This window comes from Myxine glutinosa, chromosome 12, assembly GCF_964187855.1.
Source record: "Myxine glutinosa chromosome 12, kmMyxGlut1.1, whole genome shotgun sequence".
Lineage (NCBI taxonomy): Eukaryota > Metazoa > Chordata > Myxini > Myxiniformes > Myxinidae > Myxine > Myxine glutinosa.
In genome coordinates, this window is record NC_136272.1 from 34,515,782 (window position 1) to 34,576,729 (window position 60,948).

Genomic DNA, 60,948 nt, shown 5'->3' on the forward strand with positions numbered 1-60,948 from the left:
TGAAGTGTGCGGCGTCACCATGCCTAGATCAAAAGAGCTCTCTGAGGCCTTCAGAAAGAAGGTCATAGATGCCTACGAGTCTGGGAAGGGATTTAAAAATGATCTCCATACAATTTGAAATCAATCATTCGACTGTCTGGAAGATCATCTACAAGTGGAGAAGATTCCAAACAACTGCCAACTTGTTCAGGCCAGGCCGCCCCAGCAAGTTCAGCCCGAGAGCAGACTGCAAGATGCTGAAAGAAGTCTCTAGGAACCCCAGAATATCACCACGGGACCTGCAGGTAGCTCTTGCCACTGTTGATGTCAAAGTGCACGAGTCTACCATTAGAAAGAGGCTCCACAAATTTGATCTACATGGGAGGTGTGCCAGGAGGAAACCTTTGCTGTCCAGAAAGAACATCAGGGCAAGACTAAAGTTTGCCAATGAACACTGAGGCAAAGACCAGCACTTCTAGAACAATGTGCTCTGGACAGATGAGTCAAAGGTAGAGCTATTTGGCCACAGTACCAGAAGACATGTTTGGCGAAAACCAAAGACAGCATTTGACCACAAGAACCTGAGGGGATAGAACTGTAAAGCATGGTGGTGGAAATATTATGGTTTGTGGCAGCTTTGCTGCATCAGGGCCTGGGCAGCTCACCATCATAGAATCCACTATGAATGTGCTTGAGGATAATGCGAGGCCATCTGTCGGAAATTTGAAGCTCAACCGAAGGTGGACCTTGCAACATGACAATGACCCTAAACATACCAGTAAATCCACCAAGGAATGGCTGAAAAGAAAGAAATGGAGGGTTCTGGAATGGCCAAGTGAAAGCCCGGATCTAAATCCCATCGAGATGTTGTGGGGGGATTTGAAACGAGCTGTGCATGCAAGAAACCCCTCAAACATCGCACAGCTGAAAGAATTCTGCATGGAGGAGTGGGCAAAAATTTCTCCCAGTTGCCGTCAGAGACGGGTAGACAGTTATAAGAAACGCCTACTTGAGGTTGTTTCTGACAAAGGGGGCAATACCACCTATTAGAGCCAAGGGTGTACTTACTTTTTCCACATGCGAAATTTACATTTATGTTTATTTAAATTATACAATGGACTACAAAATGTAACTGTTTCATGATATATGTTATATTATATCACCTTTTTCTATCAATATTGTTGAAATGAAGATCAAATAGCTGTATGTTGAAATATGTTGAAAAAGTCAAAACTTTACATGGGGTGTACTTACTTTTTCACGTGACTGTATAACATGATATCTCAAAAAGTTGTGGATGGATTGACAAAACTTGGTGGATGAATTGGGTCGGTGACAATAACAAGCCAATTAGATTTGTGTTCAGGTCGAGATCCAGATCCAGCCTATCAGTGGATACAAAACGTAAACTGTTCAGCCTGGTGGAGGTATGCTCTCTACCGAGTGTCATTCTAGTTCCTCTTTTTTCCCCGTCCCGTGGAATCAACTTCTACATTCTCTTCAATCGCATTCTCACTCCAGGTCTTCAACAAGACAACCATTCACCACCATCTCAGATCGTCCGCCATCCCAAACCATTATATTTTTCTACCCTCGTTAACCCGCTCCCCACCTCCTTCCAAATTTCTAGATTTTCCTTCCTGAGAGTTTACTTCTGTTTCCATCTTGTCCGCCCCATGTATCCTCCCTTACCCCTCTTCCCTCTGCACAACCCATTATTTGTCCAAGTATCCCTCCATTTTGTCGTTCACCCCTGCTGCTGGTGTTTCCCGCCACGTTCTACTGTCCTTTTGTTCTGTTGTGTCCTGACCCATTCAGTATTTTCTCTTTTCCACAAGCATTGACCTTGCATACCAAAAATAGCCAGCAAGATCTGTGAGGTGCCCATTAACTCAAAAGTAAGCTAAACTCAGTATATGCATTACCATTTTGCGACATATGCTATCTGTTTAAATGCAAGCTGTTGGAAAAACCAATTGCAAATTTTCAACATGAGTATTTCTGAAAGTTGAGAATTCCTGAAAGTGTTGTTGTAGCTGAAAGTGTTGTAGCAACTGAAAGTTGAGAATGTTATTCTGAAAGTTGAAAATTCCAAAATTCCATGAAAATTCCAGAAAATTCCAGGACTCAAACCTTGCAGGACATTTTTCTGCCTTACAATGTGCAAGAGCAATGAGCACTGTCCATGTTCTTAACATATCGCAAAACAAAATGCAAACCCACTAACAATAAGGTTACTATGGCAACTCAACTTATTTATTCTCTCTATTAACATGTGCAACCTTGTTTAAAAGTCAGATTTGTTTATCTCTCCTGATAAATGTAAAGTTTCACAAAAAAATCCAGGTTGGAAAATATTTAACAAAATACTATAAAAGTAACAGCAAAAAAATTATACAACTGGCAAAGATTGTAATAATAATAAATTATTTACATCATCCACTCCACCAGGTACAAAAGGTACCATGGCGGTGAAGACAGAGGGATAAAATCGTGCTGATGTTTACTCGATGGACCGACTCCCGAGAGGAAGCTGAAAATAACTTGGGGCCTGCGGACTCCCAGGAGATAGCTGCGGCGATGTGCTGTTCATGAGCCTCCACTTCAACTCCTCTTTCTCCATCGAAAGCCTTTCATTGGTCTTGGACTCTTGCTCCAAAGAATGCTGCAGAACAGCCTGCTCGGAAGATAACTTCCTGTCGGGATAATCATCACAACACACAATTGCAAGTGTATCCCAGCATTGCTCACAACCTATTATTAATTAATTTTCACATTCTTCCATCTTATTTTTCAAGCTCCTGTTGTTGGTATTAAATATTTTTAACTCATCATTTCTTGTCATATTTCCTTCTTCCCTACTCCTACCATTTTTCTGTTGCAAGTGCTTCCGTCCTTTCTATCCAAAAAAAGATATTCAGAAAAGGTGAAGATTCTAGTTCCACAGGACTATGTTGACCATAGGTCATATAACCATATAACCATAACCCATGACCATATAACCATATAACCATAACCCATAACCATATAACCATATAACCATAACCCTAACCCTTATTCAATTCTCAATTCCCACTGCAAACATTCCTGCACACATCCTATTTAGGCTCCGCCAATATTTCTTAACGCATTCCTCTCGTCTCCTGAAATGCTTCCAACTGATTTGGCCTTACCACACGCACCATTTCAACCACCGGTTGATGTTTGTGGCTTTGACCGTTAAGTTTGTTCCCTTTCCTCTAAATTCATGTAAATTTGATGGAGTGGTGTAAATTGTCTGTTTGTCCGTTTGAACAAAATATCTCAAAAAGTTGTGGACGGATTCGGACGAAATTTGGCAGAGATGTAGCGTATGTGACAAGGACGAAATGATTCGATTTTGGTGAAGATCCGGATTCGTATCCGGCTATTAAAAATTTAAAGTGATTCTTCATTGGGAGATCGGGCCAAACACGATACATAGCAGGATATCTCAAAAGTTATGGACGGATTTGGACGACATTTGGCAGAGATGTAGCGTATGTGACAAGGAAGAAATGATTAGATTTTGGTGAAGATCCGGATTTGGATCCAGCTACTAGAATTTTAAAAATGATTCTTCACCATTGCGAGATCGGGCCAAAAACGATACATAGCAGGATATCTCAAAAGGTTGTGGACGGATTTGGACGAAACTCGGTGGACCGGTTGGGTGTCTCACAAGGACGATTCTATTCGATTTTGGTGAAGATCTGAATATGGATTCGGATATGAGAATTATTTAATTTTGTCAGTGATTCTTCACCATTGGAAGATAGGAAAAAAACAATGCATAGCCGGATATCTCAAAAAGTTAAGGATGGATTTTAACAAATCTTGTTGGACAGTTGTGTGTGTGACAATGAATAATTGATTCAATTTTGGTGAAGATCCAGATCCGGATCCAGCTTGTAGAATTTTTTAAAGTGATTTTTCACCATTGAGTGATTTTGGCGAAACAGGCGGAGCTATGCTCTCTACTGGGTGCCGTTCTTGTTTAATAAAGGTACCAAAGAAGGATTGGGGAACTGTAGACCTATTAGCATGACTTCAGTTGGAGGGAAGTTGTTGAAGACATTAAGATTGAGTTGTTGTTGGAGAGTTTGGTAACACCAAAAAGCTCATTTGAGAATCCTTAATTGCATTACCATGATAGATCATGGCTAATTAATTTAAAATGTTAGTCTGAAATACATTTGAAACAGCTATTTTTACATGTACCTTTGCAACTCCATGCTTTTGTGCATACGAGCCAAGACATTCTCGTAGTTTTGCTGCAAGACCTGCAGCTTCCGATGGAGAATTTGCTTCTCATCGACCTGCAAATAAATTCATTTTGTAACTGGAACGGCACTCTTTGCCACCAAATTTGATTTAATTCCCTTCAGCTGTCCTCAAGTATCACAATTTTACCTGAGATGACCTCTGACCTTTTGACCTTTGATGCCAAAATCTAATCAGTTCATCTTTGCATTATAATATATATTTATACTAATTTTGATCAAAACCTCATCACTGGTTCACTAAGTTAGCTCAGTAACATAATTTTTATCTAACGGGACCTCTGACCTTTGATCTCTTGACCCCATAATCTAATCCGCTAATCTTTACATCCATATACATATTAGTACCAAGTTTTACTTAGTTCCCTTCAACCGTTCTTAAGTTATCGCAGTAACGAAAACTTATTACAAACTCTGACCTTTGACCTCTTCGTACCAACATCTCATCAGTTAATCTTTGAATCATAATATAATCTTATACCAAGTTTGGTCAAAATTACTGGTTCACAAGTTAGCTAAGTAACAGAATTTTTACCGAATGGGGCCTTTGACCTCCTGACACTGTAATCTAATCCGTTCATCTTTGCATCATTATACATACATTATACATACATGTACCAAGTTTGAAGAAGATCTTTTTCAGCCGTTCTCAAAGTTATTGCAGTAACGAAAACTTATCATGGACGACCGCTTGGACAGACGGACGGAAGGAAGCATGGACAGCGGGACGGTCAACCCGAAAACATAATGCCTCCGGCGACATCACCGACAGAGACAAAAAAAAAAAAATAATAATAATAATTATCTATCATTATTATCATATTATTATTATTATCTGTTATCATATTATATTTATTTTTATTATTTATTACTATTATTTATTATCTAATCTATCTAATTTATTTATATTTATTTTTCTATTATTTATTATGAGATGGCACACAAGTATGAAAAAAATTAACCTCTCTCTGCAGATCGTGCACCATTTTGTCCTTATTGTGAAGTTGTTGTGTACGAATGTCAATCACCGCTTGCAAACTGCTCAGCTCATTCTGCAAATGTTGCAGCTCACTTGATGGCGAATTTGACTGAAACATAAGCAGAAGTGTGAGGGTTGGAACAATAAAAGAATGTAATGTAATGGATGAAACAAATCAAGCAGGTTCAATCAAATAATCACATTTAAATTTGTCGAAAAACACAAACGGATGCTAGATCTATCTATAATTCCAGTAATCTCTGTACGTTTGTACGTTTGTACGTTTGTACGTTTGTTTGTCTGTGACCGCTGTTTCTCGACAACCACGGGTCCGATATACTTTAAACTTGCCAGGTATATTGCTGGGGACCCGAGGATGTGCCTTTTCAAGGTTTGAAATTAATCGGACAAGTACTTACCGAGCTATGGCGATTTAGCCGTTCGCCGTTCGCTTTGGCGTTGCGAATGGACCAAACCATTGCATGTAAATAGAGGGGGGGGTTCTGTGGTCGTTGCGAATGGACCAAACCATTCATGTAAATAGAGGGGGGGGGGTTCTGTGGTCGTTACTGCCACGTGGTTTCAAAGTTTTTTTTTGCTGTTGTTGTTTGCACGCATGTTTTTTTGCACCCACGTACGGGCACGCCCTAGGATGTTTACACACACACACCCCTACACAAATTTTTTTTTTTTTTTTTTTTTGGCAAGGAACGGGCACCCACGTACGGGCACGTCCTAGCTTATATATAGTACGGGCATGCCCTAGTATGTACAATTTGTACATTCAAAAGTCAAAACCTCATCTCACCATCACCAATATCATATATATATTGATTCGGTGCACCGAAGTGCACCGGTGCACCGAATACAGTATATATATTGTTGCGAATATGGAATTTGGCCTCCATATCCGCTTGTAAATATTCCCCTATCTTCTCCGATACTCCCCAACTCTCCCCTTACCCCATTCCCTAGTCCCATTGTCTGTAAACAACACCCATTAGAGCCGATCTTCCCCTTCATTCCCCCATTAAATGTCGTGCCCAGGTCCCCCGCACCACACGTAGACAATTATAGGACATCTTGCTAGTTATTCTTAATCTATGTCAGTTAAGGACTTGTTTCCATTAATTATGACTCTTCGTTGCACCAGAATGTGATGATATGGCACCAGTAGGAGTTTAGGACCTTCCCATACCTCCCCGCATCTCTTCCCATCATCTCAAGCTCCAACAACAACCACAACAACAGCGGCTTTGCGTCCTCACTCCGGCTCGGTTGGCCGCCATTGAACATGTGCTCGACGGGGTTACCCAGAAGGGGGCTCCCTGTCGGCCCCTCGTCAAGGGCGGAGCCGGTAACCCCCGCACCCAATGAGAAGCCATGGGCCGATGCCATATGGGGCGGAGCTAACGAGCGAGGGCGTGACTCCCCGCCGGATATACGCGGCCCCGCGCCGGACGTGACGTGAGATGCGCCCCGAGCTTGGAAGGAAAAGACGCCACCCTCCCGAGCGCTGAGCGACCTCCCCAGCTTGAGACCAAAGTCGCGACCCACAAGCGCTGTGATACCTTCACGCATCTCTGGACACCACCGTACGCGATCCTGCCCTGAGCACAGGTGCACCTGGAGCGATCGCTACCCGCTTTCCTGGCCATCAAACCCCGTGTGAGTGAGCCTTGTCCCGCGTTTACCTGTCGTCTGTCCGGGGATAATATAAGTGTGTTTAAGTGCCCACCTTCCTATGTTTCCCTCTTGTCCCTGTAATCTAACCTTTTTCCGTACGAATATACTTGAGAACTGAACCCCTGGTGTCGTATTGTGTCATTATAACCCAGCCGGGTGTCTTCTCTTTCCTATTGAGCCAGCGTAGCGCGATTAGTCAACATTCGGGCACAATCGGGTAACTTGTACGGATACGGCGGCCATCCCGCTCGGCCCACCATACCATCAAAGTCGTATCTATAACAATTGGTGTCGAGGAGTGAGATTCGGACCCGGGACTAAATTAGTTAGGCCCAAATTTTGGGAGGGAAAATCGATCCGGAGCGCGTACTGCGCTCGACAAAATCGATCCGGAGCGCGTACGGCGCTCGACAAAATCGATCCGGAGCGCGGGTACTGCGCTCGACGAAAGTATAACGGCGAAATTTCGAATTTGTTTTACGAAACTCGAATTTTGAAAGTCGCGCTATGGCGGATCAAGACGGCTGGGGTCCGGTAGGGGAGAGTGAAGCAGGGTCGGTCCAGGACCAAATTGAGACACGTGAGGAGAGCGAAACAGCGGGGGTAGCAGACGCGCGAAATGGCGCCTCGCACATAGCTACGGCGGCCGCACCCGCTGCACAAGTGGGAGGGATGGCCCAGATGCAGGTCCTCATGGAGCAATTTATGGCGCAAATGCAGGCGTCCCTCAAACTGCAGAGTAACCAATTGGGGAACCGGATGGATGCTCAGGGTGAGCGATTGGAGGGCCAAATGGGGGTAATGAGGGACGAAGCGAGGGGTACCGGTGAGAAGTTAGACAATAATTTTGAGGAGTTAGACAAGAAAATTGGGAAGTTAGACAATAATTTTGAGGAGTTAGACAAGAAAATTGGGAAGTTAGACAATAATTTTGAGGGGTTAGACAACGGGATAAAAGAAGTGAAAAAGGGGTTAACGGGGGTAGAAAACAGAATGGCCGCTCAAGAGAATCAAATGGAAGGGATGCAAAAAGGGTTAGAGGGGTTAGAAAACAGTATGGAAGGCAAATTGAGGGACATGAGGGACCAAGCGGAAAGGGAAGTTAAACAAATGGAGCAGCAGATAGAGGGGGTCAGAATGGGGGTAGAAACCAAACTGGATGCTCACAGGGAGGAAATGGAGCAGATGAGGGTGGCATCTGGGCAGGAGATGCAAGTGATGGGAGAGGAGATCAGAAGAGGAGTGAGTGAGGAGGTCGGAGGAGTGCGCGAGGAGGTGAGGCACTGTGAGGAGCACATGGAAAAGGAGGTGAGAAAGGGGACTGTAAAGTTACAAGGGGGCATAGAGGACCTGACGCAGGAGGTGGAGCAGCTGACGGTGGGACAGACGGAGTTAGTGGAGCAGGTTCAAAGGAACACTGCAGTATTAGGAGGTTTAAAAGCGACACAAAACGACATAAAAAACGACTTAATAGCGACAAAGAGGGAATGCCAGATAGTACGTGAGGGACTGACAACGAGGTTGGACGAGGTGATAGAGGTAATGGAGACGAAGGACCGGCAGGTGAGGACGCACATGGAAACGGTCAAGGTAGCCTTGGAGGACGAGCTTGAGGAGACGTACCGGGGAATAAAAGAGGTGAGGCACAAATTAGAAGAAGTGGAAGAAGGGGTGAGCGAAATTAAGAAGCGACGGAGAGGGGATAACAAAGAGATAAAAGAGGAGATGAAAGAATTGGTCCAAAGTCTGTGTTTGGATCGTGATGATGTGCTCATTAACCGGATGAGGAATTCGCAGGTGATGGAGGAGAAGCGAAGAGGAAGAGGACCCGGTGTAAGTGGTGACCAATATGGTCGTGCGTATGATGCGCCAGGGGATTTAAGGAGCTTGGGGGTCGAGATAGACCCGGGTGTTCGTGAGAGGCCGTTGGTGAAGTGTGCGACAGGTCTGGTGTGCGAAAATGGAGGTGTGCGAGAAAGTCCGACTCTGGGGTGTGTGAGGAAAAAGTGCGTGCCAAGGAGTGAGGGTGCTGGCGAGAGTGAGTCGGTCGTAGCGTGTGTGCGAGGGAGCACATGGAAGCGCGGGGTGGTGAGTGTTACAGAGGGTGTGACGGGAGAGTGTGCGCAAGAGTGTGCGCGAGAAAGGTGTATGACGGACAGGTGCATGAGGAAAGAGTGCGCTGTCAGAAGTAAGGAAGAGTGTCCACCTGTGGGGAGTGTTACAGAGGGTGTGACGGGAGAGTGTGCGCAAGAGTGTGCGCGAGAAAGGTGTGTGACGGACAGGTGCATGAGGAAAGAGTGCGCTGTCAGAAGTAAGGAAGAGTGTCCACCTGTGGTGAGTGTTACAGAGGGTGTGACGGGAGAGTGTGCGCAAGAAAGGTGTGTGACGGGCAGGTGCATGGGGAAAGAGTGCGCTGTCAAGAGTAAGGGTGAGTGCGCTGTCAGGAATGGAGGTGAAAGTAGTGAGAGTGACATGGAGCGTGAGTTAGTTGTGACAGGTGAGCGAGGATGTACACCTGGGATGGAAGGATGCACACCTGGAATGGTAGAGCGTGAGTGGGAATGCACGCTGGAGTTGGTGGTGAGGCACGTGGTTGGGTGTGCGAATGAGAGCACACCTGTGATTGTCACAGAGGAGGTGACCGAGGAGGGGGCGCGAAGCGGTGTATTGGTGAGGTGTGCGAGCAACGAATGTGTGCCAAAGTGTTCGGTGGTCAGGTGTGTGACCAAGGCTGTGAGTGGAATGGGTGTACCTGGGTGTGTAAGGAAAGGTACGAGGAGCATGGGCACGGCTGGATGTGTGAGCAAGGAACGGGCTTCGGGATGTAAGCATGCAGGTGAAGCATCGACATTAAACGGGGTAGAGTTTAGAACGACTTATAGCCGAATCGGGCCCTCGGTGCGTGCTGGGCCTCGCTTTGAACGGCCGCGTCCGTGCTCCACTAGGCGGAGCGGGCAGCCCGATAGAAAGGGTCGTCATGGCGACCACTTTTTGGTGAGACGTGCCGGCAGGTCGAGAGCGGGACATTGGATGGCTCCGTGCCGAGATGGTGCGTGGGATCTCGGCACGGGTAAGCCCCCGTCCCTGCCCCGAATGCCGGACGCATCCAGCCGCAGGCACAAAACAACCAGCATCCATTGCTTGGCTTTACGAAGCCGGGCTTTGGACAGGAATTGGCGCACCGAGAGGCAGTAGTGAGTAGACTGGGTGATGAGGTTAGTGTTTTGGACCCAAAATTAGAGAAAAACAAAATTTGATGATTGGCAAAGGATTGGCAGTAGTGATTGGCAGATGATGGGCAGTGATTGGCAAATTTTTGATTTGTTGAAATTTGATGTGCAAAATTGGTAGTGAGAGACCCCCGATGTGGTGGGATGGCAAATCCACCATCCCTCACAGGTGTGGGGCAAAGGAGCAATAGTTTATGGGGTGTATGGCAGTGAAAACTAGCCCGGGTGGGTTAGGATATGGTGTGTAGGGATCTAGCGAGGATTGACATTAGGTGACGTTAAGTTTAGTTAGTGACTGATACCTGTAGTGGGGACGCAGGTAGATTAGTATGGATGATAATGACGAGGGAGCGCAATAGTTTAAAGGGACGACTGGGAAGCGCAAGTTTCAGAAGGGAGTAGTTAGCTGAGATGATGCCGTGTTTGTGAGAATTGAACAGGTGTGATTGCACAGGTGTGCAACTGGACAGGTGTGTGGAGCAGTGTGTGAGTAGCGAGTGTGTGGATCAGCGCGAATGCGCTTGGGGAGAGAAGGGTGCAGGTGGCACCAGGTGTGAGAGCACAGGTGTGCAGGTACAGGTGTGTGGAGAGAGTTGGAGTGAGTGGTACGGAGTGGTGTGCATGGTGCGAAGGTGTGGATGGGGGAAGAGTGGACCCCTTTCACGAGTACCCGGGGCGGGTAGTGTAAGTGTTAGGTAGAGGGTGCAGGTAAATTGTGGTTGGATATTGGCATTTGTGGTGCGGTTGCAGAATGGTGTTGTGACTGGGTGCATTAGTGTTGTGGAAATGGCTGGGCGTGTAGCCTGTTAGTGTGTGTAGTTGGTTGGGCACTCCACCACTGTGAGGATGTCGGCCAGGTGAGGCCGCAGGTGGGCTCTGGGAGCCGGTAGTTGTGAGTGGGTGCCTGAGGATCCCGGGTGTGGATCGGGCAGCCCAGTGCCAGAGAGGGCACGGAGTGGGGAGAGAGCCAGAGGGCCTTCCCCAGGTAGTTAGGTTAGGGTAAGGAGCAGGTAAGCTCGGAGGCAACTGCAGTGGTGGAGGTGTGCAGGTGGGTAGACCCACTGGGAGAGGTACACGTCGCAGCCCAGAAATTGTACGAGGGCACCGGGAGATGAATCGGGGGAGTGAGACCCCAAATAGAAGAGCACCACAGTTTGGCCAATGGGAATTGGTTTTTAGAACCCATAGTGTAAGAGGGCCAATGGTTTGGCCGGAGGAAGACCCCGGGTAGTGTAAAGTTGTTAAAGTCATTTAGGAGATAGTTAGGATTGAAGAACCTGTCGCACCATACGCAGCCACTTACCTGAGGTGATGATGATGACTCCACACCTGTGTTTTCTTTGTTTTGTTGCAGGAGATGAATCGCTGTGTGGATTTGTGAGACGCATCACGACGTGGATGAGACATTGGAGTGATTCCATCTCTCCCTCCCTAGGAGGGACTGATGATGAATTGGTGATGGCAAATTTTGATGAGAGTTGAAAATGGCAAATTTGATTGGTTAGGAGGGAGAGAAGACGAATTTGGTTTATGGGAGGAACGGGGAAGACAGTAGGGATGTTTGTTGATTTGTAAAGTAGATGTTTATGGGTAGTGTTGTGTTGTGTGGATACAGTAAGGGGTAAGGGAGGGGCCATGTAGGTTACCTGGTGGGGGGGGGGGCGTACGATAGGAACGTACCTGTCTCACCTGGTTCCCATGTGCCCCCAGTGTGCATCACCTTACATTGCGTGCACTTTTGCGCCCTTACCACCTTACTCACTTGTCTGCTTCTTTTGTCTCCCACCTCCGAGGATCTGGCTTTGGGGTAGAGAGAGAGGAAAGAGAGGTGCTGGCTACGCAGTTGTGGGCCTGCACTTTCGCTGTTGGCTGCCTGGATCGATACACCATATGGACCGCAATGTTTGTGGCCACCCACAATGGACCGCAGTTCGTTTGCGGCCAAGCACCACCCGGGGATGGACCTATGGGTCAACGTGGCACCTATGCCATACAGGTGAACCACTTTTAGTTACCACCAAGTGCACCACAAGAAGAGCAAGAGACACCTGCAGGGTTAGGGGTTGTTGAAGTTATTTTTAGTCCAATGAACAATGGTGACTGCACCGATTGGTGGTGGGGTGGTGCTTTTGATGCTCGGGAAGGGTGCTCTGCACGTTATTAAAGGCCGTCGGCCACAGAGCACTCGTGGGTTGGTGTATCGATGCTGGCAAGCGCGCTCTCTCTATGCATAACATCTGCATGTGTTCCTCCAAAAACAGGTCCTGGATCGTAGTGTAAATAGCAGCATAGTCTTGTAAATAATGCTCCCTACCGGCTGTATGTTTAGTTTGAGAATTCTTTCCGGATTCGGTTATCCTGTGGGTGTGTTTCTGTGAGGAGAAGGGTGCAACGTCGCAGGGGGACATATTTACTCATTTGTGAATATCTGTAAAACTGTCGCACTCAGGGTAGAGTTAATAGTAGAGGGAACTACATTGCGTGCCACACTAAAGTAGGTAAAAATTTATCGGGTCGGGACGCCCCGAGGGTAGAGAAGGGTGCAATGTTGCGAATATGGAATTTGGCCTCCATATCCGCTTGTAAATATTCCCCTATCTTCTCCGATACTCCCCAACTCTCCCCTTACCCCATTCCCTAGTCCCATTGTCTGTAAACAACACCCATTAGAGCCGATCTTCCCCTTCATTCCCCCATTAAATGTCGTGCCCAGGTCCCCCGCACCACACGTAGACAATTATAGGACATCTTGCTAGTTATTCTTAATCTATGTCAGTTAAGGACTTGTTTCCATTAATTATGACTCTTCGTTGCACCAGAATGTGATGATATGGCACCAGTAGGAGTTTAGGACCTTCCCATACCTCCCCGCATCTCTTCCCATCATCTCAAGCTCCAACAACAACCACAACAACAGCGGCTTTGCGTCCTCACTCCGGCTCGGTTGGCCGCCATTGAACATGTGCTCGACGGGGTTACCCAGAAGGGGGCTCCCTGTCGGCCCCTCGTCAAGGGCGGAGCCGGTAACCCCCGCACCCAATGAGAAGCCATGGGCCGATGCCATATGGGGCGGAGCTAACGAGCGAGGGCGTGACTCCCCGCCGGATATACGCGGCCCCGCGCCGGACGTGACGTGAGATGCGCCCCGAGCTTGGAAGGAAAAGACGCCACCCTCCCGAGCGCTGAGCGACCTCCCCAGCTTGAGACCAAAGTCGCGACCCACAAGCGCTGTGATACCTTCACGCATCTCTGGACACCACCGTACGCGATCCTGCCCTGAGCACAGGTGCACCTGGAGCGATCGCTACCCGCTTTCCTGGCCATCAAACCCCGTGTGAGTGAGCCTTGTCCCGCGTTTACCTGTCGTCTGTCCGGGGATAATATAAGTGTGTTTAAGTGCCCACCTTCCTATGTTTCCCTCTTGTCCCTGTAATCTAACCTTTTTCCGTACGAATATACTTGAGAACTGAACCCCTGGTGTCGTATTGTGTCATTATAACCCAGCCGGGTGTCTTCTCTTTCCTATTGAGCCAGCGTAGCGCGATTAGTCAACATTCGGGCACAATCGGGTAACTTGTACGGATACGGCGGCCATCCCGCTCGGCCCACCATACCATCAAAGTCGTATCTGTAACAATATACATATTGTTGTGGATATGAGGATTGTGTTTTTTTTTTTTTTTTATTGCTTTATTCTGGACCCTCCTGCCTCCAGTCTGTTGTGTAAAGGTCAAAGGGCGTTCCCGTAGTTAATTCCATAAAACATACACGAAGGACACCATATATCCCTGTTCAGTAGTTATATCCTTATTATGTGTATTAGTGTAAGGCTGTGTCTTCCATTCATTTAAATACTCCATTGCACCAAGTGAAATAAGAGTAGGTCCCCTTTCATTCACATAGAAGAAGGGGGAGGAGCTGCCGACTCATGGGCGTGCCCGCCCATCGTCATCAAGGGCGGAGCCAGAGGGCCGTGCCGACCAATCAGGGCCGAGGCGAGCTCACCGATGGGCGTGTCCTGGACACCAGCGGCTTGATCGCCTGAGGCGCTATATAGAGCGCGCGCGAAAGCAAGAGAGAAGTTGTTGTTGGACTAAGCAAGAGAGGAAGAGTTGGATGAAGAGTTGGACTAAGCAAGAGAGGAAGTTGTTGGACTGGGTTGGACTAAGAAAGAGAGAGGAGAGAAGGGGCGAAGCGAAGCAAAGAGAGAAAGAGTCCTGGAGTTTGTGAGAGAGGGAGAGAGAACCCGTCACGCCAGACCCCCCACCAGCAGCGTTGGCTCCACCAAGCAGCTCCGACCCGTTACCCCGCGCACACGACAGGATCGGTGGCATCGGCGGCCGTTGAGGTCCAGCCCGACGTCCCGTGTGGGATCAAGCTCCAGCCAGCTCCATGCCTTCCTCCCCCTCCAGCCACCCACCTCCTTCCAGCCAATCCACTCTGCAATTCCCCGTGTGAGTCCGTCTTGTTTGTTCTGTCCAGGGTATTAATTAAGCCTGTTTAGATAAGCTAGCGATTTTCACTGTGTCTCTTTGATTCTTCTGTAAATTATTTTATTATCCTTCCTTCTCCTTGGTTACTTTTGGTTGTAAATAGCAAATAAATTATATCCGTATTCCCTACTTCTGTCTTCTTCTTCTTCACATCCTTCGCTTTAGTCTTTTCCCCATTGAATATCTGTGGCGCGATTTTGGCCAACGTTCAGGAATCGGGTTAGTCGGGGTAACTGTTCGGGCGCGGCGGCCATCCGCTCGGCAAACAACATCCTAGCCGTGTCCGTAACAATATATATAATTATATATATATATTGTTACAGACGTGGCTTAGATGTTAGTTTACCGAGCGGTTTTGGTATGACCACGTCTGCACAAGTTACCGATTATACTCGACGTTGACGGAGCCGCGCCACGCTGGCTCAATAAGGAAAAAGAAGACACCCGGCTGGGTTATAATGACAGACACCAATGTTTCGATTCTCAATTATATTCGTAAGGAAAGGTTAGATTACAGGGGCTAGAGGTATATCACAGGAAGACAAGCACTTAGACACACTCTTATATTAACCCCGGACAGACGACAGGTAAACGGGACAACGGCTGACTCACACGGCAAGGAAAGGCAGATAGCGATGGCTCAAGGTGCACTCTTGGCTCAAAGCAGGGTACAGTCCGGTCCAAAGATGCGGGGAGGTCACAGCGCTCGGAGGGGACGTTCTTTCTCAGGCGGGTTCTCTTCCTCTCAGCGATCGCAGGCAACGTTCTTTCTCCAGCTGGGGGCGCATCCGACGTCACATCCGGCGCGGGGCCGCGTATATCCGGCGGGGAGTGACACGCCCTCGGCTCGTTAGCGCCGCCCCAGATGGAATTGGTCCGCCCTTCTGATTGGGTGCGGGGGGTTACCAGGCTCCGCCCTTGAGGAGGAGCTGACAGCCAGCCCCTCCGTGGTAACCCCGTGGAGCGCGTGGTCAATGGCGCTAATCGAGCCGGTGTGAGGACGCATCCTCCCCCGCGCCGCCGCCATCTCCTCTGTTGTTGTTGTAATTGTTGGGGAAGAAGATGGAAGGAGGTATGGGAAAGGTCCTAAACTCACTACTGGTGCCATATAATCACATTCTGGTGCAACGAAGAGTCATAATTAATGGAAACGAGGCCTTAACTGACATAGATTAAGAATAACTAGCAAGATGTCCGAAAGTTGTCTACGTGTGGTGCGGTGGACCTGGGCACGACATTTAATGGGGGAATAAGGGGAAGGTCGGCTCTACTGAGTGTTATTTACATGCAATGGGACTAGGGAATGGGGGATTGGGGCCAAATGATATGCGAGCGGATATGGAGGCCAAATTCCATATTCGCAACATTGCACCCTTCTCTACCCTCGGGGCGTCCCGACCCGATAAATTTTTACCTAGTTTAGTGTGGCACTCAGATGTAGTCCCTCTACTATTAACGCTACCCTGAGTGCGACAGTTTTACAGATGTTCACAAATGAGTAAATATGTCCCCCTGCGACGTTGCACCCTTCTCCTCACAGAAACACACCCACAGGATAACCGAATCCGGAAAGAATTCTCAAACTACACATACAGCCGGTAGGGAGCATTATTTACACGACTACGCTGCTATTTACACTACGATCCAGGACCTGTTTTTGGAGGAACACATGCAGATGTTATGCATAGAGAGAGCGCGCTTGCCAGCATCGATACACCAACCCACGAGTGCTCTGTGGCCGACGGCCTTTAATAACGTGCAGAGCACCCTTCCCGAGCATCAAAAGCACCACCCCACCACCAATCGGTGCAGTCACCATTGTTCATTGGAATAAAAATAAATTTGATAACCCCTAACCCTGCAGGTGTCTCTTGCTCTTCTTGTGGTGCACTTGCTGTTAACTAAAAGTGGTTCACCTGTATGGCATAGGTGCCACGTTGACCCATAGGTCCATCCCCGGGTGGTGCTTGGCCGCAAACGAACTGCGGTCCATTGTGGGTGGCCACAAACATTGCGGTCCATATGGTGTATCGATCCCGGCAGCAAACAGCGAAAGTGCAGGCCCACAACTGCGCAGCCAGCACCTCTCTCTCCTCTCTCTCTACCCCAAAGCCAGATCCTCGGAGGTGGGAGACAAAAGAAGAAACAAGTGAGTAAGGTGGTAAGGGCGCAAAAGTGCACGCAATATAAGGTAATGCACACTGGGGGCACATGGGAACCAGGTGAGACAGGTACGTTCCTATCGTACGCCCCCCCCCCCCCACCAGGTAACCTACATGGCCCCTCCCTTACCCCTTACTGTATCCACACAACACAACACTACCCATAAACATCTACTTTACAAATCAACAAACATCCCTACTGTCTTCCCCGTTCCTCCCATATACCAAATTCGTCTTCTCTCCCTCCGAACCAATCAAATTTGCCATTTTCAACTCTCATCAAAATTTGCCATCTCCAACTCAACATCATAATTTGCCATTACCAATTCATCATCAGTCCCTCCTAGGGAGGGAGAGATGGAATCACCCCAATGTCTCATCCACGTCGTGATGCGTCTCACAAATCCACACAGTGATTCATCTCCTGCAACAAAACAAAGAAAACACAGGTGTGGAGTCATCATCATCACCACAGGTAAGTGGCTGCGTATGGTGCGACAGGTTCATCAATCCTAACTATTTCCTAAGTGACTTTAACAACTTTACACTACCCGGGGTCTTTCTCCGGCCAAACCATTGGCCCTCTTACACTATGGGTTCTAAAAACCAATTCCCATTGGCCAAACTGTGGTGCTCTTCAATTTGGGGTCTCACTCCCCCGATTCATCTCCCGGTGCCCTCGTACAATTTCTGGGCTGTGGCGTGTACCTCTCCCAGTGGGTCTACCCACCTGCACACCTCCACCACTGCAGTTGCCTCCGAGCTTACCTGCTCCTTACCCTAACCTAACTACCTGGGGAAGGCCCTCTGGCACTCTCCCCACTCGGTGCCCTCTCTGGCACTGGGCTGCCCGATCCACACCCGGGATCCTCAGGCACCCACTCACAACTACCGGCTCCCAGAGCCCACCTGCGGCCTCACCTGGCCGACATCCTCACAGTGGTGGAGTGCCCAACCAACTACACACACTAACAGGCTACACGCCCAGCCATTTCCACAACACTAATGCACCCATTCACAACACCATTCTGCAACCGCACCACAAATGCCAATATCCAACCACAATTTACCTGTACCCTCTACCTAACACTTACACTACCCGCCCCGGGTATCCGTGATGGGGGTCCACTCTTCCCCCATTCACACCTTCGCACCATGCACACCACTCCGTACCACTTACTCCAACTCTCTCCACACACCTGTACTTGCACACCTGTGCTCTCACACCTGGTGCCACCTGCACCCTTCTCTCCCCAAGCGCATTCGCGCTGATCCACAACACTCATTACTCACACACTGCTCCACACACCTGTCCAGTTGCACACCTGTGCAATCACACCTGCACAATCCTCACACACACGGCATCATCTCAGCTAACTACTCCCTTCTGAAACTTGCGCTTCCCAGTCGTCCCTTTAAACTATTGCGCTCCCACGTCATTATCATCCACACTAAACTACCTGCGTCCCCACTACAGGTATCAGTCACTAACTAAACTTAACGTTACCTAATGTCATCTTCTAGGGCCCTATCAATATAACCTAACCCACCCGGGCTAGTTTTCACTGCCATACACCCCATAAACTATTGCTCCTTTGCCCCCACATGGGAAGGATGGTGGATTTGCCATCCCACCACATCGGGGGTCTCTCACTACCAATTTCGCACATCAAATTTCAACAAATTAAAAATTTGCCAATCACTGCCCATCATCTGCCAATCACTACTGCCAATCCTTTGCCAATCATCAAATTTTGTTTTTCTCTAATTTGGGGTCCAAAACACTAACCTCATCACCCAGTCTACTCACTAATACCTCTCGGTGCGCCAATCCCTGTCCAAAGCCCGGCTTCGTAAAGCCAAACAATGAATGCTGGTTGTTTTGTGCCAGCGGCTGGATACATCCCGCATTCGGTGCAGGGAAGGAGGTTTACCCGGGCCGAGATCCCACGCACCATCTCGGCACGGAGCCATCCCATGGCTCGATCTCGGCCTGCCGGAATGCCTCACCAAAAAGTGGTCGCCATGACGACCCTTCCTATCCTGCCGCCCGCTCCGCCTAGTGGAGCACGGACGCGGCCGTTCAAAGCGAGGCCCAGCACGCACCGAGGGCCCGATTCGGCTATAAGTCGTTCTAAACTCTATCCCGTCTAACGTCGATGCTTCACCTGGACGCTTACACCCCGCAGCCCGTTCCTTGCTCACACATCCAGCCGTGCCCATGCTCCTCGTACCTTTCCTTACACACCCAGGTACACCCATTCCACTCACAGCCTTGGTCACACACCTGACCACCGAACACTTTGGCACACATTCGTTGTTCGCACACCTCACCAATACACCTCTTCGCGCCCCCTCCTCTGTGACAATCACAGGTGTGCCCTCATTCGCACACCCAACCACGTGCCTCACCACCAACTCCAGCGTGCATTCCCACTCACGCTCTACCATTCCAGGTGTGCATCCTTCCATCCCAGGTGTACATCCTCGCTCACCTGTCACAACCAACTCACTCTCCTTGTCACTCTCAATACTCTCACCACCACTCTTGACAACGCACTCACCCTTACTCTTGACAGCGCACTCTTTCCCCATGCACCTGTCCGTTACACACCTTTCTCGCGCACACTCTCCCGTTACACCCTTTGTAACACTCACCACAGGTGTGCATTCTTCCTTACTTTTGACAGCGCACTCTTTCCCCATGCACCTGTCCGTCACACACCTTTCTCGCGCACACTCTCCCGTTACATCCTCTGTAACACTCACCACACCGCGCTTCCATGTGCCCCCTCGCACACGCGCTACGACCGACTCACTCTCGCCAGCACCCTCACTCCTTGGCACGCACTTTTTCCTCACACACCCCAGAGTCGGACTTTCTCGCACACCTCCTTTTTCGCACACCAGACCTGTCGCACACTTCACCAACGGCCTCTCACGAACACCCGGGTCTATCTCGACCCCCAAGCTTATTAAATCACCTGGCGCATCATACGCACGACCATATTGGTCACCACTTACACCGGGTCCTCTTTCTCTTCGCTTCTCCTCCATCACCTGCGAATCCCTCATCCGGTTAATGAGCACATCATCACGATCCGAACACAGACTCTGGACCAATTCTTTTACCTCCTCTTTTATCTCTTTCTTATCCTCTCTCCGTCGCTTTTTAATTTCGCTCACCCCCTCTTCCACTTCTTCTAATTTCTGCTTCACCTCCTTCATCTCCTCGTGCGCCCCTTTAAGTTCTTCCTCTAACTCCACTTTATTTTTTTCTATGTGCTCCCGCACCTCCCGCTCTTTAACCTCCATCACCTCTACCACTTTGTTCATTTTTTTCGTCAAGTCCTCATGTACCGTCTGACACTCTTTTTTAATTACCCCTACGTCCTTTTTCATCTCCTTCTGCGTCGATTTTAACCCCTCTATTACCGCTGTGTTCTTCTTTACCTGTTCCCCCAACTCCTTTTGTCCCACTGTCAGTTGTTCTACTCCCAGCGTCAACTCCTCTATACCCCCTTGCAATTTTACAGTCCCCTTTCTCACCTCCTTCTCCATGCGCTCCTTACAGTGCCTCACCTCCTCGCGCACTCCTCCGACCTCCTCACTCACTCCTCTTCTGATCTCTTCTCCCATCACTTGCATCTCCTGCCCAGATGCCACCCTCATCTGCTCCATTTCCTCCCTGTGAGCATCCAGTTTGGTTTCTACCCCCATTCTGACCCCCTCTATCTGCTGCCCCATTTGGTTAACTTCCCTTTCCGCTTGGTCCCTCATGTCCCTCAATTTGCCTTCCATGGTGTTTTCTAACCCCTCTAACCCATTTTTCACTCCCTCTATCTGATTCTCCTGAGCGGCCATTCTGTTTTCTACCCCCATTAACCCATTTCTCACCTCTTTTATCCCGTTGTCTAACCCCTCACCGGTACCCCTCGCTTCGTCCCTCATTACCCCCATTTCGTTTCCCATTACCCCCAATTGCTCATTCTGAGCCTCCATCCGGTTCCCCATTACCCCCAATTGCTCATTCTGAGCCTCCATCCGGTTCCCCATTACCCCCAATTGCTCATTCTGAGCCTCCATCCGGTTCCCCATTACCCCCAATTGGTTTCCCAACCGCTCACTATCAGCCCTCATTCCCACCATTTGTTCCATAAGGGCCCTCATTTGCAGGAGGAAAAGGTTCGAATCCACCAGGGGCGCTGCCGCGGGCGTGGACGCCGTGGCCACCTCGTGCGTGACAACGCTATTTTGCGACCCTGCCGCCCTCACTGCTTCGCTCTCCTCCTGTCCCTCATGTCCCTCAATTTGGTCCTGGACCGACCCTGCTTCACTCTCCCCTACCGGACCCCAGCCGTCTTGATCCGCCATAGCGCGACTTTCAAAATTCGAGTTTCGTAACACAAATCCAAATTTTGCTGTTATAATTTCGTCGAGCGCAGTAACCGCGGGACCGCGCTCCGGATCGATTTTGTCGAGCGCAGTACGCGCTCCGAATCGATTTTCCCTCCCAAAATTTGGGCCTAACTAATTTAGTCCCGGGTCCGAATCTCACTCCTCGACACCAATTGTTACAGACACGACTTTGATGTTAAGGTGGGCCGAGCGGAATGGCCGTCGTGTCCGCACAAATTACCCGATTGTACTCGAACGTTGACGGAGCCGCGCTACGCTGGATCAATAAGGAAAAAGAAGACACCCGGCTGGGTTATAATGACAGACACCAATGTTTCGATTCTCAATTATATTCGTAAGGAAAGGTTAGATTACAGGGGCTAGAGGTATATCACAGGAAGACAAGCACTTAGACACACTCTTATATTAACCCCGGACAGACGACAGGTAAACGGGACAACGGCTGACTCACACGGCAAGGAAAGGCAGATAGCGATGGCTCAAGGTGCACTCTTGGCTCAAAGCAGGGTACAGTCCGGTCCAAAGATGCGGGGAGGTCACAGCGCTCGGAGGGGACGTTCTTTCTCAGGCGGGTTCTCTTCCTCTCAGCGATCGCAGGCAACGTTCTTTCTCCAGCTGGGGGCGCAGCTGACGTCACATCCGGCGCGGGGCCGCGTATATCCACGCCCTCGGCACGTTAGCGCCGCCCCAGATGGAATCGGTCCGCCCTTCTGATTGGGTGCGGGGGGTTACCAGGCTCCGCCCTTGAGGAGGAGCTGACAGCCAGCCCCTCCGTGGTAACCCCGTGGAGCGCGTGGTCAATGGCGCTAATCGAGCCGGTGTGAGGACGCATCCTCCCCCGCGCCGCCGCCATCTCCTCTGTTGTTGTTGTAATTGTTGGGGAAGAAGATGGAAGGAGGTATGGGAAAGGTCCTAAACTCACTACTGGTGCCATATAATCACATTCTGGTGCAACGAAGAGTCATAATTAATGGAAACGAGGCCTTAACTGACATAGATTAAGAATAACTAGCAAGATGTCCGAAAGTTGTCTACGTGTGGTGCGGTGGACCTGGGCACGACATTTAATGGGGGAATAAGGGGAAGGTCGGCTCTACTGAGTGTTATTTACATGCAATGGGACTAGGGAATGGGGGATTGGGGAAAGTTGGGGAGTATTGGAGAAATAGGGGAATATTTACAAGCGGATATGGAGGCCAAATTCCATATTCGCAACAATATATACATATATATATATATATATATATATATATATATATATATATACACATATATATGTGTATATACAGTCACGTGAAAAAGTAAGTACACCCCATGTAAAGTTTTGACTTTTTCAACATATTTCAACAGACAGCTATTTGATCTTCATTTCAACAATATTGACAGATAAAGGTGATATAACATAACAAATATCATGAAACATTTACATTTTGTAGTCCATTGTATAATTTAAATAAACATAAATGCAAATTTCGCATGTGGAAAAAGTAAGTACACCCTTACATTTATCACTACTTCAAATACCTAAAATTAAAATCAAGTGCACCAGCTCAGGTGCAAATGATTAGAACATCGTTCGAGAGGATCTTGGAGGAACCTGTCTTATTTAAACCTCAGACATTTCGTTTGGTTTGCACTTTGTTGTTGAGTGCGGCGTCACCATGCCTAGATCAAAAGAGCTCTCTGAGGCCTTCAGAAAGGAGGTTATAGATGCCTACGAGTCTGGGAAGGGATTTAAAAAGATCTCCAAACAATTTGAAATCAATCATTCGACTGTCCGGAAGATCGTCTACAAGTGGAGAGGATTCCAAACAAGTGCCAACTTCTTCAGGCCAGGCCGCCCCAACAAGTTCAGCCCGAGAGCAGACCGCAAGATGCTGAAAGAAGTCTCTACGAACCCCAGAATGTCATCACGGGACCTACAGGTAGCTCTTGCCACTGTTGATGTCAAAGTGCACGAGTCTACCATTAGAAAGTGGCTGCACAAATTTGATCTACATGGGAGGTGTGCCAGGAGGAAACCATTGCTGTCCAGAAAGAACATCATGCCAAGACTAAAGTTTGCCAATGAATACCTAGGCAAAGACCAGCACTTCTAGAACAATGTGCTCTGGCCAGATGAGTCAAAGGTAGAGCTATTTGGCCACAGGACCAGAAGACATGTTTGGCGAAAACCAAAGACAGCATTTGACCACAAGAACCTGATACCAACTGTAAAGCATGGTGGTTTAAATATTATCGTTTGGGGCAGCTTTGCTGCATCAGGGCCTGGGCAGCTCACCATCATAGAATCCACTATGAATTCTTCATTGTACCAGAGGGTGTTTGAGGATAATGTGAGGCCATCTGTCGGAAAGTTGAAGCTCAACCGAAGGTGGACCTTGCAACATGACAATGACCCTAAACATACCAGTAAATCCACCAAGGAATGGCTGAAAAGAAAGAAATGGAGGGTTCTGGAATGGCCAAGTCAAAGCCTGGATCTAAATCCCATCGAGATGTTGTGGGGGGATTTGAAACGAGCTGTGCATGCAAGAAACCCCTCGAACATGGCACAGCTGAAAAAATTCTGCATGAGGAGTGGGCAAAAATTTCTCCCAGTCGATGTCAGAGACTGGTAGACAGTTATAAGAAACGCCTACTTGAGGTTGTTTCTGCCAAAGGGGGCAATACCGCCTATTAGAGCCAAGGGTGTACTTACTTTTTCCACATGCGAAATTTGCATTTATGTTTATTTAAATTATACAATGGACTACAAAATGTAACTGTTTCTTGATATATGTTATATTATATCACCTTTTTCTATCAATATTGTTGAAATGAAGATCAAATAGCTGTATGTTGAAACATGTTGAAAAAGTCAAAACTTTACATGGGGTGTACTTACTTTTTCACGTGACTGTACATATACATATACATACTCAGTTTCGGAAACTGAGTGACATGCTGACGAGGAGGGGAGTGTCATTGAAGCTGAAGGGAAAGGTGTATGCCTCATGTGTGAGAAGTGTTATGATTTATGGAAGCGACACATGGGTAATGAACGTAGAGCAGCAACGAAGGCTGGAAAGGGTGGAAAAGCGAATGGTTCAGTGGATGTGTGGAGTATTGTTGAGAGAGAGGAAGACAAATGATGAATTGAGAAAGATGATGGGAATAGAGCCTGTGATGGATGCTGTGAAGAGGAACAGGTTCAGATGGTTTGGGCATGTGTTGAGGAAGGATGAAAGTGACTGGTTGAGAAGAGTGATGGAAATGAATGTAGAAGGAAGAAGAGGACAGGGAAGACCGAGAAAAACTTGGCTAAAGGTGGTGGAATAAGAAATGCGGGCTCTGATGTCATCTGTGCCTGCTTCACCAATCTCCTAGTCCCTTCCTACCAGTCCTCTGTGCCAATCAAATCCCGGCCAATCATTGCTCTTCTCGGCGTGGCCTCACGACCCTACCTGTCCTGTGTGCTCACAACGTCGGTGTTATCCACGGCAATGCTTCATGCCTGGTTTCCGGTTGGTTTTCTTTATTAGTGTGTTTAATGGGCGATTTCTGGCTAGGTGTCTAGTGCAGTGTCACAAGGAACAGAGGAATAAATTACAGAAGCAATTACAAACAGAGACAATTAAGTGACAAATTACCCATAATCCCATGCTAATTAACAAGCCCCACCCCTGTGATGGGGACGAATATACAAGCTTACCTGACATCCGGTCGACACAAATTCCCTACTTATAATACATCGAGGTTTCTTCTTCTTCACGACAGTCGGAGCACACTAATCTATACACTCTACCTGGACTAAGGTATCCCGACCCCCCACAAACGTAACTATATATGTATATACGTATATATATAAATGTCGGGAATCGAACCTACATAACGACATGGTAATAATAATAAAAGTATAACTTGTAGTATTTTTGTAGTTGGCTTGCGGTAATCCTTCTGGGGGGTTTCACTTTGATCTTTACACTGACGCAGCCAAACTTTGTGCGGAGTCTGCACAATTTATTATGCATAAACCTTTTGGCTTTTCTGCGTGGCACGTCCTACTTGTTAGATTGGACACAAAGAGAGGACAGATTTCGAAGGTTCATGGAATTTAATCGTAAAACATCTCATGGATGAAGTAAACAAACTCAGCCGCCTTTGTCTTCTCATCCCAGTTTTATCGCAAGTTTCGGGACAAATGGTTCATCAAAGGCCTCGCTGGCCCAATCGGTTATCTTGATCCTGCTTGTATAAATCTGTGCGCAGCACATCTTGTATTCAAAGTGATTTTGGGCGATGGTCTCGGGTGCTTTGGTCCACCTCGTCAAGAATCTCCTCTCCACGGCCGTGTTTCTCGGTTGACCTTTAATAAACCACTGATTGTTTGAACAAAAACGACTGGACCTGGGTCTTCATCTCCGTGGTGCAGGAGTCGGCCGTTTGGATCCAGCATGTATATGTATATATATATATATATATATATATATATATATATATATATATATATATATATATATATATATATATATATGTATGTATGTATGTATGTATGTATGTGTGTATATATATATATATATATATATATATATATATATATATATATATATACATATATATATATATATATATATATATATATATATATATATATACAGTATATATATATATATATACATATATATATATATACATATATATATATATATACATATATATATATACATATATATATATATACATATATATATATATATATATATATACATATATATATATATATATATATATATATACATATATATATATATATATATATATATATATATACATATATATATATATATATATATATACATATACATATATATATATATATATATATATACATATACATATATATATATATACATATATATATATATATATATATATATATATATACATATATATATATATATATATATATACATATATATATATACATATATATATATATATATATATATATATATATATATATATATATATTATACAAAAGTAATGCTCAGGAAAACAGTTGATCACAAGCAGGTGTACTGAACTGCTCACAACTGAACGTGTATGCAAACTGCTCCTTTTGCTTCGACGAAGGGTTAACACCCAAAATGACAGCTTCTCCTTGCTTCTCCATGGTGGTTAACATAACTTGACCAACTTCCTGTTTATTCCTATCAATGTTCTACCTGTCCGCCGATGCAGATCGACACTTGCTTTTACTAACAAGACTATAGTTCTTCATTATACTCCAAAGATTACTGTATGGAAAAATGGTGATGTAAACCAGACCACACGAGAGGTGCAAGACGGAATTTTAAGGAGAGTGGAGAAATGTATTTTTAGATGCAAACAAGGAAAGGAAGAGAGGAGCGTATCGGCAAGGTTAAAGAAACTTGTAGCAAGTGGAGGAAGACATTAAGAATACTGTACATCACCATGGCTGGATAACTTACCCGACCTAAACAAATGGTCTTTACCCACACCTTCATTTCCTTGTGATACTTTGTGACAATTCAATGGACTAAACATTGGTGTTGGTGTTGTGAAATGCAGTGATTGGAGGTAAAATAATTGGACATTTACCTTACAGACAAAGCAACTGCACTACATTGCATGAAATGTTTAAATACCACACTCACCTTTTTTGAGATGTCTTGATCATTTCTCTTCTGTGCTTCTTTCAAATTTTTTATTTCTGTCTTCAAAGCTTGTACATGATCCTGTCAACAAAAGTTGCATTATTGCGTGATATATCCTTTTCTTCAGATGTATTCATTGAGATATATTGACAACTATGGAACAAACTCGAAAGCTCCATAGAGACATATCGATAACTGCAGAACAAACTCTAAAATTTCATAGAGACCTATCGACAACTGCAGAACAAACTCTAAAATTCCATAGAGACCTATCGACAACTGCAGAACAAACTCTAAAATTCCATAGAGACGTCTTGATAACTATGGAACCAATGCTACAATTCCATAGAAACCTATCGATCACAACGGAACAAACTCTAAAATTTCATAGAGACTTATCGATAACTGCAGAACAAACTCTAAACGTTCATCGAGACCTATCGATAACAACGGAACAAACTTGAAAACTCCACCTATCGATAACAACGGAACAAACTTGAAAACTCCATGGAGACCTATTGATAACAACGGAACAAACTTGAAAACTCCATGGAGACCTATCGATAACTACGGAACCAACTCTAAAATTCCCCAGAGACTTCTCGACAACTGCAGAACAAACTTGAAAACTCCATGGAGACCTATCAATAACAATGGAACAAACTCTAAAACTCCATAGAGACCTATCGGTAGCAACGGAACAAACTCTAAAATTCCATAGCGACCTTTCGACAACTGCAGAACCAACTCTAAAATTCCATAAAGACCTATCAATAACAACGGAACAAACTCAAGAATTCCATGGAGACCCATTGATAAAAACGGAACAAACTCAATAAGTCCATAGAAACCTATCAAAAACAATGGAACAAACCCAGGAATTCCATAGAGACCTATCGATAACAACAGAACAAACTCAAGAATTCCATAGAGGCCTATCGATAACAATAGAACAAACTCAATAAGTCCATGGAGACATATCAATAACAATGGAACAAACTCAATAATTCCAAAGAGACCTATCAATAACTATGGAACAAACTCGTTCTGGATCGCACATTTCAACACAAATAGCATCAATCACCCTTCGTGGCATTTTGGTGAATCTGACTGAAAGCTTCCTTTCCAAAATAGACCTTGCTCTACCTTGTGCAAACTGCACTCTAACACAAGAATCCCATACCTCAAATGATAGTCTATCTTCCTCACGTTTCTCAGCCAGCAACTTATTTTCCTCCAAGGCAGTTCTTAGCTCTAAAATAGGATGCACAGTTTGATGACAAGAGGAGTCAATATTTTTACCGCACCAAAATCAAATTAAAAAAAATACTTTAAAATAAGAAAAATGGGTACCTTCTTCTTTGCAATTCTCTACTTCTGCCTTTGATGCTTCCAGTAGATTCAGCTTGGTTTTCAATAAGGAATTCTCAGATATACAGCACTCCTGAAGAAAATTACAATCAATCACAGCAGAGATTGTATCATTTTAGATCAAGGTGAAGATTACATGTGTATTCACACCCCTTGACTTTTTTCGCATTTGGTTGTGTTACAGCATGAATTTAAAATGGATAAATTGAGATTTTTTTTTTTTTGTCACTGATCAACACATAATGTCAAAAGTGGAATTTTTTTTGGAGAACTTTTTATAAAATAATTAAAACTGAATGTCTGAAATGTCTTGAGTCAATAAGTATTCAAAGCCTCTGCTATAATACTCTAAATTCAGCTCAGGTGTATCCAATTTCCTTTGATCATCCTCGAGATGTCTCTACAACTTGAGTGGAGTCCACCTGTGACCAATTCAATTGATTGGACATGATTTAGAAAGAAACACACCTTTCTATATAAGGTCCCACAGTTGACAGTGCATGTCATAGCAGAACCTCTACCATGAAGTCCAAGGAACTGTGCGTAGAACTCCGAGATACAATTGTGAGGAGGTGTAGATCTGGGGAAGGATATAAAACAATTTACAGAGTGTTGGAAGTTCCCAAGAGCACAGTGAGCTCCATCATTAGGAAATGGAAAAAATATGGAACTACCCACACTCTTCCTAGAGCTGGTCATCTGAACAAACTGAGCAACTGGGCAAGGAGGACCTTGGTCAGGGAGGTGACCAAGAACCAAATGACCATTCTGACAGAACTACAGAGTTCCTTGGCTGAGATGGGAGAACCTGTCGGAAGGACAACAGTCTCTGCAGCACTTCACAAATCTAGGCTTAATGGGAGAGTGGCCAGACAGAAGCAACTGCTGAGAAAAAGTAATATGACAGCACACCTGGAGTTTGTAAAAAGGCACGTGAAAGAGTGAGAGCATGAGGCAAAAGATTCTGTGGACAAACGAGACGAAAATTGAATTCTTTGTCCTGAATACAAAGCGCTACGTTTGGTGGACACCGAGCACAGCTCATCACCCATCTAACACCATCCCAAGATGCTGTTCAGCGGCAGAGACTGGGAGACTTGTAAGGATAGAGGGAACAATGAATGGAGCCAAATACAGGCAAATCCTTGTGGAGCACATGATTCAGAGTGCAAAAGATCTTCGACTGCAGCGAAGATTTATATTCCAACAGGACAATGAACCCAAGCATAGAGCCAAAGCAACACTGGAATGGCTTTAGAACAAGAACGTGGAAGTCCTTGAGTGGCCCAGCCAAAGCCCAGACTTGAATCCCATTGACAATCTGTGGAAAGACTTGAAGATTGCTGTTCACCGACGCACCTCATCCAACTTGACAGAGCTTGAGCAAATCTGCAAGGAGGAATGGGAGACACTCCCCAAATCCAGGTATTCAAAACTGATTCAGACATACTCAAGAAGACTCGAATCTTTAATCACTGCCAAAGGCGCTTCTATGAAGTATTGACTCAAGGGGTTGAATACTTATGTAAATTAGATATTTCTGTCTTTCATTTAAAATTATTTTGTAAACATTTCTAAAACAAAATTCCACTTTGACATTATGGGGTATTATGTGTAGATCAGTGACAAGAAAATCTCAATTATATCCATTTTTAATTCAGGCTGTAACACAACAAAATGTAAAAAGTCAAGGGGTGTGAATACTTTCTGAAGGTACTGTACAGTACTTAACTCCAAGAGACAAAATAATTAAACAAAGAGGGCAGTGTTCAAATCTGGAATAATCTTCAGCATTCTGTATTAGCCAATGAAGGCCAACATTCCTGCAAAACCGAGGAAAGATTACACACCACATTCCTTTAATCTTGTGAAGAAACAGATTCATTGCTTTTTACTGTACCAGTTGGGAGAAAATTCGACATAGTTCATCTTCAGAATCACTCTTCAGTTGTTTCTGATCTTCTGTGAACTTGAACTTGAGATTGGCTTCCCTTGCACACAGTTGCTCGGAGTAAAAGTTCAACTTCTCAACCTCGAGCTCGAGGGAGCGCCTTTGGGCCTCACCTGCCAAATCACACCAATAAAATTGTTATTGGGTAAAATTAACTGATCACGAAAAACGTATGGAAGGGACAAACAGACTTTATTAACTACGCTGCATTCAATTTTTGCCCTGCCGTTGGATGCAGGTGGTGCGGAGTCCTTCCAGGACTCGAGGTAACCACCTCCGTTTCGGTAAAGAACACGTGCCAAGGACTAAGTTGGAAAGTTTTGTTGTTCTCGTATTTTATTCCAAGGGTTATTTTCAAGATCGTCAAAGAACCCAAGACACCCTCCAATTGTAGTTGTTTGTAGTCATCTTCCCCGGTATCGTTTTGAAGATCTCAGTGAGGTTAATGTGAGTGACCTTACAAGAAACTTTGACACAGAGTGGAGGCCATTGCACCCATCAAAGCCTGTTCCATTATTACCAACCTATGGTTGTTTCTCTGTGCTCTATCCTTAACCCTAGATAGGCATACCCCTGGGTATACCCATCCATACAGAATGAATTTTCAGACAGAATGAAAGCCATACAGAATCCATACAGAATGAAAGCTCCAGAGATCCTATGTGGAGATGGGAGAAACTTCAAAAAGGACAACCATCACTGCAACACTCCACCGATCTGGGCTTTATGGCAGAGTGGACAGATGGAAGCCTCTCCTCAATGAAAAACACATGAAAGCCCACTTGGAGTTTGCAAAAAAGCACCTAAAGTCTTTCTGTCCTAAAAGTCCTAAAAAGTCTTTCTGTCTTCTACCGACTCCTCTCCGGCCTTGCTTCCCCAGCTCTCTCTGTGCTCTGTCCCCCAAATATTCCTACAGGTCGCACAAGATCTGCCAGCAACCCTCTGATGGATAAACTGCCAAAATCTCGGCTCTCTGCTCACCTTCACTCTTTCATTCCTCTTTTCTCCCGCCTCTGGAACAAACTCCCACACTCCCTTCAATCCCACTCCTCCCTCCAGGTCTTTAAAACAGCTGTTCACCACCATCTCTTATCTTCCCCCATCCAAAACCTTGATCTTTTCTACCCCCACTAATTCACCCCAGATCCACCTTGTTTGAAATTCCAACTTCTTTCCTGGAAGTCCTGGCAGTGTCCATATGTTTTATACCTCTCCCACCCCCCCCCCCCCCCCCCTTCCCATGCCTCTCCCCCAAAGCCCTTTCCCTCCCACAGATCTCTCGATGTCTCCATGTCTCTCGTTCCCTGCTCTCAAATGTTGTGTTTGTGTCCTTCCCCCTCTCTCCCCATCTTGTCTACCGCTCCCGATGTTATTTGTTTTATGTGTCGGTTTGTCTGTTTGTCTTTCTGTGTGATTAATGTTCGCTCTTTCACGAGCCTCGATCTTGTATACAAAAAAAAAAAAAAAAAAAAAAGGACTCAGACTGTGAGAAACAAGATTCTGTGATCTGATGAAACCAAGATGGAACTGCTTGGCCTCAATTCTAAGCGTCATGTCTGGAGGAAACCAGGCACCACTCATCATCTCCCCAATACCATCCCAACGGTGAAGCATGGTGCTGGCAGCATCATGCTGTGGGGGTGTGTTTCAGCAGCAGGGACTGGGGGACTGGTCAAGGTTGAGGGAACAATGAACAGAGCAAAGTACAGAGATATCCTCAATGAAAACCTGAAACAGAGCGCTCAGGACCTCAAACTGGGCCGAAGGTTCACCTTCCAACAGGACAATGACCCTAAGCACACAGCAAAGACAACGCAGGAGTGGCGAAGGGACAACTCTGTGAAGGTCCTTGAGTGGCCCAGCCAGAGCCCTGACTTGAACCCAATCAAACATCTCTGGAGAGACCTGAAAATGGCTGTCCACCGACGGTCCCCATCCAACCTGGCAGAGCTTGAGAGGATCTGCAGAGAAGAATGGTAGAATATCCCCAAATCCAGATGTGCAAAGCTTGTCGCGTCATACCCAAGAAGACTCGAGGCTGTAATCGCTGCCAAAGGTGCTCGAATTAAGTACTGAGTTAAGGGTCTGAATACTTATGTCAATGTGATATTTCAGTTTTTTCTTTTTAATAAATCTGCAAAACTTTCTAAAATCCTGTTTTCTCTTTGTCATTTTGGGGTATTGAGTGTAGATTGATGAGGGAAAAAAATGAATTTAAACGATTTCAGCATAAGGCTTCAACATAACAAAATGTGAAAAAGTGAAGGGGTCTGAATACTTCCTGAATGCACTGTGTATGATTGACAAACACTTATCTGAGGTTTTTCTACGTGTCATCCTATGTGTTTGTCGAGACCTGCGCCATAAGTGTCTGTGTTGCCAAGTAACCCGAGTTAAAGAAATGCGCCTCATCAAAAGCAGCATGGTCAAAGCAGCCAGCCTCGTAGAGCAAGTCTGCAGTGGCATGCACCTGTCGATTCAGCAGGAGCAACTCTTCGCAAAATTTCCTGGGAATCGTTTGGAAAGAAAAACTATTTGCCATTAACTTCCACTTGCAGTATCCTTTTGGAAAGAACTAGTACCGGAATCCACAGTGGTTATCTATTTGGAAATGATATCCGTTAGCTGGATCTGTGATTGAGAAGCTCCTTAGCCTCTGGAATTTCCACGATTTGCCTTGGGCCTGCCACAGCTCCAAGCTGGCTTCCAGATCTAGGCAATACTTTGGAATATTTCAGAGGCAAGTCCATTCCATGAACTCCATCAGCTCCTTAAAATATTATAATCGCTGTTCATTTGGAAGTGTTCTGGTCTCAGGCAAATCCTCTTTGTAACTATTCCACTAATTTACTAGTTGCAGTCCGCAAGCCTTACCCTGAAGATGTTGCGTGCAATTGTAAACACGATGCAAGATTTTACTTACTTTGACACTTCCCATGTCCATGTTCATGCAGAACCTTCGTTTTGCCATGTGAATCTTCAAACTGGAAGAACATTTCAAACACCACATGAGAACATTCTCAGAAACGAAGACAATCTAACACTTGCATGACTGTTCTGACCAGAAAATTATGATCTTAAATGCGAAGTTAATGTTTGCAATAAATTGCCAAAAGGAAGTCAAAAGTAGCATGACCTCTGCTCTCCAAATGGCAAACCATGGAACACCTTCATAGCTGCAAGTAAACTCACACTTGTAAGTGTGCAGGGCCTTATGTGGTAAGCTGTTGCTAATTTTGGAACCAGGAAAGCTCTTGTATCGTGGTGGCCTTGTCATTGCAGACTTCACCACTGAAAGTTGCTGATAAATGCAAATCTTTGAGCTTCATTTGCACGTCAATATGCAAGAGAGGACAATAAAGACAGCTTGACCAAGGATCAAACATAAAATAAAACAACCTGAAACCACAAGGAATTACAAAATACAACAAAATTGGTGTAAAATTTAGAGGGTCCGCTCTGTGTTTGGGAGGTTGGTGGTTCAAATCCCGACTGAGTTCCACCAAAGACTTGATGCTGAGCGTTTAAAAAGGATAGAGTACGGACAAACAGAGTAAGGACAACCAACCATAGGTTGGCAACCACTGCACGGGCTTCATGGGTCTAATAGCCTTCAGCATGGAAGCTCCTTGTGAGGGAACTCATACTGTTATTATTATTATTTATAAATAAATAAATTAATATGAATTCCTTCACAAGGAACTAGAATGCAGGAGACCACTATGGCTCATCAACACCTGCACTATTATTGTGAAACAAAGTTTTCATTTAAATTAAAGGTACATTCAACCATATTCGTTTTGTCTTTAACGTCTGATATGCAGACGCACAAACAACCCCTCAAGTGTACACCTGAATGTACGCATTAGGTTGCGCATGCAGGAACATACATCATCACACATGCACACACAATCGGAAACACACACGCACACAATCGGATACACATGTGTGCACAATTGGACACACACGCACACAATCGGAAGCACACACACACAATCGGAAGCACACACACACACAATCGAAGACACACACGCACAATCGAAGACACACACACACACACACACACACACACACAGTAGGAAACACGCACACACAATCGGAAACGCACACATACAATCACACACTCAGAAACATATGCACACCACAATCGGAAACACACGCACACAATGGGAAACACACACACACACACACACATAATCAGAAACACATGCACACCACAATCGGAAACACACGCACACCACAATCAGAGACACACGCACACAATGGGAAACACACACACACACACACACACATAATCAGAAACACACGCACACCACAATCGGAAACACACACACACGTAATCTGAAACACACGCCCACCACAATCGGAAACACACGCACACAATGGGAAACACACACACACAATCAGAAACACACGCACACCAGAATTGGAAACACACGCACACAATGGGAAACACACACACATAATCAGAAACACATGCACACCACAATCGGAAACACACACACACAATGGGAAACACACACACACACACACACATAATCAAACACACGCACACCACAATTCGAAACACACGCACACACATAATCGGAAACACACGCACACAATCGGAAACACACGCACACACATAATCAGAAACACACGCACACACATAATCAGAAACACATGCACACCACAATCGGAAACACACGCACACAATGGGAAACACACACACACACACACATAATCTGAAACACACGCACACCACAATCGGAAACACATGCACACAATGGGAAACACACACACACAATCAGAAACACACGCACACCACAATCGGAAACACACGCACACAATGGGAAAAACACACACACAATCAGAAACACACGCACACCACAATCGGAAACACACGCACACACATAATCGGAAACACATGCCCACACAATGGAAAACACACGCACATCACAATCGGAAACACACACACACACATAATCGGAAAAACATGCCCACACAATGGAAAACACACGCACATCACAATCGGAAACACAAGCACACAATGGGAAACACACGCACAAACAATCGGAAACTTCGTTCATGAACTTGCAGAGAGTAGATCACCAGAAAATGTTCCAAAGCCAAAAGAGGTAGACATCACCTTAGTTAGTCCACCAAAGCTAACCCGAAAAAGAAACCAACATGGATACTTTGAGCCATGGGAGGACAACGTTCCCGTTGCTGAATTTTGAAACCTGGTTACAGGGATCATAAACAAAGTGAGAAGATGTTTGAGTGTGCGCACTCACTCTCAGGCACTTTAAACCGAAATCTTGTCACGTGAGGATAAAAAAATAATATAAAGAAAAAGAAAATCTTTTTAATGGAAACAAAACTATGACTTTTTTTTAAAACAGAAAGACAACATGTTTTTATTTATGGTCCTATTGTTCATTCTGATAGTTGGCCAAGGTCAACTGATCTTTGCGCTCCTTAATTCCTCTTTGCGGCTAGGTCAAAGAAAACGTCTTTTGTGACCTGGAGGCGGTGATATGAGTGTCAATTCAACTATTTCACGTAAAACAAATTTAAATTGAAATTGAAATTGAAACAAATTGAAATTGAAAATTGAAACAAATTGAAAAAAGGAACAGGTGAAAAATGACATTCAAATGTAGAAATTTGTTTTCAACTCAGAATCAGAAACTTTGTATACAATTTGTTTTTCCAATCAAAACTTAATCCAACAAATTGGACTATGACGTGGGATCTAACTGAAAGTAGTTCGCAGAACAAAGGCCAAGACATGACGTCAATATCAGTCTGGGTGGCACATTTGAAACACCAAGAATTTCCAAATTTAACCTGCCAGTCCTGTTTCTGAAGATTCAATCAGAGCAGGAATAAAAGCCAAACATATATATATATATATATATATATATTACATACTTGTGTTTTAAACACCATTGCAGTTATGAAAGAGCTGCAAGACAAAATTGGGCCAAAATATGAAAAAGATAGTAAAAAGGGGCATCCAGTAGGCTGGTATACAAATACATCATGGGCATCCATCAATTAAAGTTATTCCTGAAATTGAAATCGATAGAAAGTCTTGGCCAGCAGAGTGGACACTGATAATAACAATTGGCAATAACCATGTTATATAACAACAAATACACACACCTTTTTCCGTTTATTGTCTGAAGACGTGCAAACCAGAGAATGGCGACAACCCATGTTTGAATGACTTGGAGAAACTTTAACAAGCTCACAAACCCTTCAGAAGTTGATGCCGAAGTACTCTAGGTAAGGTGCTTCGTCGGTTGCCCGGTCGAGATTACTGCTCCGCCCGACGAGTCAACGGCCGATGCTTTGTTGGACCCAATGGCCAACCCCCAAAATGAGGGCCCCACCCTCGGCTGACACTATTTCAACTGCCACTGCACACACTCGTAATGTCAGAGGACACTTCCTAGAAGCGCATGACTGCATACCTGATACTATAAGAACTGGAGAGCATCTGAAAAGGCAAAGTCCGTCCGCGTCCGTTTGTAGTCAGACGTCTTCTTTTTCTTCCGTATGATCAAAATGACGAAAACATTACAATAAATGCAAAATGAAAATTGATGATGTTACACAACCTTGACCTTTCACCTTATGACCTAGAAAACGATCGGCTTGTAACTTTTGATTGGTGAACCAACGCAGTGACCCAATATGCAAATTCTGAACAATTTCAGGTCGATTGGATGGAAATTGACGATTTTATGTGACGCTGACCTTTGACCTTTTGACAAAATTCTTCATTTGTCTTCTCCATTTGTATTATTGCTTTCATATGAGCTTTAAATCCTGTACAAAAAAAAGTGTCCAGGTAACACAGAAAAAATATTTGGAGATGATTAGCAGTCATGACAATTTGATTGGTCTCTAAAGCCCGTCAGATATTGCCATTCCAAGAAAACCATATCTGGTAAATCCAAATTTCCAACAACCGATAAGGCCGATAGTGATAAGGCCGATACTCTATTTTATGGGCTGATTGAGGTTCCTGATTCACAGCAGTTTCTCCTGGATGCGGTGGAATCCAAAACTCTCAACATCATTGCCATCTCACACAAGGAAAGACAGGGCCTGCTGCTCTCCGTTTTCCTGTACTTCTCCTCCTCTTGCTCATCCTTCTAGATCAAATGTTTCTCACAACAACCTCCAATCACAAAATCCAGGCATGCAGCTCACCTCCACAACTTTTTTGTCTCTTATCCTGCTTACGTAACCTATTTCATTACTGTCCATCAGTTGTCCATTTACCTGCATAGAAATCCCATTTCATTTTAATCCCACACTTATATCAGTCAAGATTCATAAAGACGTTTCGACATTATTTTATGTTCAAACACGATGTTGACCATTGAAAATTGCCAATGGGAGTGAAATTGTACATCGAGAGTATGGCAAGACAGCCTGCTTTTTTTTTTTACCCACAAGACTCAATTTCAGTCGAGTCCACATGCTCTTTTATTTCTTTTTTGTCCTAAAATAAAAGAAAGGAAGCATTACGATGTACATGGGTCATTCATAGAGTCACACAAAGTGAAAAATGCAAAATAGACCAAGACACATCTACATTTCTTATTTGCCAATGCACACATACAACTTGCTACTTGTCCTGATCATCTTTGACACAAGGTAGCAATACAAATAATGACAAAGTGTGTTTTTGAATTAAGAAATAAAAAAATAACCGTGACAGTGCATCACGTCAATATACAATTTTTAAAAGCCATCGTACACAATTTCATCACTGCTCCCCAGCTAAGTCCAGGGATTTCAGTTGACCAACTAAGTCCAGGGATTTCAGTTGACCAACTAAGTCCAGGGATTTCAGTTGACCAACTAAGTCCAGGGATTTCAGTTGACCAACTAAGTCCAGGGATTTCAGTTGACCAACTAAGTCCAGGGATTTCAGTTGACCAACTAAGTCCAGGGATTTCAGTTGACCAACTAAGTCCAGGGATTTCAGTTGACCAACTAAGTCCAGGGATTTCAGTTGACCAACTAAGTCCAGGGATTTCAGTTGATCAACTGAGTCCAGGGATTTCAGTTGACCAAGTAAGTCCAGGGATTTCAGTTGACCAACTAAGTCCAGGGATTTCAGTTGACCAACTAAGTCCAGGGATTTCAGTTGACCAACTAGGTCCAGGGATTTCAGTTGACCAACTAAGTCCAGAGATTTCAGTGGACCAACTAAGTCCAGGGATTTCAGTTGACCAACTAAGTCCAGGGATTTCAGTTGACCAACTAAGTCCAGGGATTTCAGTTGACCAACTAATTCGAGGGATTTCAGTTGACCAACTAATTATAGGGATTTCAGTTGACCAACTAAGTCCAGGGATTTCAGTTGACCAACTAAGTCCAGGGATTTCAGTTGACCAACTAAGTCCAGGGATTTCAGTTGACCAACTAAGTCCAGGGATTTCAGTTGACCAACTAAGTCCAGGGATTTCAGTTGACCAACTAAGTCCAGGGATTTCAGTTGACCAACTAAGTCCAGGGATTTCAGTTGACCAACTAAGTCCAGGGATTTCAGTTGATCAACTGAGTCCAGGGATTTCAGTTGACCAAGTAAGTCCAGGGATTTCAGTTGACCAACTAAGTCCAGGGATTTCAGTTGACCAACTAAGTCCAGGGATTTCAGTTGACCAACTAGGTCCAGGGATTTCAGTTGACCAACTAAGTCCAGAGATTTCAGTGGACCAACTAAGTCCAGGGATTTCAGTTGACCAACTAAGTCCAGGGATTTCAGTTGACCAACTAAGTCCAGGGATTTCAGTTGACCAACTAATTCGAGGGATTTCAGTTGACCAACTAATTATAGGGATTTCAGTTGACCAACTAAGTCCAGGGATTTCAGTTGACCAACTAAGTCCAGGGATTTCAGTTGACCAACTAAGTCCAGGGATTTCAGTTGACCAACTAAGTCCAGGGATTTCAGTTGACCAACTAAGTCCAGGGATTTCAGTTGACCAACTATGTCCAGGGATTTCAGTTGACCAACTATGTCCAGGGATTTCAGTTGACCAACTAAGTCCAGGGATTTCAGTTGACCAACTAAGTCCAGGGATTTCAGTTGACCAACTAAGTCCAGGGATTTCAGTTGACCAACTAAGTCCAGGGATTTCAGTTGACCAACTAAGTCCAGGGATTTCAGTTGACCAACTAAGTCCAGGGATTTCAGTTGACCAACTAAGTCCAGGGATTTCAGTTGACCAACTAATTTGAGGGATTTCAGTTGAACAACTAATTATAGGGATTTCAGTTGACCAACTAAGTCCAGGGATTTCAGTTGACCAACTAAGTCCAGGGATTTCAGTTGACCAACTAATTCGAGGGATTTCAGTTGACCAACTAATTATAGGGATTTCAGTTGACCAACTAAGTCCAGGGATTTCAGGTTGACCAACTAAGTCCAGGGATTTCAGTTGACCAACTAAGTCCAGGGATTTCAGTTGACCAACTAAGTCCAGGGATTTCAGTTGACCAACTAAGTCCAGGGATTTCAGTTGACCAACTAAGTCCAGGGATTTCAGTTGACCAACTAAGTCCAGGTATTTCAGTTGACCAACTAATTATAGGGATTTCAGTTGACCAACTAATTCCAGGGATTTCAGTTGACCAACTAAGTCCAGGGATTTCAGGTTGACCAACTAAGTCCAGGGATTTCAGTTGACCAACTAAGTCCAGGGATTTCAGTTGACCAACTAAGTCCAGGGATTTCAGTTGACCAACTAAGTCCAGGGATTTCAGTTGACCAACTAAGTCCAGGGAATTCAGTTGACCAACTATGTCCAGGTATTTCAGTTGACCAACTAATTATAGGGATTTCAGTTGACCAACTAATTCCAGGGATTTCAATTGACCAACTAAGTCCAGGGATTTCAGGTTGACCAACTAAGTCCAGGGATTTCAGGTTGACCAACTAAGTCCAGGGATATCAGGTTGACCAACTAAGTCCAGGGATTTCAGGTTGACCAACTAAGTCCAGGGATTTCAGGTTGACCAACTAAGTCCAGGGATTTCAGGTTGACCAACTAAGTCTAGGGATTTCAATTGACTAACTAAGTCCAGGGATTTCAGGTTGAAAAAGGACCATCAGCAATCCGGGAGCAGCCACGCCATGGTGGGGCTGGCCACGTTGGCGGAACACCAAGAATGAGGTTGTTCTTGGGTGAGCAGGATTCAGGCTGCATGCGGGTGATGCACACAGAGTAATCCACATGCTCAGTTACAGCCCAGGCTCGATCCAGATCCACCAACGACATGCAGCTCTGTCCTGTGAAATAACAAGCAATCCACTCACCATTTCGAAAGTGATCTTAATTACTCCCGCCGGGGAGTAATGCATTCGATCGTGTGTGTGTGTATGTGTATGTGTATGTGTGTGTGTGTGTGTGTGTGTGTGTGTGTGTGTGTGTGTGTGTGTGTGTGTGTGTGTGTGTGTGTGTGTGTGTGTGTGTACAAGATATCTGGAAAAGTTCTGAACGGATTTGGATGAAAGTTGGTGGGATGATTGCCCTTGGGATAAGGAAGAATTGATTAGTTTTTGGTGAAGCTCAGGATATTATTCCGGATCCAGGAATTTTTTGAAAGATTTTTTACCATTGGAAGATAGGGCTCAGCAGCGGCCACCCACGGCGGGAGTATGCGCTCTACTGAGTGGCGTTCTAGTTTTCCTGATGTTTTCAGAAAAAATAAAGATTTGGAAAATACTTCCACCAACACTTGGGAGAGGAAAATGTATTTATTATTAGCTCACCTGGTCTTTTAATCCAGTGAGCTTATGCGATCAAGCAGTGTTCGTAGGTAAGTCAGTCAGTCAATGCGTGAATAAGTGAGTGAGTCTGTAAACACTTCAGTGATTATCACTTGAACCACGATCTTGATGAAACTTGGCCATAAGCTTCACATCTGATACATAGCTTCATATCTGATTTAAATCTTCATGTCGGGTTCTTTTCAGCAAATTGTTTACATGATTGCCAATTGACTGCATGTCCGAAGTTTGAACAATACATCACCTATGTTATGGACTTTGACAAGTTTATATCCATTCGTTCATTCTCCCTTTTTACCTCCGCCACCAAAGGTGGATTGGAGGTTATGTTTTCACCCCTGTCTGTTTGTGAACAAGATATCTCAAAAAGTTGTGGACGAATTCGGACGACATTTGGTGGACATATTGGGTGTGTGACAAGGACGAAATGATTAGATTTTGGTGAGGATCCCAATCCGGATCTGAGAACTTTGAGCGTGTAAGGGTGCACTTCGAACGTGCACAAAACATTGAGCGTGTAAGGGAGTCTGTTTTGAGAAGTCCGCATCGCTCCAGCCGAAAGCATGCATCAGCCTTAAGAATTTCTCACAGGTCACTACACCGCATATTGCATAAGGATTTAAACTTTTATCCCTATAAAATTCAAACTGTCCACAAATTAAGCCAAGATGAGGATATTGCCCGCAATAATTTTTGTGAGGGAATGCTTTCATTTATGGACAGAAATGAAAACCAAAACATTGCTAACAATTTGTTCCATGGCCAGCGAGGTCACCCGATTTGACTGCATGTGATTATTTATTGTGGTCATATCTAAGGGACAAAGTGTATGTTAACCGTCCACAAACTCTTCATGAGCTTAAGAAAAAAATCAGACGCGAAATCAATGATATTGACGTGGCCATGTTGCAGAACGTCATGAATGATTAGCATCCAAGATTGGAGGAATGTGTCAGACGAAATGGTGCGCATCTCCTCGATGTTCTTTTCCACAAATAAATGGCCAGTTATGTACTTCACTTTCTTGTAACAATTTGTTTTGAAATACAACTTTTTATTACCTTTACACGAGTGTTAAAAATAACCATATTTCTGGCTTACCCTGTATATATATACTACACTTGGGATTATAGTCCCTTTTTTTTCCTTTTTTTTCTTACAGGATGGAGGCTCATCGAAGAGGAAGGTACAAACTGACAGTGGGACAAACATCAAGGAAATTAATGAACAGAAAAAGAGGAGAGGGAGGAAAGGGATGGGGAGGAAAGACAAACTATCAAGTAAAATGGTTGAGTTAGGAAGGTTAATGGGGGTAATAAAGATCATGGGTCAGAATAGGGGATGACACGTGGTAGTGGTGCACTGCCCGCTTGAAGTCCTGGAGGGGAGACAGAATAGCTTCTGGATGGTGGTTTCATAGAAGGGAGAAGTGAAGAATAAAGAGTTGAGGCCTGTAGTCAGGCTGGATTTTGGAAGTGTAACAAGTGAACAACTGGAAGATCACACATCCTGGAGTAATTAGTGAGGTTCGGAGGACTGAGAGAGCAGGGAGAGCAATATTGTAGAATAGATGGTAGAAAACAGAGACCACCAACCTATCTGTGATGTGAGAGCAACAGACCCTGTGCTTTGTCCTCTTCACAGGACATTCCATTAATTGAGAGATTTAGATTCCATAGAATCCAGGAGAACCGGGTGTAGTGGTGGGTGCAAGTGCATAGTAGAGAGCAGTACTATATTTGAGCTGCATACAAAGGCCTTTTAGACAGTCTATCTCTGATTTTCCAAGTAAAGACTTGGATCCACAGAGGATGCCCAGTCTGCGGCTGTTTTGGAATGCTTCCGTGACTCTATGGTCAGTTCAGGATTGATCATAGCTAATTATTGTCAGGTCCAGAAGTTCAAGAGACTAAACCTCCTCCAGTAGCTGACAATGGAACGAGATAAGGTGGGTTCATTTGACAATCCTTCTTGAGCGACATGGCAAGAATGTGAAATTTGCCAGGGTTGAAAGTCAAATTCTATTTATCAGCCGGAGTCCAAACTAGATCAGATTATTTGAAAAGCAAAATAACTTTACTTCAGCAGCAATGCTGGATTCCATGACTTTGCCTAGCTTACTGGTCTGTGATTTATACAATCAATTTGGCACCCATCTTTTGAATGGGAATGATGTTCGCTGACTTCTAGGCAGACAGGATGCAGCCAAAGGACAGACTGAAGAGCGCAGACAGGGAGAACAGCCATAACAGGATTTGAGAACATGAGCACAGATGCCATCTGGGCCCATTGCCAAAGCAGGATCGATCGAAGCTGAACACAACTTTCCCCTCAACCCGTTGTGCCTTACCCTCCACAACCCACAGCCTACCGGGGATTTCCGCTCAACCTGTCGTCTGCCGTGCCTTCCCCTCCTTTCCTTGCAGAATGCCATGATAAAACAGCTGAAGTGGAATGCTATACCCTTATGTTCATTTAACTATTTGAATATGTCGCAATGTGGAAGTAAGAAGTAACAAGGTTGTAAAACATGACAATGGGACTACTTACCAATATGCTTCCGATCCTCGGGGAGGTGAACAGCCGTTTGATCAGCAAAACGACACAATATCATGTGCTCCTGTAGATTTGTGTAAACAGGAAGAAGTTAAAAAATAAATGAACAAATAATTGTACAATTAAGGGAAGATGCATTTTACAATTACAGGAAAACCATAGTGAGAAAAACAAAGTCAAACAGGTCAAAGTCTTTGTGAAAAGAAACACTTTATACAAATTTCAGCCATAGGGAGACCTTCTCATTGGCTCACCATCCATAAAAGAAGGTATTTAAAAAGTGAACCTTGTGGGAGGTTATGGGTACAAATGCAATTTATATTTGAGTGGGTTAAGGGGCCAAGATGAGTGTTGGCAAAAAGTATAAATATTGAGCAATCACAAGGTTGTGGCACATTGTACCATTTTGATAACATGGAGAATAGTAAATGCAATGGTTCTAAAACTACCAAATGAAAATAAACAGTTCCCTTCTGTGTAATAGTTTTTGTTTTGTTTTAAACAGCGATTTAAGGGTCAATGAACCTACACATAAATCACATGTGGAGAAGGATTAATCTCATAAGCACACGAAACCGTGAACCACAAAGGGCATCGGTAGATAATTTATTATCCACAGCAGAGAACTTGCCTTAGCCGAAACTGGGATTTTCTATACAGAAAAATAAAAATGGACAAAATCAATACAATACTGAGAGTCCCCGGTTTACAAACACAACATGTTCCTGAAAATGTGTTCATAACCTGGATGTTCGTAAACCGGATCAATAAATCCCCTTTAAATACTGTACATGTACTAAGTGATTAATTGGTTCCCGGACACAAATTGAACCCCATTTTTTTCATAAAACGTTGTAAAACGTGCTTTTAAAATCAAATAATGAATAAATTAGAGTAGATCAAACTTGTGTAAGTAAAAAGGGGGTGAGGACAGACAACGAGCAAGTTAGTGGGGGCAGGGTGAAGTGAAGAAGGCAGCTTTCTCTCTTGCCGGTAAGGAACCCAATGGATATAATGACATGTGAAATAACAGAAGAGTGATGGAACAAAGCCTGGGTGAATGATAACTATGTTGTGAATGAATTTTTCATGAATCACGAACCTGCGGGAACCAAACCCCCTTTTTCCTATTGAAAAATTGCCCCTGCATTCGTGGCATTTTCCAGGAACATATCTCCCATGAATGGTGGGGTCTGAGAGTATACATATTTTATTTATATATATATATATATTGTTGCGTTTATGGGGGATAGATAAATAATAACCGTAGGAAAGGTAGAATTGTATAGGAAATAGTATGGACCGTGTAACGTGTAGGAACATTTCGATGTAAACAAGCATTCTGAGTATTGCGCTGCAATGCATGTCCCCTACCGGCAGACTGTCGTCCGGAAAACTGTTGGGGAAATTACCAAGGGTTATTTACCCACAGGTTCTGAATCGTTCCCAATCGCTAAATACCTCAGGACGGGCTCAACTGTGATTCGCACTCGGGACTTCGATTTATACACCTTGCAGACAGGTCAGCAGAAGCACGACAAAATAAGTTGTTGATAAAGAACCTTTTGAGTCGCTAAATATCAGTAATTTATTATATTTTCCGGTTCACGATCAATGATCGATGTGTATATAAATGTTTCTCGGCTTGGCTCCGCCCCTCCCGAAAGCGCGCACTGTGTCGCGCTGTTGACGTTCGCGAGACGAGGCTGAGGACGCGCAGTGCGGCTTGAGGAGAACTCGAGAATAAACAAGAGATATCCATTTAAAAAATATTTTCGTTTAATTAACGATATCTGCCAAACCACGTGCCCTATCGCAAATTCCAAAAGGACATTTTAGTAGACTGACATGCTGAACAGATCTGTGAAGTTTTCCCTCGATTGGATAAAAAATGACGGAGGAGCTCGGTTTTAAAGGTTCATGCTTAAAAACGTCATAACTCTGAAACCATGTGATGCATGACGTCATGTTCGCTGACTTTTTTGTTCGTCATGGGTATGCGATTCTGCCTGCAAAGTTTGGCCTCGATCTGTTCAGCCGTTGCAGAGAAAAAGGGGTTTTCGTGTTTTCACGAAAAACAATATGGCGGCCAAACCACGTGACCTGTGACGTCATAATTACCATTAAAATATTCTACAGACCGAGTCCCCCCTACGGTGAAAATTTGATCGCAATCGGTCCTATTATTGCAGAGAAATAGGTTTTTAAAGGAAATTAAAACTTAAAATGGCACTGAGTTAAGGATCATCAGAATTATCAGAATTCCCAAAGTTCAAAGTGCCATAACTCTGTCAAAAATGATCGAAACGTCGTGAAGTTCGAACTCGATCTGTAACTTATCATGAAGAAGCCATGTGCCAAGTTAGAAATCATTAGCATTAAGCGTTTAGAAAAAAAGTCCGGAAAACTGTTCTTTGCGTGACGGACTGAAGGACGGAGAGACTGACGGACGGACAGACTGACAGACGGACAGACAGAGGGACGGCGTGCAAACCTATAGTCCCCTCCGGTGTACACCGGTAGGGGACTAATAAGCAAGGAATATGTAGCCTAAGGTTGTTTAAATGTACATCATACAGGGGATGATGCCGTCTTAATTAGTAATAGGGGTTAAAGGTTAGTTTTCCCCTGTGCGTCAAACCCTCTGTAGTCTTCCCTAAAGTTTTTGCCAACTCGGCCGGCCAAATTACGCTCCATGAATTTCCAGCCAGGCTAAGCCCGCTCCATGGACATATATGGAAAAAGGGACCCACCAGCAGAGGTGGAGCGACCGTGCTAGGGCCATGAGGAACAGGACCGGCAGGCCACGCCTCCCAAGTGACGTGATTGGTCCAGTGAGGGAGAGCACAGGGGCAGCAAGAAGCTTCGCCATTGGCTCTCGGAGCTGAGGAAGGGAGAGCGAGTGGCAGTGAAGCAGACAGCCATTATTTTGTTTTCTGAAGAGAAGAAGCGTTTTAGTTGCTTGGACTGATGGGCTCTGAGAGGCGCTGTTTAGCTGTGCTGTCCTTCCCGGGGATAAGAAAGAGAGGAAACGTTGAGACAAAAAGAGAGAGCCATCCTCAAGACTCGCCCCATGGCTCTGGGCGCCTTCGACGCGCAGGCCTTTCGTCGGCCGTCGCCATCTTGCCAAATTCATATTCATTACATATTGAAAATTTTTTTGCGCCCTTGAAAAACCGCGAATTCACAGAACATTGCCGCGAATTGGGGGGGAAAAAAACACAACCGCGAAAAGAAAAAAAAACCACGAATATGCAGGACATCTTTCTGCGAATAGAGAAACATGTTGCATTTTATCAACCGTGAATATTCGGATTCCGTGAATAGCGGAACCGCAAATAGCGGGGTCCGACTGTATATGTATATATTGCAGAGGAAATGGTTCCTAGGGTTAATAATGTTTATTATAGTGCAGTTATTTCCTTACTTAGTACAGTATATGTGTCAGCATGTCTGCCTTCTCTTTTAATTAATATTAGTTTTTGTGTTTTGATTTTCTTCCATGAATTCCTAGATTCAACGTTCCCCAACAAATGGATCAGCCGTGATGGATCCATGGCTTGATCACACCTGTACTTGATAACATCCACAATGGGGGTAAAGCTAATTCCACATTGAACATGAACATTCCACACGACTTGACAAAGTCGTGGCCAAATTGGATCGAACAATAGATAAAGCATTTACTGGAGCGAGTAAAGTGTGCAATACTGTCTATCAATGAGGAATCTGTAAAGGAAAAGAAAGTTCACCCTCACGTTAAAGAAAATCAAGATACTCCAGCAGATAGGGAGGATACCAATGCTTTCGGATCTAGCACATATCCTTTGAGAAAAATTGTTCTTGCACATATATAAGTTTCAGTGGGTCCAGAAGATGGGCAGTAATAAAATAAGTCTTGATAACAAACCTACCTTATTTGACAAAGACCTGCGGAACCTGTCACTGCAAAACAAGAGATAAAACAAGAGATAAATGCACAATAAGATAACCAGCTCTTGACCATACAAAAAAATAGGCCAAAGCAATCTAGTAATTCAAAGCTACATTGTTTATTCATAATTTGCAGAAGGTTCAATAAACCAATCTTGAACAACACAATATAAAGGGCCAGACTAGTCAAACATCTTGAGCTTTCCTAAGTGTTCATTTATATGAAAATGTATTGCTGTATAAATAATTGAGGGTTTTACAAGAACGCAGTAATGAGATATTAGCACGAATGTAGTTCATCGTGAAAAATGAATTATTGCACACAACTTCAGCTTCGGGTATCTCACCTGCAAGGAAAGGCAATTTTGTCGGTATTTTGCACAAAGCCGTAACAGCAGGGACAAAGCACAAACGCTGCAGCAACACTGACGCAGCGCTGCAACACCATGTCTGTGGCAACTCCACATGCATGTATCGCCACCTGTCACATAAAACAAACATTCAGACACAACAGATTTCATCTATTCATACAATACCAGTACATTTTGAACATTCTAAAGTTGATTTTAAAGTTTCAAGAAGTGGAAAAAAAAAAAGAAAAAAAAAAAAGAATCACACGATAGATATTTGTGAAACTTCTGCAGAGAGAAGTTTCACTTTGTGAACAAGTTGTTTCGTTAATTAGACCTCTGGGTTGCCAAGATAGCCAGGAAGTACACGCACTCTCCTCCGAGCTGTCTATCGCGACTGAGGTGTATCACAGGCAGGGCGAGGCATCAATGTGTGTGCATCGGTGGCATCGCCACACCCCTGCAAGAGCTCATGCAACCCCGGTGCCACATGCTACATACGAACAAACGAGTTAGACCTCTTAAAGGGGAAATCTCATTATGTTACTCAGTTGTCTTGTTCTGCCTGTCGTTGGTAACAAGAAAGAGCTTCGCCGGATGAATGTAATTTTTTTTTTTTTTTTTTTTTTTTTTTTTTTACAGAGGATTCAATGAAGGCTTCTGACTAAGAATCGACAAATGTGCATAAAAGGCTAGACTATTTGCTCCTAACCTATCAGAACAGAACATACCAGCACAACCGCTAAAGAGGAGACTGTGTTCAAGGCTGGGCATGAATAATTAAGCTGAACCTGCAGAGGCTATAATTAATCAATGCAACGTATCGGACGCCCCTGCGTGAAGCATCTGGTGTTGGCAAAAAAAAAACTCCAGGGCAAGAACAACTGGAAGCTTGGGATGTTCATCCCTCAAACAGGACTGGAGAGTTCTGTGGTGGATGTGAAGATCGGGAAATACACTGTCATACCGACCAGTTAAAGTACTAGTCTAGATTACTGAAGGTAAACCATCTGGGCCCCAACCATTGCTGTCTTCTGCATCTGTTACCCAAAGTGAGATGGCTCCAGGTAATCTAACAGAGAACACTGGTCAGACAGATGCACCTTTAGAGGCCTTATACGGTTGGTAGAAATTGAGGTACTCCGCAGGTGGTGGATCCCATCTCGATATCTACGTCTCCTGTTGAGAATAGTTTCAAGGTCGGGGTGCAGGTGCATTGAGACATTGTGCTGGAGTAAGGAAATCCAATTGTAAGACTTGACTTGCAACTCAAATGACTGTGGGAATTGACGGATTGAGCTTGTCTGTATCCAAAGTGTGTTTGTATAACGAGTGGTGGAAAGTGTGATGTACAGCTTGATATTGCTGTTCTACCTGCTGTTTGTGTCGAATAAGCCCACATTTATCCAGCTGTTGTCTCTTGGCTGCCAATGACCACACATTTACCCAGCACAGACAAAATATGGATACGACATAAAAACAAGAATCAGACGAGCATCTACTGCATTTGGAAGGCTGAGGACATTTTTTTTTTTTTTATCCAAACAATTTAAATGAGAGAAGTTTATCGCACTGATACCATCGCTTTTGACTTCCGACTTGATTTTCGACTTCCAGTTCCAGGTCTGTGCATGTTGCTCGTTGACTCACACACGTGTTTCCTTGTCGTTCATCAAAGCTAAGCTTTCCAGACCAGATCCGTCATGTCTTTCTGTCATTATTTCATCGCTGTTGTTGGTTGTACCTTACTCCAATTTTCTGTGTTTTACCATACCTTGTCATGGTGTATTGTCAAATTTGTGTCCCTGGGAGTATCTGACCTACTCCCCAAGGTCTCAGTTAGTGGGTGTGCCAATTCTATCCCTGGGACAAAACACGTGCCTCTTTCCACTTTCTTTATCCTACAAAGTGTCCCTCCTTCCACTTCTGGGATTGAGAGTTTGTGGCTGTATCAACTTTATTCACCCCCTGTGTTCTCTCCTTGCTCTCATTCTTCATTCAAGTACCTTACCTCTCCAAGTCTCCTCCTGTTTTGTCCCTCAACCCTGCTGTTTGTGTCAACCCCTCCCTCCCTCACCCACTTTTTGTTCTGTTACATTCTGTATTCTAGCTCCTCCACGAGCCTTAACACTGTAAACAACAAAAAAAATTATACACATCAACATATTGAAAATAATGAATGCAGAAATAAGGTGATTGAAGGTAACACTCAGAGTTTTAAAATTTTACAAAAATTAAGTGACAAGAAAACGGCTTGTGCAAGAAGATGATGAAATTACAAAAGATTCAAGATGGCTGTGATGGTTCAGACATGTGTAAAGAATAGGTACAGAGAAGGTACCACACATAGCGATGCTTACTTATGCAATAATATGCAATATTTGACATGGTATGATGCAATATATGCAATATTGGTATGCAATATTTGACAAATATGATGGTATGGATGGTAGGCAAGATTTGACAAATAGAGGAAGACTGAAGATGCATTCGAGAGACACAGTGAAGAAAGACAGAGCAGATTGTTTTAAGGATGAACGAAGCCATGAAAGTCGTGCAAGACGGAAAGACTTCACGGAATGCAAAGTGAGGTTTTGCACCCTCATATAACGCACGCCAATGTCAAAGGGGCCGATGAAGTAATCCAGGTTAGCCTGGAACATTTCCACGTTTGTTAGGCCAAGCTGCCGGCAGCGTCCAACTGCTCTCTCCAACGAAGCTTCTTTATTTTCCACCATCAAAACCTAACATATAATGCACACAAGATCACATTCGCACGTAACACACACATAGTCTGCAAGATAAAATTACTTTTATGTTAAGACAACCACAGAACACAAACGAACGAGAGAAAACACAACACACACTTACCCTGCACTCCGGCAGCATGTAGGCCAACAGTATTCCGAGATGACCCTGAAAAACAAGATTTCGGATGTGTAAATGTAAGCAGCACTGACAATTAAAGGTTGTGAACTGGTCAGTTGACATATTCTTAAAACCATGACAAAAATCTTCATTTAAAAATGACTCGATTTATAAACAGATTTAAAAAATAATTAGACTGACCATGTATGTTCAAACTTAGGTTCCCATTGGGATAACTATCTGCATGTGGATTAGTTATGGAATATTGAGTAACTAGCAGGGACCCGCAGAACATCAGTGCAATGTCAATTGTGACTTCAAGTCCTCAACTCCCACAAACCCCAAGCTTTTAACACCGCCCCCCCCCCCCCCTCCCACACTCTTCCCAAACCCCAAGTCCTCAACCACCTCCTCCCAACCAAAGGCTTCAATCCCCCTCCCCACTCCAAGCCTGCAAATCTCCTCACCACAACTCTTACCCCTAACCAACCTCAAAAAAAATTCCTCAACCTCCCCTCCCAACTCAATCCATCTTTGCAATCCTCCTCTCCCCCCACTCCAAACCCCAACTCTCTGTCCTCCCTCCTGCTCATGAAAGTAAAAGAGCACTCTTACATTGATCATTACAATATTTAATACTGTGTCACCACAATCAGCAAGTTTGAAGTGGTCTTACTTGGAACCTCTTTATGATTACTCATCAATAAACAACTATCTCAGTATTTTGTGTCACTGACAATTGTGGGGCAGCCAAGCTCCTCCCTGGATGGACAGAGTGACAGACAGACTGGTGGAGAATCGAATATACCAGCAGGGATACGTGCAGCATCCGCACAATGTAAGACGTGACTTAAGGCCCTTAACTCTCCTCCTACCTCTTCTTAAACACCAAGTCCTCAGGCTCCACCTCCCAATCCAAAGTCCTCACCCTTCCACTCCATACCCTAAAGGCATCAATCGCCTCCCCACTCCAAGCCTTCAAACCCCATCCTCCCCCCTCCCCCCCCCCCCCCACAACTCCTCAAACACCTCCCCCAGAAAGTCCACACCCTCCTCCTCCCAACTCCGTCCCATCTTTGCTCTCCCTCCCCTGGCCCCCCTCTTCCAACTTCAACTTTGTACTCCACTCACTCGTAAAAGCAAGCATTGCTTTTTGGTTTCATCAAACTTTGCTTTGTTGCGACTGAAAACATTTTCCAATTCTCTCATGAACTTGTAATTCACTTGCCCCATTGCTTTACTCATTCTAATCCTCCCGTTATGTTAATCGTTCTTTTAATTCGATCTTTCATTGTATTTATTTTGCCTTCATAACTCCGGGGATTTCCCCACTGAGAACCAAGCCGCGATCACCACGCCCACTGCTCATGCCACGCACTTACGTCAATGAAAACCTCCATCGCCATCTTCGTTTCGCTCTCATGGCATGCAGACTACCTTGTGATCCTTAATCATGCCTTCTAAGCATGTTTTAAGTGACAATAATGTATCTGTGGCGAAAAGGCAGCGTAAAAGTGTTACCTTAAAGGTGAAATGAGAGGTTATTCGTCAAATAGATGCTGGAGAACGTGCTGTCAATGTTGCCGGCTCGTCAAATTTGCCTCCGACTACAGTGCGTTCCATATATAAAATACTGGTGTCATTCAAGAAAGTGCAAAATGTGCAACACCGTTATCATCAAAGCAGATAACGAAACTACAAAGCGAAGTATGTAAGGATATGGAATGTTAGCTGGCCATGTGGATCGACGATCTGAACAAGTCCAACACGACAGTTAGCCAGCTCATTATAATGGAGAAGGCAAAGAGTCTCTTCAATGACATCAAGAAGGAGGGTGAGAGTGCTGCCAAGAAGAAGTTATTTGCAAGTCGTGGCTGGTTCGACCACTTCCAGATGAGGCACAATCTCCATAGCATCCGCTTTTCGGGTGAAGCCGCTGATGTCAGCAAGAATACTGCCGAATCGTTCCTGGAAAAGGCTATACAATGTCATTGAAGGTGGCGGGTACTCTCTCAAACACGTTTTTTAACGTGGACAAAACAGGTCTGTTGCGGAAGCCAATGCCATCTCGTACCTTCATCGTCCGTGACGAGAACACAGCCGCTGGTTTCAAGGTCTCCAAAGATAGTTTGACGCTTCTGTTGGGTCGAAACGCAGAAGGGGATTGCAAGCCGAAGCTCTTGCTCGTGTATCAGAGCGAGAACCCGAAGACAATGAAGGGGATCGTGAAGTCCAGTCTACCTGTCATCTGGAAGAGTAACCGCAAGGCCTGGATTACCTTGATAGGTCAGCAAAGGTAGCAAGGATGTTGCAGTGTAGCATCTCTTGCCACAAATAAATATATCGAGCCAAAAAACAAGCAAGAGAAAGTAAAGCCCGCTCGACGCCTTTTTGAAGACCTCTTTCGAAGAAGAACTGGCAATTGACGATCCTGCTCCTACCTCTTCACCCTCCTCCTCCATTTCCACATAATACGTTTTTTTATTCAACTACATTATGCCTGGTAATTCTATTTTATTTATATGTGTATTTTATATGTGTCATTGACCAAAAAAAAAGGTAATATCATAGGTAAAAAGTGAAATGGTGACGTGTGGAACGCATTACCTGGCATTATTCCATTCATTATTATGAGATAAACTGCTTCAATTTTCATGGTTTTGATATTCATCGCACTTTTCATGAAAGCATCCCTGACATAAACCGAGGTCTAACAGTATTTGCTTTGACACGGACCGGAACATTTCAAAAGGTATTAGTCGCTGTCCGATGTCTGAGGGCAAAGTGCACAATTCGCTGATGTTGTGACCGATGCAGAAAATTGTGCAAAAACAGATGAATAAAGGAGATGGGAAGGACATCATTAACTAGAACAGCACTCTTGGACGTCGCGATGTCGCCCGATATGCCTCCGCCCACTTTATTACATCATTAAACATATACTTGTACCAGGTTTGACTTCGATCCCTTCAGCCATTGTAAAGTTATCGCCGTAAAGAAAACCCATCATGGACGCATGTACAGACGGACGGACAACACGAAAAACAGCTGTTAACAGCCATCGTCACACGAATGGAATTAACTAGAACACTCACCCCACCACTGCAGAAATCCACAATGACGTGGCCAGGCTTTGCTATAGCTTGGACGCAAGCCGCAACACTGGCCAACTGCTGTCGCTTCCGTGTAGCTCGCCCCGCGGACAGCTCTCCTACCGTAGATGAGTAAGTAACAATAATACGAGTTTAGAGCTCAATTCACAAAGACCTTAAATCATGGAAAAACACAAGCATCCACTTTTTAACAAAATTGCCATCTACAACAAACAAAAAACATTTCACAAATTTGGTATCGATCAACAAGAGCAAATTTGATAACCGACCTTCACTCGGATCAACAGCGATGGGGTAAGTGTCCCAGGGAATGTCATATTCAAGGCAAGGGTAGGAAGTGACCAAAGGCTCAATGCCCACTTTCTGTAGACAAAAAACATAACGATAATAGTCTGTGCTGATAGCCAGTGAATCCACATGAGTTACAAGTTGCTCAAGGTCTTTCTGCGTAGGTAGCAGAGCTACAAGACAGCAACTTAATGGTCACATATGCAACCAAATTATGGGCAGGAATCCTAAAAATATATACCTGGGCACACACGTGCACTTTGACATTTTTACGATGGTGCAATGAGAAAAAAAGGTCATCAGAGTATTATATGAGACGAGTATAGACGCAACGTAAAGTTGAATAAATCAGCTATCAAGCATATCTCTGCTTCCAGCAAACAGGCAGATTCCTCATTTTGAAAACATGAAGTTCTGTACATCGTTTGTTATTCTAAATCATGGAGTAATGAAAACAAACAAATACTTTTGTTGCAGGTGGATAATCACCAATACATTCCACCTTCAGTTTAGCCAAAGTAGGCCGTGGTCCTCCTTTGAAGCCGAGTTGTTCCTTGGATGTGCTGACTGGCCGAGGCTTGCTCTGCACCGGATCACACGTCTTCACTGCACTAACAATCGAGGAATCAGGTTCGATAATGATGGGACTCAGTGTCAGGAAGCTCCAGCCAGAGCGGGCTGCTGCTTCACGGACCCCTGGGACATTGCTCACCCGGGTATACCAAGCGCAGAGCAACGACAGCTGAATGCAGATATCACTCAGCCTACCCTTCAACAAAACCTGAACACACACACACACACACACACACACACACACACACACACACACACACACACACACACACACACACACACACACACACACACACACACACACACACACACACACACACACACACACTTCCATCGAGTTACTAACTTTACCCAAGAGTCAACAGCTCACGTTTACTTATTTTGTTCTCCATAAAACCCAGTTCAGATTCCAAACGGATGAAATTGCTACACAAAAATGGATTTGCAAAATAGCGTTGAATTTTATAGTTGAATCATTCAAACCAGAAACAAGTGAATGCTGGGCAGTAGCAGCAGGTCAGTGAGCATGAAATCCAGGCCCTCGGCAAACACATGCCTCAATGAGGGAAGTTCATCTCTCGCAGCACGTCGCACACTTGGTGCTTCTCGCTTCCTCCGGGTTTGTTCCGTCTTCCCACCATTTTGCAAATCACTGAATCTTGAGATTAGTTCCTCGACATCGCCCTCAATGAAATTCTGAATACCGGCGGCTGTCTCACTGCATGCCACCTGCAGCTTGTGACGCCGCAACTTGTCATCATTGTGCACCCGCACCGGCTCCTTCAGTAGCTGCTCCAGCTCAAAGAGATCCACAGGGATATCTGAAACCGTGTTCAGTTTGCCTGGCTGTGTAAGTTGACCGACAGCTTCTGGGAGGGTGACTTCACAAAGTCGTGTCCATCGACTCACCTACAACACAATGACAGATCAAACAAAGAAAATTCTCTCTGTACTACAATTTACAATAACCACATGGTCCTTTAACCCATAAATGACATCAAATCATTACAAATTTGCAGTCTTCCAAAGTCCCAACGACTAACCTCAGCACATGCTTTGAGACAAGTTCCTCGAAAGCCAAGCAGTCTTCTTAAAGAGGCATGTTGCTCCGACTCTTGTGAAGCAAGTATGACCAAATGCCGTGCCACGGTTGCAAGCCCTGCGCGACACAGAGTACCCCTTCGGGACTCCATGATGGCCGGCAAGCGACAGTACGCAATGACCTCTGGCAAGTCTTTCAAAGACATCTGCCGCACCATCAGGTGGCTGGTTGATGACCAAAGCGTGATGTGGCCACATTCCATATTAGAATTAGCGATAAAATTCCGATCTGGAAAAGACGAAGTGTCAAAGACATCTGGTATCTGAGGCAGGTTTTGTCCACCCTTCACGAAGGCGTCTGCATAACATTCGGCAGCAATGTTCCCCGAGGGCCTCTCACACAATTTTTCATTATACACAAGAATAACTTCAACCTTCTGGCTTTCACAGTATTCAAGGAGAAAAAGCACAATGGCCGATTCCACAGGAAGAACTATTCCGTCAAACACCCCAGCAAAGTCGAGGTAGACGTGCATTGGTGTTGAGGTTTCAGCAGCCATTTGTATGCCCTAAAAAGAAAGTTACATGAATGATGCCAGAAAAGGTGATATTTTTCACGACGCCTTTAGTTTAATTCTCAAAAACTAAAATGAAGTCATATAAACCGAATAGATGCAAAACTATATTTCAAGTCATACCATTCACGATCAATCATCAGCACCATCCTTTGGCATTCACTTTAGGTTGTAAGCTGTTCGCAGCTGCCCGGGACGGTAACACTACCTGTCCCTTAAAGGAGCCTTTAGTTTAGTGGAACATTAGTTATATTGGCAGGCTGCCGGATGGAAGGTTTGCGGGTTTTTGGGGGTTCTTTTTACCTTACGGGTTGCGTTCCTGGTTCTGCAGTGCCTGCTAGAGGGGACCATTAGAGTTGGTGTTCCCATGGACTTGCTGCCACAAAGATAGAGGCTCGAACCCGGGTGTAAAACCCCGGGAGGCTGCCTCACCATCTGGTGCATAATGTCCGGTCCCCTTTCCTGCCATTTTGCAACTGGAGCCGCACCGATCACGGGATTCCAAGAGGCCCTTCCAGGACCACTAGTTTGCACTGCAAGATTCACTGAAGCCCGTTTCCCCCTATATTTTACTGCAGGTCAATCATCTATGGTACACCCATCCCACATTTTCCCATGTCTTTCTTTGCTTTCCACCCAGGGTGGTCTCTCGGTTTTCGGACTCGATCCTTCCCCTGTGGCAATGGTTCCAAGTAACTCACATATGGCAGGTTTGGCCTGTATTTTCACCTCCAACCACGCTGACTCACCGAGGCTGTGATAAACCTGCATTCAATTTGCAATGAACAGTATACGGTATTTGCAGGCCAAATGTAAACATCACGCAACAGCCAATCAGAACGAGGCTTTCCCGAATCTTGCAAAAGTGAACGCATGGTTTAATACCACTGTATGATCGGCAAGGGATGACCTAGACTTCCTAGAGGTATGCACACTCACATCTAGGCTGCCTAGCCTGAGTTTGAATTTCAGCCCAACAACTGCATTTTTGTTCCCAACTATCACTATGGTGGCCTTTTTTGTTCATCGTTTTGCATTTTTGTTTCCGAGTGTCATTATGGTGGCCATTTCTTTTTTTGCATTTTTGGTTTCTGACTATTAATATGGTGGCCATTTATTTTTTCCCATTTTTGTTTCCAACTATCAATATGGTGGCCATTTATTTTTTTGCATTTTTTGTTTCCGCCTATCAATATGGTGGCCATTTCTTTTTTCCTGTTTATGTTTCCGAATATTAATATGGTGGCCATTAATTTTTTTGCATTTTTGTTTCCGACTATCAATATGGTGGCCATTTAATTTTTGCATTTTTGTTTCCGACTATCAATATGGTGGCCATTTCTTTTTTTGCATTTTTTGTTTCCGACTATCAATATGGTCGCCATTTCTTTTTTGGCATTTTTGTTTCCGACTATCAATATGGTGACCATTTCTTTTTTGGCATTTTTGTTTCCGACTATCAATATGGTGGCCATTTCTTTTTTGGCATTTTTGTTTCCGACTATCAATATGGTGGGCATTTCTTTTTTTTCCTTTTTTGTTTCCGACTATCAATATGGTGGCCATTTCTTTTTTTGCATATTTTATTCCCGACAATCAATATGGTGGCCATTTTTGTTTATTTTTTGCATTTTTGTTTCCAACTATGGTGGCCGTTTTTGTTTTGTTTTGCATTTTTGTTTCCGATTATCACTATTGGTGGCCATTGTTGTTTATTTTTTGCATTTTTGTTTCTATCACTGTGGTGGCCATTTTTGTTTTGTTTTTGCATTTTTGTTTCATACTATCACTTTATCTTTTTGCTACCATATCGATACTACCACTGACTACGGTGTACATTTTTTTTTTCTTTTGCATTTTTGTTTCCGATTATCACTATTGGTGGCCATTGTTGTTTATTTTTTGCATTTTTGTTTCTGACTATCACTTTGGTGGCCATTTTTGTTTTGTTTTTGCATTTTTGTTTCATACTATCACTTTATCTTTTTGCTACCATATCGATACTACCACTGACTACGGTGTACATTTTTTTTTTCTTTTGCATTTTTGTTTCCAACTATCACTATGAATGTAATTTTTTTTTTTTTTTTTTTTTGCGTTTTTGTTTACACAACAAAGCACCTCTCTTAATTGCTTACTATGCGGCTTGCAAAGCGGTTGATACGGAACGGCTGTCTTGGCAAGCTTGTTGCTGACAGACCACACCCCAATATAAATTATTATTTTTATGAAAAACGTACTGGACGAGTGTTATAAAATAGTGCCCCAAAGCAGCTGCGAATGCACCAGAGAGCACCCCGAAGGTCCCGAACCCCACCAGTTATGACTCGAAGTTTCACGTTTGCCGTCGTCCACGCGTCCAACCTCAGCAACCCCCAACCATTGGATGGACCTTGAAAACTCATCAAAACCTGGGACCTCTGACGAGATGTTCATTCAAAACAAAAACGTCCTCGGATCATACGAGTCGAGATCGTCAAGCTCACGGTTCATCAGCAAAATGAGATTAGATTTCATCGGAAATTCAGTTATGAATGAATAATTCATTCATTCAAGAGAATAAAGAAGAAATGAATGATATGGATTTAATTACAAGACAGCGAATTAAAACTAAAATCAAACACATGACATTGCGAAGTTACTGCATGTAATCAAGATTTTAAATACGTGAATGAATCCTCACCTGATAGTGCTACGTTCAACGTCACTGAGGCACGTGACATAACGGAAACAGATCGGAGCTCGAACACAAGCAACAACCTAACTCTTACATTCGTACATCTTACAACTACCGTCTGCATTTGCTTTTCATTCCCTTACATTAAAAATAATGAATGTTATTAAAGCTGTTTACTAAATCATTTTGTGCAGTAGTTGTGAAAAAACAATCGTGAAATTATGAAACAGTGGATCAAATGGCCTTACGCATACACCGCTCGAAAGTCGGGAAACGCTCCTCCCTTTATAAGGCGTGGGGGTCAACGGTACGAAGCTTCTGCCGTACGCCCCTACCATCACCACAATACTCCTCCACTCCCTTCTGTCCTCAACCAATCCTCTCCACTCTCCAACCACTCCACGTTATTGATTTCGCTCCTCACGTGATCTTTCCATCTTAATCGCGGTCACAGAGTTCTATAAATAAACAAGAGCGCGCACCTATCACGTGACCCTGTGCCGTTTAGAAGAGTGAGCCGCCATTACCAAAGAGGGCAAATCAGCGCTGTTTACCTCAGCCGGCCGCGACATTCAAAACACCACAACGGTTCAGTTTTGTTGATGTTTTACCGCATGTGATGTACTGAAGCTGCAACAATATTGCTGCCAAAATGCCACATTCCTGTGCGTTTGGCGTTGCTACAACAGAAGAAAAGTGGAGATAAATATGTCTTCCCACAAGTGATTATTTGGAATATTTTTTTAGTGAAAATTGACTTCGTTTCGTGACTTTTCAGCATATAGTCGGTGGCGCAATGTAAGTCAAATGCACATCATGATGCATAAGCTCAGGCTTATTTCAGTCACGTGAGTCCGACACTCGGCAGCTAGTTTGACTGTTTGATGACATTAAAGCGCGGCGTTACGCGCGCTGCTTGCGAGCAAGGAGGAAGCGGACAAGCGGTAACTTATAAGCATCTTTATTTCAGGAGCTCACTAACACTGGCGCGCTCCGGGCTGCGCGCCCGGTGTATATCATGAGGCCACGCCTACCCCTCGGGCGTGGCCACCGCCCACTTGGTGCGCGGAATGATGTCACCACGCCAGTGGGCTTTTGTGTCCGCCACACGCGCCCCCCCAGAATTCCCACGCACCTGGAGGGCCAGTTTGCGGGGCAGACGAATGACCCGGCCGAAGCGCCCCCTGGCGATCGGCGGCGTCCGGGGTGCAGGGATGCCAGGTGGGATGCCCCTGGCTGCCCCTGGGATGGGTGCAGGACCGGGGGGCGGCGTGGCGGCGGGGCTGGGTGGTGCCGGGGGTCCGCCCGCAGGGGGGCGGCCCCGACGTGGGGGTCGGGCCACTGGCGGTGGATGGTCCACGTCGAGGTGGGCCGGCTTGAGGCGGTCTACCGAAACGCGGTCAGGAGTACCGCCGATGTCCAGGGTGAAGTGCTTCGCCCCGGTCTCCAGCACGTGGAAAGGCCCGTCGTACGGGGGCCGCAGTGGTGTCCGGTGGGCATCGTGGCGGACGAAGACGTACTCCGCCGTGCGAAGCTCCGGGGCGACGTGCGTCGGTGGGTGCCCGTGGCATGCCGTTGGCACCGGGGCGAACCTCTGGGCGGTCTCTTGCAGAGCGGAGCGCTGCTGTGCCGCGGACCATGGTGCCGTGGAGTCGGGGAGGAACTCGCCCGGCACCCGCAGCGGTTGCCCGAAGACCAACTCCGCCGCGGATGCGCGCAGGTCCTCCTTGGGCGCCGTCCGGAGGCCCAGCAGGACCCAGGGGAGCCTGTCGACCCAGCCGCCGTCGCGGAGGGTGGCCCGGAGCGCGGCCTTCAATGAGCGGTGAAATCGCTCACACAGGCCGTTAGCCTGGGGGTGGTAGGCCGTGGTTCGGTGCAGCCGGACCCCGAGCCCCTGCGCGACCGCCCCCCAGAGCTCCGAGGTGAACTGGGGGCCGCGGTC

The 60,948-nt window shown here is 44.8% G+C and overlaps 1 protein-coding gene and 1 long non-coding RNA gene across 7 annotated transcripts; both read right to left on the bottom strand.

The window, feature by feature from the left end:
- Positions 1-2,632: 2,632 nt before the first annotated feature.
- LOC144888425 (uncharacterized) lies at positions 2,633-5,355 on the bottom strand. Its single transcript, XR_013620999.1, has 3 exons — positions 5,243-5,355; positions 4,219-4,316; positions 2,633-2,675 (listed from the first exon to the last, which is right to left on the bottom strand). It is a non-coding gene; the product is annotated as an uncharacterized LOC144888425 (long non-coding RNA).
- A 32,343-nt stretch (positions 5,356-37,698) lies between these two features.
- GSTCD (glutathione S-transferase C-terminal domain containing) lies at positions 37,699-59,066 on the bottom strand. 6 transcript variants are annotated; one of them, XR_013621084.1, is made up of 13 exons: positions 58,647-58,861; positions 55,757-56,323; positions 55,197-55,622; positions 54,643-54,921; positions 54,122-54,215; positions 53,835-53,950; positions 50,743-50,787; positions 50,487-50,615; positions 47,869-48,002; positions 47,503-47,533; positions 43,583-43,652; positions 39,284-40,531; positions 37,699-38,661 (listed from the first exon to the last, which is right to left on the bottom strand). XR_013621084.1 is itself a non-coding variant. In XM_078766727.1 (12 exons), the coding sequence occupies exons 2-12, from the start codon at positions 56,312-56,314 to the stop codon at positions 40,332-40,334; spliced, it is 2,082 nt and encodes a 693-aa protein (XP_078622853.1). In that variant the 5' UTR covers positions 56,315-56,323; positions 59,013-59,066; the 3' UTR covers positions 37,699-40,331. The 6 variants fall into 6 exon arrangements, 4 of the variants coding, with proteins under 4 accessions (XP_078622853.1, XP_078622852.1, XP_078622854.1 ...); XR_013621083.1 differs by lacking the exon at positions 58,647-58,861 and adding exons at positions 46,342-46,472; positions 56,633-56,915 and having other exon boundaries at positions 37,699-40,531; XM_078766727.1 differs by lacking the exon at positions 58,647-58,861 and adding an exon at positions 59,013-59,066 and having other exon boundaries at positions 37,699-40,531.
- Between the last annotated feature and the right edge of the window lie 1,882 nt (positions 59,067-60,948).

What these genes read in the sequence shown, in the direction of transcription:
- GSTCD (XM_068132770.2), bottom strand. Translation starts at nt 56,773, where the DNA reads ATGCACCAGATGGTGAGGCAGCCTCCCGGGGTTTTACACCCGGGTTCG. An exon ending in CCAGCATTCACTTGTTTCTG is followed by an intron (nt 54,922 to 55,196) that starts GTTTGAATGATT and finishes GTGTGTGTTCAG; the next exon opens with GTTTTGTTGAAGGGTAGGCT. An exon ending in GCAGGTCTTTGTCAAATAAG is followed by an intron (nt 43,653 to 47,502) that starts GTAGGTTTGTTA and finishes ACAAATCTACAG; the next exon opens with GAGCACATGATATTGTGTCG.